The 72,089-nt window shown below is 37.2% G+C and overlaps 6 protein-coding genes across 6 annotated transcripts; 5 read left to right on the forward strand and 1 right to left on the reverse strand.

Annotated features, from left to right (window-relative positions):
* The first annotated feature begins 7,086 nt into the window (after nt 1-7,086).
* LOC121412761 (putative nuclease HARBI1) lies at nt 7,087-9,658 on the forward strand. The gene is made up of 3 exons (XM_041605524.1): nt 7,087-7,844; nt 8,933-9,122; nt 9,401-9,658. Exons 1-3 carry the CDS (start codon nt 7,178-7,180, stop codon nt 9,582-9,584), a joined length of 1,041 nt encoding a protein of 346 aa, XP_041461458.1. The 5' UTR covers nt 7,087-7,177; the 3' UTR covers nt 9,585-9,658.
* Nucleotides 9,659-10,995: 1,337 nt separating this feature from the next.
* LOC121412762 lies at nt 10,996-15,348 on the reverse strand. The gene is made up of 3 exons (XM_041605525.1): nt 14,480-15,348; nt 13,150-13,503; nt 10,996-11,541 (listed from the first exon to the last, which is right to left on the reverse strand). Coding segments are annotated over exons 1-3 (963 nt in total). The 5' UTR covers nt 15,087-15,348; the 3' UTR covers nt 10,996-11,539.
* Nucleotides 15,349-16,756: 1,408 nt separating this feature from the next.
* Nucleotides 16,757-35,484, forward strand: LOC121414387 (probable 2-ketogluconate reductase). Its single transcript, XM_041607543.1, has 6 exons — nt 16,757-16,818; nt 24,167-24,416; nt 28,159-28,318; nt 30,561-30,762; nt 32,113-32,285; nt 34,373-35,484. Exons 2-6 carry the CDS (start codon nt 24,195-24,197, stop codon nt 34,600-34,602), a joined length of 987 nt encoding a protein of 328 aa, XP_041463477.1. The 5' UTR covers nt 16,757-16,818; nt 24,167-24,194; the 3' UTR covers nt 34,603-35,484.
* Nucleotides 35,485-44,063: 8,579 nt separating this feature from the next.
* On the forward strand, nt 44,064-45,723 carry LOC121413108 (cilia- and flagella-associated protein 251-like). Its single transcript, XM_041605872.1, has one exon. It carries the CDS (start codon nt 44,115-44,117, stop codon nt 45,594-45,596), a length of 1,482 nt encoding a protein of 493 aa, XP_041461806.1. The 5' UTR covers nt 44,064-44,114; the 3' UTR covers nt 45,597-45,723.
* A 5,101-nt stretch (nt 45,724-50,824) lies between these two features.
* Nucleotides 50,825-52,538, forward strand: LOC121413109 (eukaryotic translation initiation factor 4 gamma-like). The gene is made up of 2 exons (XM_041605873.1): nt 50,825-50,837; nt 51,208-52,538. The coding sequence occupies exons 1-2, from the start codon at nt 50,825-50,827 to the stop codon at nt 52,536-52,538; spliced, it is 1,344 nt and encodes a 447-aa protein (XP_041461807.1).
* A 5,699-nt stretch (nt 52,539-58,237) lies between these two features.
* Nucleotides 58,238-60,032, forward strand: LOC121413110 (cilia- and flagella-associated protein 251-like). Its single transcript, XM_041605874.1, has 2 exons — nt 58,238-58,250; nt 58,621-60,032. The coding sequence occupies exons 1-2, from the start codon at nt 58,238-58,240 to the stop codon at nt 60,030-60,032; spliced, it is 1,425 nt and encodes a 474-aa protein (XP_041461808.1).
* Nucleotides 60,033-72,089: the final 12,057 nt, after the last annotated feature.

Below are 72,089 nucleotides of genomic sequence, written 5' to 3' on the forward strand. Positions count from 1 at the left end.
TGGGTATGTTTATGCAGGCACTGCTCTGTTGCGTATCATCTGAAGATACGCAAGATAAAATTTATATGCAAGATAAAATTTTAAATTTTATCTGAGAGATAAAATGTCATCTCAGAATACCAATTTCATTTTAAGAGATAAAATTAAAAATATTTTAAAGATAAAATGACCTCAGAATACCGCCCCTGGTCATTGGATTCAATGTTTTTGGCAGGCTGTTAGGCGCACACTTGCTAAACCAACTACAAAGACAGTTCTTTCCTACCGATGCCCAATTAGCACTTGGGTGAGAGTGGCATAGTGTGGATTGACAGTTGACAGTTGACACCTTGCCAAAGGACGCTAGACCATGGTGGGATTGGAACACACGACCCTCTTTTTACGAGGCGAGAGTCAGAACCGCTACACCGCGGCGCTTTCACAGTGAAACCACAATTCTCATCAATGTACTCTATGTGGTAGTGTCTATCTTCTAAGCACTGATGAATGCACTGACTCAGAATAGAAGTCACGATTGACTTTTTTCTTTAAAGGTTTCTTCTACTTGGTCTAGTTGTCATGTTTTTATGGATGGGGTGAATCCATGTGGTCTACTGCAAATTCTATCTGAGGGATGTTTAGTACACTATCTAATGTGCTCATGTTATTTCATACATTCCACGATAATGAAAACTGCCTATGATTATTTGGTGTAGAAATTCATTATTAATATGATTACCTGGAGGCATCGCAATTTGTTCCACATTTTTTAATGACTGCTACACATAAAGTCATTTGTATAGCATATTTTGGCATAGGATTGTACATTACTTAGTTGATGGCTTTTCTCTTATGATAACAAATGCTCCTCTGATAAATTATTGCCTGATAAATATGAATTTCACAATACTGGTGCTAAATCAGGGGGCCGTTTCATAAAGCTGTTCGTAAGTTGAGAGCAACTTTTAAGAACGGCTGGTGATCCTTTCCTTCGCGCTAAACCATCGTCAAATCAATATACCATTTACCGCAAGAAAGGATCACCGATTCTTAAAGTCACTTTTAACTGACGAACAGCTTTTATGAAACACTCACCAGATGTCTTAGCTGCTTATATAGATTATTTATTGTAAGGGTTCCATATTAAAATGTATTGTATAAACCTGACATTGGCAGTAATCGATATCATTTGCACCAATTCCTCATATGTATGTTTCTTGTGTGTGACCAGCCAACCCATAATCAGCAGTTAGTTGCCAAGGGGCCATTTCATAAAGCTGTTTGTAAGTTAAGAACGACTGGTGATCCTTTCTTGTGGTAAATGATATTCACCATTTAATGTTCACTGTTGATTATAAAGCACATTCGAAAGGTTCACCAGTCGTTCTTAAAGTCGCTCTTATGAAACACTCCTCAGGATTGGTTCCCTAGCTGTAAAATAATTTTTTTAAATAATAATTTGGTCTTCTAACAGTTTAAAATTAGCCCATCAAAAAAAAAAAAATTCTTATACACCGTCAAAATTTATAGTTGTGAAAATGAATGAAATTCAAGATGATGGATTTTTTTTTTTACACCATTTTTTTTCTGAATCGATTGGATGTTTCACCGAGATTGTGCACATCTCATGATTGAATGAACCCAGGCCTTCATACCTTGTTTTTTTCTGTTATTGGAAGCTCTTGCTTGAATTTTTCTGCGTTCAGTGAAGTACATACGGTATGTGGGTTATTGTATATCATTTTTGATAAGTCGTATACTCTTCAATTTGTTTTGGGTGACTTCTTGTCGGTTTGGGGTCAGATCCATTGGTGTGACAGTGGCATCTCGGGCCCCGTCTTGCAAAGACTTGCGATTGATCTGATCAACCATAACAATGGAAATCCAACAAAGACAACATCTAAAATGCAGGTTTGTTCACAATATTTTCTAGATATATTTATCCATTCTTTTCTTGAAAATTCAGTGTGCTTCCCTTTGCTTAAAAGGACATGCAAATTTACTGTAGAAGCAAAACTTTTGACTTTGATGGATTTCCATATAGCTGAAGTTGATCGGATCAATTGTAACTCTTTGTAAGACGGGCCCAGAAGAGTATTTTGTATTCATGCTCCTTTCTGTAGTTTCTTGGTATTTATGCTGCTTTTTTAAATTGTTTTATGTAATGATTTTTCATTATTATATTTTTGAGACCCAAGGTATAAGACATCATTGGTAGTTGAACTAAGGTGTTATTATATCTTGTTAATCCATCCTTTACAAGTGTGACAATTTTTTACAATGACATTGTTTCAAAATATGCTAATGATCAACTATCTACAAATAATGCACAGGACTTAGTGCCCAAGTGAAAATGTCATGCACATGAGGTTTCTGTCGATACCTGCATGAGCTTTTTAATTGGCAAGTGCCCAGTGTGCACCATCTGAAGAAACAAAATTTCACTGCGCTTGCTTTCGCATATTACAGAGCAGGTGCATTATTTGTTTTATTTTTATTAAAGTAAAGACATGGAATTCCAAGTCCTTGTGGGTGCTCTTCTACTCTGTCATTATAGCGCTATTCTGCTGGAGCATGCAATGTCGATTGCAGATGTTATTGCAGTGCACCGCACAAAAAAAAATAGTTGAATGTCATGTGATGCTTTTCAACCAATTGCAATCGATACACCAATTTAACAAACTTATAACAGGCTGTATATGTTTGTCTGGATGAAATCCAACCTGGAAAGATAACTTATTACCAGCAGTTGTATATGTAACAAGGTATCTCTTGTCATCGTTTTATGGTCAATGTTTTATTTTTTTAACGGAATAAAGGCATTTAAGATGAAGTTGTGACTGAAAATAATTATGGTGTGAATTGTTTCTTGTTTTGTGCCTGTCTTGCTGTCCTGTATTTGTGTATTCTATCTCAATCTCCCACTGGTCATCATGGCTTGATAGAGCATCCCGCCACATAAACCAGGGAGGACGTGGGTCTGCTCGCTGGCCAGGTGACATGGGTGTGTCTAGCCTTTTGACAAGGCTGCATGATGTGTATATAGTAACAAGACCAGCAGTGGAAAAAGAGAGCTGTCCAAACCCGGAATGTGAGATCAAGATGGCTTGTTTGTTCATCTGGGATGGAGCTATTAGTCTTTTATTTACTATAGGCCAATAAGTTTCTGAAATACGAGTCGTATCAGACATGGGGCCTTGTCTAAAAGGCTTGATTGTTTCATAAAGCTGTTTGTAGGTCACAAATTACTTCTTGCATGACCAGCAACCCTTTCTTATGCTGCATAGTAAATACCTATGTAGCTGACTTGGTACTAGTTATGCTGGGGGGGGCAGACAAATGATCGCTGTTCACACGCGTGACCAAAAAAAAACGTGTTTAAAGGGGTGGGGCCTTTTTTGTCTCACCTGCATAGCAGAGTGAGACTATAGGCGCCGCTTTTCCGACGGCGGCGTCAACATCAAATCTTAACCTGAGGTTAAGTTTTAGAAATGACTTCATAACTTAAAAATTATATGGACCTAGTTCATGAAACTTGACCATAAGGTTAATCAAGTATTACTGAACATCCTATCAGAGTTTCATGTCACATGACCAAGGTCAAAGGTCATTTAGGGTCAATGAACTTTGGCCGAATTGGGGGTATCTGTTGAATTCCCGTCATAACTTTAAAAGTTTATGGATCTGATTCATGAAACTTGGACATAAGAGTAATCAAGTATCACTGAACATCCTGTGCGAGTTTCAGGTCACATGATCAAGGTCAAAGGTCATGTAAGGTCAATGAACTTTGGCCATGTTGGGGTTTTTTGTTGAATAACCATCATATCTCTGTAAGTTTATTGGTCTAGTTCATAAAAAGTGGACATAAGAGTAACCATGTACCACTGAACATCTTGTGCGAGTTGGAGTAGTTTTCAAAGTCAGCACTGCTACTATATTGAACCGCGTGATGCAATCCCCGGATGCAATAGAGACGGCCAGAGGCATTCCACTTGTTTAGTTATGGACTCGGGCTGTGAGTGCACTGCTTAAGGCCATAAGGGTATCAAAAACACTGGTTTTCAGAAAATGGGTAGTTTTGGAAGACTGGTCAATGGTTAACCTATTTAGGGTATTTTCGGGGGGGGGCACTTCCATTGACCATGCGCGCTACCAAAAAAAACATGTAAAAAGGATGTCTTTTTCACGATGGGGCATGTTACGTATGTATCATGCTAATTAAGGTTGTCACAAACAATAGTAATGAAAAAAAGGGTATTTCGTTACGAAAGCTAGGTGTTAAGGGCCAAATTTTTCTTGGATGATAAAACAAAATTGAAATGTTTTCTAAAGGATGTCCTTTTTGCCCTAACACTACATGTTTAGAGTCCGATTGGCGTGATGTGTCTATAAGGTGGGGCCATACTAAACAGAATGATGTGTAAAAGTATATAAAAACGACGACCGACGGACCCGTGACATACAGTACTGTACTTGTTTAAGGGTTGATTTCAGGGAATACTTGTCAATTCAGAGTATCGTTTTGTTTCCAATACTTGTTAAGGGTAGGGTTTCACACGCCAATACTTATTAAGGGGTGCAATTTCAGAATGTGGAAAATACGTGTGTAGGGTGCTTTTTGAGACCCCATGGTCGTGCATGGTGTCCCCTCGTCAATGGAAGTGCCAAGGGGGGTATTTTTTCCAAAGCTTTTTTCTTTAAGACTGGCCAAACATGTTAAGGACTTTAGGGTATGTTTTTTCCCCCAAGAATTTTTCCCAGGTCATATTCTGGCGACAACTTATTTAGGGGCCGAAACATGTACATCTCGCGAAAAACTAGGGGGGTGCATTAACTGAACAATTAAACAACATACCCTGTGTGTATATATAGGCCTAATTGTCAGCTCTGAAACAGGGTGAAACTGATGTTCCAGATCACAAATTTTCGACAATGACATCCCAGCTGTTCTTTGCCATTTGACGGGCATTTCCATTAGATTTACTGTACTTTGAACAGAGAATCACTTCCCATTGCAGTTGCGAATTGTGGAGTAATGAATGCGACGAAGCGAAGCGGGATATGGGAAATTCCCCCCACCGTGCCCCGATTCGCGACTCCAAAGGGGAATTCCCTAGTTCGCGCTGCACGTGCGCACGCTTGCGCTATAGCTATATGTAAAAAAAAGAAAGAGGCTATTATAGTATTACTACGAGGCCACGAAAGAGCAAACTAGGCACATGCCAAACTGGTCTGATTTTGGATTTTTCGCGGACAGTTGCTGAACGGCTTAGTAGATAAGGTGAAGTACATGTATACCCAGCACTTAAACGTTAGGAGCTTTCTAAGTTAATTTACAAAACAAAGGTCATGACTCATGTGCGAAATCATTTTCACTAGATCTAGTCTAAATCTAAAATCAACGTACCGGTACCGGTATCCTAACTTGACTTACCGCAATACCGGCAAAACTTGCCGACAAGCTTCCTCAAACCCCGGCCCGGAAGCGCGTTTCCGTTTTACACCCTGGCGAAGGCATTTTCCGGAAAAGTAGCCAAAAAGCGACTAGTGAAGAGTCTACACACGTCGCTGGTTGCATGCAGCGTGCGACACAGGCGAGTCCACCACACTGATCTCTATAAGAAATCACCACCGCATGCAATTTGCACAGTTACTGATCAGGGGCGGTATTCTGAAAGCTCAATTAGCGGTCAATTAGCATTTTGGTATTCTGAAAAGTCACTTAAGTGCCCCTTTCCTTATTTGGCAGGGTTGCGTTGCGCGCACTTGCAATAGTACGCGTTATGACCGCGCGAAGACTTAATTGCCCAGGACCAAAATCCAGTTAAAACCAATTAGAGCAAAACCAATTGAAACCAGTTGGCCAACTGGTTTCAATAGGGAAATTGGAACAACTGGTTCCAATTGAAAACCAGTTGCCAATTGGTTCCAGTTAAAACCAATTGGGCAACTGGAACCAGTTGGCAATTAGTTTCAATTGGTTTTCAATTGGTTCCAATTTCCCTATTGAAACCAGTTGGAGGCAACTGGTTTCAATTGGTTCCAGTTGAAACCAATTGGAGGCAACTGGTTTCAACTGGAACCAGTTGAAACCAATTGGTTTCCAACTGGATCCAATTGGAACTTCCAGTTGGAATGAACTTAATTAGTTACAAATTAATTAGCATTTGCACTAACTATTGCTCATGCCAACACAGAAGCAGTGTTATTTGTCTATTAATACCAATGTAAAGGGCATTGATAACATAGAGACTTTCATATGTATATATTTATATGGGAGATCTTCAAATATATGTATTTTTATTTGATGTAATTTGGTAACAGTTAATGGTGTACTAATTATCTTTGAATCTGTTTTAATTATAATCTATAAAATTTATGAACATGGCCTTCACTGCTAAGTATTCTAAACACTTATCTGAAAAAAGTGTGGTACTTCAAATTGAAAAAAAATAAATAGATACATTGTAAATTATGATGAATCTCATAAAACATTAATCTGTGCACACTGGCAGAAAATATGCAAATTAACTGGTTTCAATTGGATCCAGTTGGGTAACTGGAAAATTTCCAATTGGAAACCAATTGGAAATCATTTCCAGTTACCCAACTGGATCCAGTTAGGATTTCCAGTTACCCAACTGGTTCCAGTTAGGATTTCCAGTTGCCCAACTGGTTCCAGTTAGGATTTCCAGTTACCCAACTGGATCCAGTTAGAAATCATTTCCAGTTGGAAGTCATTTCCAGTTACCCAACTGGTTCCAGTTAGGATTTCCAGTTGCCCAACTGGTTCCAGTTAGGATTTCCAGTTACCCAACTGGTTCCAGTTAGGATTTCCAGTTGCCCAACTGGTTCCAGTTAGGATTTCCAGTTACCCAACTGGATCCAGTTAGAAATCATTTCCAGTTGGAAGTCATATCCAGTTACCCAACTGGTTCCAGTTAGGATTTCCAGTTGCCCAACTGGTTTCAACTGGAAATTGTTCAATTCCAGTTAAAACCAATTGAAACCAGTTGAAACCAATTGAAACCAGTTGGAAATCCAACTGGTTTCAATTGGATTTTGGTCCTGGGTGAGTATTTACGAGACTTTTGGTATTCTGAAAAGTCTCATAGCGCTCAATTAACTATATTTTCACCGTAAGAAGATAATGGTGCTGTAAGGTCTTTTAAATTGAAAATCATCAAAAACAAAAATGGCAGTTTTTCTCTTTGACCTCAATGACCACATGGCATACCGGAATCGCTATCATAATGTAGACAGATTGTTGCCTGGAGAAATGAACCGTTCTGATTTTCGAAAGAATTATAGGCTGAATTATGAAGAATATCAGTGGTTGTGTGACTACATCCGTAATGACGAAGTATTTGAACGCAGACAGGAAAATGGAAGAGTACTTTCGGTAGAATTAAAGGTGGCAGCAGCACTGCGTTTTTTTGCCAGTGGAAGTTTTCAAAACGTTGTAGGGGACGTTGCTGGGATCAGTCAGCCTTCCCAAAGTAGGGCTGTTGCGGCTGTTACCGATGCAATCTCTCGAAAGGCTTCCGATTTCATCAATTTTACTTTGGAACCAACTGCAACAATCAAATCAAACTTTGCAGCCATTGCTGGAATGCCCAATACAATTGGATGTATTGACTGTACGCACGTTTACATTCGTGCACCTCGGGAGAACGAAAACATATACGTCAACCGCAAGAATCGTCATTCAATTAATGTCCAAGGAATCGTGGATTCTAAAATGAGATTTGTTAACGTTGTGGCAAAATGGCCAGGGTCTTCTCATGATTCCTACATATGGGAAACAAGCAATGTTCTGAATGATTTTAGGATGGGAAGGATGCCACCAGGATGGTTATTAGGTAAGGATATTTTTTTTAGTCCGATCATTTTTAGCATATTTCTGTGTCAGTGAAACTAAGAAAGGTATATCGGGATACCGGGTATATACTTTCAAACAAACGAAACGGACAACGGTCATGATGGTATAGGCCTAAATAAAAAATGGGGGGGGGGGCGAATGTCCGGACATTTCATATTTTTGAAGCCTTCTTTTTTGTCTTTGGATTACACTAAAAATATGAATTCAATAGTTGTAATCATCTTCTTTTTTGTTATCTAATATTTCCTAACATCTTGTACGGTACTAAAAATTAATGAAACTTCCATTCGCTTGCAAATTTTTCCAAATTACTTTCTAAAATTGATCGTCCGGACACAACAACTGGGTATATGATATTAAAAAATATATATTTTTGCCATCATTACTATTTGATCATGTTTGTTTTGGTTGGTGCGTTTTTAAACTTAATTCCATATAAAGCTCACTATATCTCACAACGATCGATATGGGAAAGATGTACGACATATTAAAAAATGTATAGAACTTTCTGGGATAGCACACATTGTGGGCATAATTGACCCGGATTTGATTATGGTCTATACCAAAATGGTCCCCCAAAATCAATAAACTGTCTTCACACTAAGTAATATTTTTTCTACTTTTCATTCTTTCTTTCTTTTTGACTTCGTACTTTTTTAAATTAATTTAATCACTTCCTTCATGTGATAAATCCTTCCATCTCTTTGTTTTTTTGGCTTCTTTCACCCTTTATTTTTCATTCAATTCCTTCTTTCGACCCTCACTTCCTTTGCATTCTTCCTTTCATCTTTCTGTCTTCATTCATTTCTCCCTTGCCTAATTATTTCTTCTCTTCATTCGTTGTTTACTTCTGTGTGTGTGTCTCTCTCTCTCATTCTTTTGGTCCCTTTTCTCTTTTTTCTTCCAATTTTTCTTCATTTCTAAATAGCTAATTGAAAATTTGCCGATTAGCGATTATAATTGTTGACGGTGTCATGGGGTAAGTACATCATCATAATTTTATGAAACTTGAAGATAGCTAAGGAACTACTAATAATATAATTGTATGTCACATTTAACTTGCAATAGGTGACAGCGGATATCCAACTCAACCCTGGCTCATGACTCCACTAACAAACCCCCAATCACCTGCAGAGCAAAGATTCAACTCAAGTCTGACAAGGACACGTGTATGTGTAGAAAGGGCCTTTGGAATACTCAAATCTAGATTCAGATGTCTTGATATGACAGGCGGGTCACTTTGCTATGAACCATCAAGGTATCTATATTCAACGTCTTTGTTTCTTTACCCTTTTAACATTTTATTTGAAAAAGAGTTCAATGGAAGTGGCCCCCCCCCCACATTTTATTTGAAAAAGAGTATGAATGTCATTTTATCTGCATGGACCTATCCACGGAGGATTATTCTACTAGTGTGCAGAGCATTGTCACAGCACCCCTATTAACGATAGGTAATCCTCCATGAATAGGTCCATATTAATCTGAGTATTCCTCATCTTCAATCTTGCATTTCATCATAATCTTTGTTCTTTATAGGGTCTGTAAGATCATCCTCTCATGCTGTGTGTTACATAACATCTGTATCGACAGAGGCATACCACCACCAAATGACGTACCACATGTAGTTCAACAACCAGATGAAGACCATCATGATCGTGTTGATGATATGCAGACAGGTCAAGAAGTCAGGAGGAATCTAATTAACACATGGTTTAATTAACAAGTTCATGGACCCTTTAATTCAAGATAATATGTACAATATAAACATAATAAATGTAATTACAATGTAGAATTCATGAGTACAAGTAAAGATTATTGCTTATATATAATTATCATAAATTACATGCAAGTGAGATAAATGAATAAGTCTCCTTAACAAAACTGATCAAAATAATACAAATGATCATTGACACATATGTAAATAGTATAATAATATTTCTAAATGTATGTGCTATTTGTATGAAATAAAGTGTAAAATACATGAATAACAAAATACTAGCATGAGAAGAATACAGGAAAATGAAAATAATATACAAATAATCCTGTTATTGACTAAAGAGACAAATTACACGTTGAACAGTCTTATAAGTCAAAGGACAATGCAGTGTTCACAGTTTCACACACGGATGCATCACATATGCATGTTTCATGGAAATAACCCTGAATAGATGAAATTACATGAGTTTTATGTATGTTTTCTGTTTGCTGTATATGGTTATCACACTTGTGCTTTTTGTATTACTATGATGACGTAAAAGGTGATTTACCATACTAAACTTCATACTTCTGGAACTATATTTATTCACAAACTGTATGTATCAAACTGCATTTATTCACATACACATAACAGGATGATTAGTTTTATAATTCTATCAAATTTTGTAATTATGATCATCACAGGACCACTGTTAAAGTCGTTTCATTCAGAGACAGAAAACTTCATGTTTTTGTTTTTATTTTACCTATTAACAAGGTCAAAGTATGCAGCATCAACATATATTAGTTGATTGTACTGTTTCTGTTAGTTGTTTTTACGTTATCACCATTTAATGAATAACAGTGAAGAGGCCTATCCTGTAAAATTCATGAAATGAATTTGTTCACCTTTCTCTGACAGAGTTATTTGCCAATTTCATCACATGTTAATAAGTCAAAATTTGTAAATAACAAAAGTCAATGAGGCATTTTCATCAGAATCATAAAATGAGGTTGTAATAAAGGTAAAATGACATTTCAAATGTTTGCTTGTTTTCCCAAAATAGTATCAAATTTACAAAAAGGTGATATTCAAAGAGAGAGCAATGTTGTCCAACACTCATTATTTCCCAATTTGGAGTATAGATGTAGGACAGAATACATGGTGAACTCGTAAACCACCATCGTATTATTCATCTATCATATGAAATGTAGAATACAAGTATTCAATTTCATAAACATAATAAATAAGTTGGTGGGGGTTGTCATTGGCTCCCATTAATCAATAAGGTTAATATGTCAATTTATATAGCGCAGTTATTATGTGCATACAAAAACTCAACTGCGCTTTGATACTATGTATCATACTTATTATTACCCCGGCTGTAAAGCGTTCAAGGAATAAATGTTACCGGGTACCCATTCACCTCACCTGGGTCAAGTGCAGAAGGAATTTACGCCATGGCTGTGATTCGAACCCATGACCCTTTGTTTCAAAGTCCGGAGACAAATCCACTGGGCCATGACATTCCACGCTTTGTTTGCACATTAGTCGTGTTGTACAACACTCTTTTGAAATTATACCAAACTTTAGAGCAATAAGATTAAAATTTACATGTACGTCCAATTTGATTACATTTCCTGCAATGTGCTTGTTTTATTTTTCTGTAACAATTTATGTACACTTTATAGGGAATGATTTTATAATCAAATTCTTTATGATCTATTTCAAAACATTACATATAAAAAGCACAGCTACCCCACAATTGTAATACTTACTAAACTCACATACAGTCAAGTTTGAGTCAACCAAGCTGATCCAACATGTAAGATAGATCCCTCTTAATTTATGTGTTTCTAATAAGTCGCTGGTTGAAAGTATATAGTCTATTGGGTGACATGCTGATTGCAAATTGACATCACAGAATTTGGAGTTAAAAGTGCTGAATACTCCTGAGTTCTGATGATCCGTTGATGATTTCCTGAGAGTAAAAGAGAATAGGCATATGCATTGGAATTGAGAAGTAAATAATGCCTAAATATTAATATAATTAAATCATTCCTGCACAAACTAGGGACAGCAACTTTTTAGCAGTAAATATAGATGTAAAATGCGTTTCTAGGTTTTACTTTTCATGTGAATTTCATCAAATTTACAAAACAATTTCGTAATGGAATTTATATTTACAGAACAATTTCATAATGGAATTTATCATGCTGTGATCATTTTCTTGACATCTAAGATAAAATTTATGAAGAGAATCACAGCTGTTAAGAAATATGACCTTGGTCCCCAAACACAAAGGTTAGCAATTACATGACTTTGTAATCGTTCACTCATTTTTTTACGATTGATCGTACATTGTCAATGGTATCAATCGTAAATTAAATCTGAGAAATTCTGTAAAAAGTTTGCATGTATTAGCCTTGGCAATTTGTGAGAGGTTAAGTGTTTTTTTAACCGGAAAAACATTTGCTTCTGGAGCAATTGCCCTCACCCACTGGTGGATCCAGGGGGGGGGCACAGCCGGACCGTGTTTTCCTTTAGAGAAGCATAAAAATTTGTAAAATGAAAACAAAAGTGTGCCCTCCCGTTTTGAAATTGAATACTTAAAAAAAAACATCTTTGATTGTCAATTTTTATTGGAGGGGACGAAAATCCTTAATTTTCTGTTGATGACCCTTTTTTGCTCGGAAAAATATGCCCCCCCCCCTTGGAAAATCCTAGATCCGCCCTTGCCCCACACTACACTTACCAGTCAAAAAAACTACAACCCTGGAATTAACACCTCCACTGGCGGTTCCGGGGGAGGGGAGCATCCAGCCCTTACCCCGTTGCCCACCCCCCCCCCTTTGAGAGCCATGAAAAAAATGGATATTTGCTATTCATAATTAAATGAGGACCTTTCTTATTTTTTCGGGGGGGTTCAAATTTTCCTCGAAATTATAAATTCCCATTTGTAGTGATTACTTTAAGAAAAAAATAATTTCCTTGTCAAATTATTCATGCAATAACCCCCCCCCTTGCCATGTTGTAAAATTCTGGATCTGCCCCTGAACACCACCCTAACGAATAACTCGACCCTACCATACCAATAACCTTATATTGCGCCTCCTCTTAAAATATGGAGTGCTAAAATGAATCCCGGTAATGAATATTTCCAATCATTTACGATAAACGAATCTTTGGCAATACATGTCATGAGAAGGTCATCGTTTTGATACATAATACTATTGCATTGGTTTAAAAGTATAATGAACTGAACATGCACAAATTCACAAATCGATGGTATGCTTTTGCGCTTTTTTATAAATAAGTTGTGTTGGGACGCTGAATGCACCCTCCCCCGGTTCTGCGGACCCCTGTAAAAGTTCTACATAATAGATTGGTCAAATGCCGACTCCAGCCCCTTTCCACATCCCACTTTTTTTCCACTAACCATTTACAAAACATAAGAATGACCAACTGACTGCGAATTTGCGTGTATAGAGCAACCCCCACCGGCTCCCATTTTCGAATCATTCTACAGACCCTTAGGTATTTATTCGGTATGAATTAGTGAAAAAAGAATTACACTGTAAGCACTTACAGATATAATTTGCAGGAAGTAACTGGACGGTATTTGTGGTACTAGAAAAGGTTGTTATGAGGAACCTGAGCATATCTCTCTTCTCCTTTTCCACAGTGAGCCGTTCTGCTGCTAGCTCCTCCATTCTTGTGTTGTGTCTAACTTGTTCATCAATCTTCTGTCGCTTCAGGGAAAGCCTCTCCTTTTCAGTCTCGAGCCACTCAGCCATTGCTTTCGTCTCTGGCTTGCATGGTGACTTTCTTGATTGTAATTTCTCTGGAGTAGATGACTTAGATTTGGATGAAGATGCAGATTGAGAAGAATTAGAAGCAGTCTCTTCATATTCGATGGATGTATCCGCCATGGACTTGGGATCTGGCAAATATACATAAAGAATAGTATATGCACTTGTACAATTGAAAAATTAAATCAATATATTTTTAAGATTTAGGCATAAATTCTTCCGTAGACCCCCCCCCCGCCCGTACTTCCTTCCGGGACTCCCTTCTCCCCCCCCCCCCTCCGATCTCTCTCTCTCTCCCCTCTCACTCGCTCCGTCTTTTCTGACTTCCCCCGACAAAGGCAGGGGAACCAGTGGCGTAACTAAAAAAAAATAATTGACAAGCAAAAAAAAAGGTCTTTAACCACAAATAAAGGATTTCGTACCAGAAACAAATTTGAGAAAAAAAAGGTCTTCAACTTTCTGTTCTTCTTTTGCTCTCCTATTCTCTACCCTCTCTTATATCTCTTTACCCTTTCTCTATTTCTTTTCTCTCTCTTCCTGTCTCCTCTCCCTTCTTTTCTTATCTTCTCATTTCTTCTTTTCTTATCTTCTCATTTCTTTCTTTTTTCTCCCCTTCCTTTTCTTTCCCATCTCCGCTTCCTTTCCCCTCTCCCTTCCATTTCTTCTGCTCCTACTTTTTTCTTATTCCCCTCCTTTAACTTCCTTCACCTTTTCTCTCTTTTCATCTTCCCTTTCCCCCTCTCCTTCTTATTCCTTTTTTTCTGTCTGTCTTTTTTTTTTGGGGGGGGGCGGGGGCATCCGTTACTATGGTAGGATTTCAGTGAATGTCTGTTAAGAAGGAGCACGGATGCTCCCATCCGTAGTTTTATCGCCTCATCGAGGAATTTCATCCCCTTTATTTCTACCCGCCCTCTGTCTATCAAAACGGGACTTTAAAGGTATATGCCCCTCCATTCATATCTATTCCTCATTGTTCTTTCCGCAACCCCTGAAAATATAATAAAAGTGTTACAGGTGTTACATGATCAGGAAACCAATTTGAATGAGTTTTTCTTTAATTTTTAAGCCATACAATAATGTTTTTAAATTTACGGTTGAGTAACTTACCCGACATCTTCTTTCTGCCAGTTGCTAGGCTGGCTAAAGTTGTAAGAGCCCCTAATTCGCATGCCTTATTTGAACTTGAAGTGTCTGCTGATCTCTCTGAGAAACCTGTCGGTGTCTCGACTCCGCCGATTACTCCATCAAGCGCCTCTTGACCCATAAAATCGATCAACAAATCTTGCCACTGCTCGAGAGGAGCGGGTGGTGGTCCACCTCCAGTACCCCCCATCAATCGCTTCCGTTTGTTGTAGGCCTTTTTGACAGTGGATTTTAGGTTGCTAAGTTTGACCCTCAGCTCCTCGACGGATCGCTGGTTTCCGGCAGCGTAGCTAACTGCCTCTGAAATATTGTTCCATGCTTGCATTTTCATACTATGTGTCAAATTTGCACTGATGGGGTCACAAAGAGTCCCTTTTCTTGATATGCACTCTCTAATCAGGATGTCTATCTCATCTTGAGTGAAATTCTCACTTCTCCTGTTGGTTTTTGACTTTTCTTTCGGCATAACTGCATGAGATCGAAACCTTGCAAAAAGAAGCTTTTTTGTTGAAACACTATGTAAACCGACGGAGAATGCAGCGGAAAGAAGAGAGAGATGACGATAGGTCATACCCGTGAGTGTAATAGATAATCCTTGTGTATGTTCAACGCGTTTTGTACACAGTACAACAACAACAGGGTAACCGCACCGCGGTGTCTGTACACGGGAAAGACGCAGCGCGTAAAGCAGACGATTCTACATTGTAAGAGCGCGTCTGATTGGTCAAACCAGTTTTAGTGGGGAGTGGCCTAAAGGGACTTAATTGAGCGCTAACAGAGTTTTCAGAATACGAATTTGGAGGTACATTAGCGCTCAATTAAATGGGTAACTTAAAAGGAAATTTAAGTGGAAACTTAAGAGACTTTTCAGAATACCACCCCAGAGCACAGAGTTCCTCGGCACTTCATGTACAGAGAGAGCGGCAGTCAGGAGTGAAATCCGAACATGCTTTTGCAGTCGCGTTGTTTATGATAGTTTTTTTTCTAAAAATAAATTATTAACTAAATGAATAGAATGACAGACAACATCAAAATAAACAGATACTTATAATGGAAAGACAAACTGAAGTTTGATGGATTGATACACTTAGAAGCTGCCGAAAGATAGATATAGAAGACTGATAAATAGATAGAGACAAGATAGATAGATAGATAGATATATAGATAGATAGATAGAAAGAGAGAGAGAGAGAGAGGTGGATAGATAGAAAGAGAGAGAGATAGAGAATTTGAGAGACAGCGATCGGATAGATCATGTTAGATAGATAGAAAGATAAAGAATGAGAGAGACAGAGAAGATAGACAAATTAACAGATAGATACATGATAGATAGATAGATATATAGATAGAGAGAAATAGAGAAAGACAGACAGATGGATAGATAGAGATAGATAGATGACTAAGAGATAGATAGATGTTAGATAGATAAAGAGGGAGAGAGACAAAGAATATTAACAAGTTAACAGAAAGATAAGTTTAAAAAATAGATAGATAAATAGATAGAGAGAATAAGAGAAAGACAGACAGATGGATAGATAGATAGAGAGAGATTAAATAGATAATTAAAGAATGAGAGAGACAGAGAAGATTATTAACAAATTAACAGATAGATAGATACTCTAGTTAAAAAATAGATAAATAGATAGAGAGAAATAGAGAAAGACAGACAGATGGATAGATAGATAGAGAGATAGATAGAGAATTTGAGAGATAGATAGATGTCAGATAGATCAAGAATGAGAGAGAAGAGCGACAAATTAACAGATAGCTGTAGTTACATAGGTAGGTAGAGAGAGAGAAATAGAGAAAGACAGACAGATGGATGGATAGATAGAGATAGAGAATTTGAGATAGATAGATGTAAGAATGAGAGAGACAGAGAAGATTATTAGATAGATAGATACTGCAGTTACATAGATAGATAGAGATAGAATTTGAGAGATAGATATATAGACAGATAGAGAGAAAGACAGACATCAGCAAATCGGCAAGGCAAATGATCAAGGCAAACATTCGTATTGAACCTGGAAAGTATAAGCTCAGCTGCATTGGTATCAGCGGATAACTTCGGTGCATAGAGATGTATATTATATCTCTATGCTTCGGTGCGGACTTTGGATCGCGCGCCCAGCTGATAATGTAAACAAACGTAGACGTAGACTCTTCACTAGTCGCTTTTTGGCTACTTTTCCGGAAAATGCCTTCGCCAGGGTGTAAAACGGAAACGCGCGGCCCGGAACGCCCCCAAGAATCGAAGAAGCGACATCATCGCGTCGATGACACACAAGCATGCCAATTGCGAGGTTAGTTATACTAAAACTAGCAGAAGCCATAGACTAGGCTCACTGCTTTCTTCTATTAACTTCAGATTCCTTTTTCAGAGATTGCCAGTTGACATAGTTGAGCCTGAACTCTTTTTAGGGCATAATCGTGATAAAAAAATTGACACTAATTGTGGTACTTGGTGGTGATGGTGGTCATGATAGGCCTGTATTTTTAGTGTACCTGCCACCAAGTTATTTAGACAAAGTCAAACAGTCAAAAGATACGTTTAGACGGATGTTGAAAGTTTATTCCAAACAGTGCCGTGAAACATTGAACAGTTCAAACAATTAATTTCATAACGAATATGTACATTGCAAATTTGCAATAATATCTTATCCAATTAAACATTAATCAAGTCTTATTAAGTTATTCTTTTAGTTATTCTGTGACATTTCAAACAAGAAGCATTAATGAAAACATTTCATACGATAATTCTTAACTATTTCTCATCATTCATAACCAATTGTCATGTCACTTAGTATATTTACGTAATATAAACAAAAAGCACATCAATATCAATCAAGTTCCGAAACATATATCCATAACATATTCAGCAATCGTTAGAATAATATTCCAAGGAAATAAAGAATTGATTAATACTTTGTATCAGCAATATCATGAATAAGAAAAACTTCTTTCGATCCAACTCACCAAGGGGCGCAGAAAGCTGCCAAAACATTTCCATTTTGAAATTTCCGTCCGTGATGGAAAAAAAGATGAAAAGTGTTTTTATTCTTTATCAGAATAGAAATAAAAAATAAAAAGGTGTATAGATATCTCTCTAAACACTGTACATCATTTTATTTGAACATAGCTGAAATCCATACATTTTATCCATATCATAACTTCAATAAAAAATGATCACGGACGGACATTAATTTCATCACGGACGGACAAAATTAATTCACTCAAATTCAATTCACTCTAGTTTTATTGTTTTCAAAGTTACTCCAATTTTTTCAATGGTCTTGCACTCTGAACATTAATCTATCATCAAACATAAATTAATAGGAAGAAAATATGGGAAGTAAACTTTCCTTGTAGATGTTAACATTTCTGTCCGTCCGTGATGAAATTAATGTCCGTCCGGGATCATTTTTATTAGGATAATGTCTATGGATTCAGCTTTTTATTCTTTATCAGAATAAAAACAGAAATAAAATTGTGTGGAAGTATTTCACTGGACTTTGTATATCATTTTATTTGAACATAGCTAAAATCCATACATTTTATGCATACAATAAATCAATCAAAAATGATCACGGACGGACATTAATTTCCTCACAGACGGACAAGTGAAATACTTGTGGAAAGATTCATATATGCAAATGAGAAACTTTGCTGAGCAGATTATGAATTTAATTTTAGCTTCTAATTGCAGTGAGAAGTGGCTCTGAGAATTATTCAGAACTCAAATGGAGTAGCTACCTACAACTCGTCACATTTTTTTGTGATATCTTTGTTTGGCCGTTATTGGGGCTATATTTTTGTCAGGAAAAATTGTTACAAATTATTGGAATGCAGATAGGGTTGGAAAGCTGCATGTACATGTATACGCCAAAAAAGCAGGTAATAAAATATGGCAAGAACAAGTCCAAAGCTGTAGATTTCATCAATTCAAGCTTGCAGAAAGTGATGGAGAAGAAAGTAGAATGCAATGCATAATCTGATATTAGCAGAAAAATCAATTTTTCCATGTTCAAACCTATGGATTCACAATGCTTCTAATAGAACATGACATCACAGTCTTGAGGCTTGTGAAAATTACATGAATACCTTTTTTGAAGTTCATTATGGAGCTAATTTTAAGCAAATCGCTTAATATCTGGTAAACTGAAAATGCATAAAGCTTGCACTGCAGTGTTTAAAAGTTTTAATAAGCTTTGGATTGGTATATCAATTTCAATTTTGGATTCGGTCAGTGCCTAAATACATGAGGGCTGTTGATATTATGGGGTGTCTCAACTTTGATATGTGCAAAAGATGGATTTAAAGAGAGCCCCGACAAGTGTTGATCCAACAAACAAGCATAAGGATCAGCGACCTGTTGATCTTTTCGATTTAGATTTTTGACCTTAAAAAATCCCCTCTTTGCTCTTGGAAAATTAATGCCTAAAAATCATCAAGATCATAAAAATACTTGTATCAACATGATCATTGATCAACTAGCTGTTGATTTGGAACCTAGTATTCTACAATTTAAAAAGACAATATTCTTAATTTGACAAGAACTGTGTTTAGAGCAATCATATGTCTAGATTATACTGTGCGTCTAGCATAGAAAACAAGTTGCTATACATCTTAAATCAAGTTGCAGCAACTTGATTGAAGTTGTAGCAACTCGATTGTGCAACTAATAATGTTTGATAATATTAAGATATGTACAAATCATCAATACAATAGCATTTGTTCCCCCAAGAAAGTATTAAGAACTTCTTACAGGGTACTTCCAATGTATTTTTATTGTGTCCGTCCGTGATGTCCGTCCGAGATGTCCGTCCGTGATGGAAAATATTTGCAATTCTCTCAGAACTTTGATATTGGTTAAGAATTCAATTTGCTGAACATAGAAGCTAACATACCAGAGTGTTAGTTGCATTAACAATTATTGGTCCATGTTAAGCTGTTTAGATAGAAACAATAAAAATGTACAAAAATTCTAAAAACCACATTTCTATCATGTCCGTCCGTGATATGGCACATTTAGTGGATACCTATGTTTATAGGTAACCATGGCAACAAACTTTTTTCATCATTCAGCATACTTTGTCCTACCCTTCACTACAAAACACAAAGGAACCTTGTTCATCTTATTCCTAATTTGTTACAAGCCTTCAAAACTTTCAAAATCTATCAAATGTCCGTCCGTGATGAACCGATCACGCTCAATAATACCCAGTTTGGATTTGTGGATTATATCACAATTATGCCTTTGAAAACAGAGGGTATGAACTCCTCAATTGCTTTGGTCAATGTTGATTGGAAGATTTGCCAGTGTATGTAGCCAGGAGGCTTCTAGAGAGTAAAAATCAGTTACTAACGTACTATATGCTTACTCTCCACGGAGCCAGGGATTGCGTCCCATTCATACGTGTACCGGGAAAAAAATTAAACTTTCGCTCCCGAGATTTCTACTTCTGAAATATCTGGCCCTAAATCATGCAAATGGGATAAAACTTAATTTCCAACATTTCTACGATATTGATTTCATTTCTAAACAAGAATTCATTAAAAAAGCAAGAAAAATATTATGAAAAGACGGGGAAAACTTGCCACGATGTTTATGTCACCATCTTGTTTTCTTTGTTTCTCGCCATTGCAAGGTTACATGTACATCATGCATATTTTGATGTGTGTGATGTAGCCTTGGCAAAAAATACAACTGCAGTAAGAATGGAGAGTAAAATACTGTAAAAAAAGGGAAATGAATTTTCTGTCACTTTTAATAATTACCTAGTATTTAGGCCTAGTAACTTAGTATCTGCTCCTTCACTGTCTTTCATTCCATAGTAATATACCGTACTCTAGATCTACACCCATAGAAAAAAGGTGCCCTATCATTTATCAAACCTCTTTTACAGAAAGGTGTTGTTCCCTGTGACTGAAAATCTGCCAATGTGAGTGCCGTTTTTAAAAAAGGCGATAGGTCGCTTCCATCAAATTATAGTCCAAGAAGCCTCACATGTATAGCTTGTAAACTTTTGGAATCCATTTTACGCAATGAGATCTTTGATCATATGAATTCAAATGGATTTTTCAGTGATAGGCGGTATGGGTTTTTGCCTGGTCGTTCTACGATGCTGCAATTGCTTAATGTTGTTGATGAGTGGTCTAAAGCTCTTGAAGAAAGGGGTACAATTGATGTAATTTATTTAGATTTTATGAAGGCCTTTGATACGACTCAACTTTCCACAGTACCTCACCGTCGACTGCTTGAAAAGGTCCGTAGTTTTGGTATGAATGAACGCATGGTTAGTTGGATCGAGGCATTCCTTGTTGGAAGGAGACAGAGGGTGTGTGTGTGAATGGCGAGTTCTAAAGTTTGGGTCATGTAGATAGCGGCATTCCGCAAGGGAGTGTCCTTGGCCCCGTGTTATTTTGTTATATATCAGTGATCTTCCAGATGTTACTGAAAGTAATGTTTATCTTTTGCTGATGATACCAAGCTATTCAAGTTTATGAGAGATCAGAATGATTCCAATTCACTCCAGAGAGATCTTGACCATCTGAAATGCTGGTCAGAAAAATGGCTGCTGAAATTCAACCCCTAGAATGTAGTGTACTCTCTATTGGTAACACGCAGGACCAGCAGGAAGCTTTTCCATACACTTTAATGAATGATGCGCTTGAACATGTAACCTCCGAAAGGGACTTGGGTGTTGTAATTGATGAAAAACTCAGCTTTGAAGAACACATTCAATCCAAGATAAACAAGGCTAACAGGGTTATGGGCTTGATCAGCAAACTTTTGTTTATCTAGACAAAAATAACTTTGCTTTGTTATATAAGTCGCTTGTCCGACCACAAGTTGAGTATGCCCATGCTGTGTGGAACTCTGACTGAAGAAACATATACAAAAACGTACAAAGAAGGGCAACAATATTAGTCCCTGAATTAAGGAAGCTTTCCTATCCACAACGACTAAAACAGTTAAAAATCCCAACTCTGGTGTATCGAAGAGTTAGGGGTGATATGATTGAAACATATAAACACTTTAATAGTTATGATCAATGTACAAAACTTAATCTAGAAGAAAAATATAGTGAACATACCAGAGGTCACAGTAAAAAATTGTTCATATAAAGGACAAAGACCCAAAAATAAAGGAATTATTTTTATGTTAGAATACGTAAGACATGGAATAGCCTAAATAATGATGTTGTCACTGCCCCAAGTGTGCACAGTTTTGAAGCTGCCCTGGATAGATGCTGGAAAAATGAGCCAATAAAATATGACTACGAAAGCCCTGTTCCCGGAAGTGAGCCAGCCATCTTGAGGAGGAAAAACCTAGAACTGAATACAGAGGCATAACATGCCTACATTCAGAAACTTCCCTTGGTATCCCTAGGTAAGCTCAGTCTGTGCAGTGCCCCTTGTCTTCTTATACGCGTACAGTTGAGGCCGAAAGTTTACATACACCCATGGAATTCAGTGAAATTTGTTCGCTTGACAGACATTGTAACATTTGATATATCTTTAGAAATATAAATGCTACCATGCCAAATTTGGTATCAAATGATAGGGCATATTGAGCTCATTACATGATTGGGATGCCATTGGGATTAAAGTATATTTCAGGGGAAATTTTCTTTGAAGAAAAAAAATTATATTCATGCCAAATGTATTCTATTGTTTGTTATTATATTTTCAAAAATTGTTTGATAGAAATATAGAAATTCAAATATATGATTTATATTACACTTTCTATCATGATATGTCACCACTGAACAAAAAATTGTCATCTGAAATGTTTGTGTTGAGAAGTAATTAGCACAAATATGAAAAGTTTTTGTCAAGTTTTTATCTTTAATTTGTCTAAAATATGAAGATTCTTGGGGAAAAAATGACACCTAAACATTTTTCAGCTCCTAATGCCAAAGCTATGTGATTAAGGGGTAATGACGTACTCATTTGTTTGATATTAAATTCGTCATGATAGCACAAATATTTCATAAGATACAATAAATTTTATGATGTTTGGCAAGTGTCAACTTTTGTTTGAATTTCCTTCTGGCCTCAACTGTATGTGCCCAAATCTAATAAGAAGACCTGCAAAAGAGTTGAAAAAAAGTGGTAGATATGTGCAGCGGGTGAGACCAAAAATGGGGGCTTTGGGGCGGTTTTATTGTAAAAAGAAAAAAAAAATTCCTCCATCTTTTTTCTCGAAACGAAGAAAATGCTATGCTTTGGAGTGGCTTTCTTTCCCTGTTTTGTTCTTTTTCTCAATAAGATACAAATGCTATGCCTTGGAACAGAAAAACTGAGTATAAAACTCAGTGCCCCCCCCCCCCCCACCTCAAAAACTGATTCCGTGTACAAAGTCAATGCAAATTTTGTTTTTCAACCAAAAATCATGAATGTATGATTATTTTTACTTTTGTGGTTTAAATGGATTTATTTGATACTATTTATGTTCGCAAAGACGCAAACTGGTCCCCGACAAAGTTCAGAAAAAATCAAAGGTTTGAAAATACAAAGAAATAGATAAGAAATTAAAAAACAATAAAATATATACATAATGCTATAAATGTAAAAAATGATACTTGCACTAAAAATTTAGCATTCTACTAGCTAAATTAAGTGAGTTACAGGTAAAAAACATACTCAATATGTACCAAAGTTAGGGCAAATTTCATACTCTCATTTACGTGATTAATTATAAAATGAATATAAACTATTAATTTTTGGAATATTTTACTATACAGTCTTGCACTTTCATCGGGCTCTACACACGTGTCAATTTTTTTGATCGGGGAGGGGGGTAAATTGTCTCTCCCCTTCCCGGTTTATCCAGGTCTGAAATAGCCCAGTTGAAATAGGGTTTAATGAACATTGTACTAACGATTTCATAGTACTTATTGCTATCTATGTGTATACAAATCTTTTGGATGACGATCGTAATGGTATCTGTCTCTGTACGATTAAATTATGTAGACATGGAGGCCCGATAGCTCAGTCGGTAAAGCGGGGGATTCGTATTCCGGTGACCCGGGTTTGATTCCCACTTGGTTCACTAGTGCCCTTTGGAAAGGCATTAATCCTCATTACTAGGTCCTTTGCAGAGAACCGTAAGCCGTCGGTCCTCTGGTTGCTTGCTGACAAGCATTTATGCTTTCTTAGCAGTCAGGTAAAACAAATCCCCACCAATCAATCAATCACAAGTTGCTTTCATTTTATTAAAGTGATTGGTTTGACTGTTAAAAAATCTGAGCTAGAAGGTCACACTTGTCACCTGTGTCTGTGATACATTCCAAAAATGAAGCCCAGAAAAAATTGCATTCGAAAATGATTATTTAGTGCTTCAAAAATTGAAATATATAGTGACCGGAAACACCATCTTAATTTCATCCCATACACTTATGTGTATTATTTAGGTGTCTATAAGATGCCTATTTACAAAATCAGGGTTTGCCTTGTAGTTTTAGCTTTTTATTCTCAATAATGGTTGTTTTCAGGGTTTATTAGTTCTAATACATGTACATGCACTTGTACACATGTTTCATCTTGGTTTGAGAATTAATCGGCTGCTCACAAAGTTAAACAATACCTTTAATGCTAAACAGGTTTTGGAAATTATTGTTTGGGCCTTTTTTTTTCATCCTCCAGGGCCTGAAATTGAATCATATTTTACAAAATGGCTGATGAGCGTTGGATCCTGTCCGTGATTTCTGAGGTTTCATTTACAGCTTCACCGCATCTGAAACGGTTGAGGGAGGATTACAACATCGTTTTTTTGACGGACTTCGATAAGGACAGAGAATCCTTCTACGACAAACTAAAAGTCATCATCCTTTCGCCTGCTGATAATGGAATGGAAATCAATGAAGAGTTTTTAAGGAAGTCAAGGAATTTGAAGGTAGGCTGTATTTTGAATAGGTTTAGATTTACAACCTGGCTGTAATTGCATTAGTTACAAGGAGCCTGTTGCATAAAACTTTTTACCTGAGAAAACTTAGGTTGTTTTTACTGGAGTTTTTACCTTGTGTTAAAGTCAATGGCAAAAATCAGACTAACCTTAGTTTTCAGTTTTTACCAGTTTTTGTCTCGCCCACCAGAGGTGAAGGCGAGACTTAAAGATCCAAATGTCGTCCGTCATCCATCCATCGTCCGTCACAAACCTAATGACATATAACTCCACATCCGTGAGCGCTTTTCAACCAAACTTGGATAGTAGATGGGCTTGGGGGACCTGCATGTTTAGACCAAAAGCTTCAGTCTCTGTATTTTGGTTGTTCAACTGAACTGCATTGGCTCACTCACCAATACATAGACTGAAGAGCTTGGAGGCCCATACGTTCAGACAACGTATTAGCAGTTACGTTAGATCCAACATTCGGCGGAAACCCGATTTTCTGATTGTTTTTTGTCTCGCCCACCAGAGGTGAAGGCGAGACTTAGGGATCCAAATGTGATCCGTCCATCACAAATCTAATGACACATAACTCCACAACCGTAAGTCGCTTTTCAACCAAACTTGGATGGTAGATCATGACGAAAAACTTCCATTTGAGAACACTATACCCCAGTTCCCCTTCTCATCAATTCTCTTCTCCAGCCGTAATTACCTCAAGAAAGCAATTTAAGTATCAAAACACCTGTTTCTTGACGTTGGTCCGAAGATAAAACAACAGCCCGGCATATACAATCACAGCAGGGGGCCACACACGATGGGATGCATGCGCAGCACTGAGTGCGGTCCCTGTAAGCATGCCGTCATTTTTATTCGCTTATTTTCCTTATTCCGAGGTCGATTTTCTTCGTTCGAAATTGAAAATGGACTAACATTGGGTTACTGAATACAATATGCCTTTGAAAACGTGATTAAATATGGAATACACTAATTTCATTCCGAAGGTCCTACTACAGGCAGAGAAGTCTTACGTACATGTAATAGCGCAGCTGTTGTTTATCTTTTTGTCCTTTGCTCAACGCTCATATACTGGCCTGTGGGGGTGAAATTGAGACAGCGGGGATTACCCCTGGATTACTTGGCCAAGCGCATTTGATAAGGGCTTGGAAATGATTTTTAGGAGATCCAAATGGAAAATGGGGTACAACACCGCAGTTCGCAATCCGAACTGTGGTATTGTTTCAAAGGAAAGTTTGACGTAATGTGGATTTGGGAGACCTGCATGTTATGCTGCAGTCAGAGGTCACATGGTAAGGTCAAAGGTCATTTTCAGGTCAACGTTAAAGTTTACATGCAAGACTCTTGCAAGCCAATTGCTACATAATTCACTAACAGTAGATAAAGCATATTTCATCTCTTTTGGCTCTCAAATCATTCATAATTGTCTAGGAAGTATAGATGGATGATTGTCTTCACAATCGATGAATCAGGAGAGAGGACAGTAAACGTAAGAAACATACAGCTTTAATAGAATTGTTGACACTTTTGGCTTCCCATAATTTTAGCACAGAGTTAAACCATGGTCTGATAAACCTCACTTAAGAATATGTGCCACAGGGTCAATTTTTTTTTATAGATGCTTATTAAAGTTGAGCATCGGGCCAACCAACGTCATTCCTATGGCCACCATCGGTCTATTGTGCGGATTCCACAAAGCCAGATGAATTCTCAGCAGAGCATATCCTGACCAAGACCGAGGGGTCCGTTGCAGATTTGTTTAAACGCAAGTCATAAAATCAATCGCAAGTCCCAAATGCATACTGTTATGCATGATTTTTAGAGTTGCGATTGAATGCAACTCTTTCTGCAACAGGCGCCTGATCTGTGAATGCATCAACTCTGAAGTTTTGTCTAGCTGTCCTACAGATTTAACGACTCTTTTCAGGGTGAATCTGGGTCGTGCAGACACAATAAAACAATACAACCATACAGTTTTGGTCATGTGATACTATTTCATTACATCGATGCAAGTATGTCCGGTCCTTAAAAAATCTTTAAAATTCATAATTAATTCTAGGATGTAAGTACCGTTACACCCGACGACACGGATATGATTGTTAATTGTCGTATAGGCATCCATCATGCAAAGCAAAAGCTCCTTATTTTTTATTTTTGTATTTTTTTATTTTTGTATTTTGATACAACAATCTGAAGACTACCGTAATATTTTATCCATGATATAGCCATGTATTTTAGAAAAGAGGTTGATATGGTTTGATTTGGAATTCTATGATTTATTAGGTCTATAATTATGTTTCAGTGAGTTAGTGTCCGTGTCTTAATTTCCAATTGCTGTAAATCTATGCAGGGGTCTTGGAACGGTTTTGAAAGAGGGGGGTTTGTAAGTAGGCCTATGTATCCCAAAATAAAGTTGTGCGGAGAGCCTTGATTGTGCGGTGTGTAATCTTCTTGTTTCTGTTTTCTGTACAGTGCATCAGTGTTGCCAAGTCCCCAAATTGGATCCTAAATCCCCAAATTGGATCCTAAATCCCCAAATTTTCAAAATCAAAATAATTGATTAAAAACATCATGGTTATTGCCCAAAATGAGTTAATATGTGTTTATTTGTTCATACCATACACAGATTTTTTTTTTAAGGTTTCGATGCAAAGTAGATTGGCAACCCCACCATTTACATGTACATGTACCATTCATTTACCAATGAAGTTCAATGTAATGAATTCATCTGTGGAATTGCGGATGATCTGCGTATTTTAGCATGAGAGAGTAATATATCTCCATGCATTTTAGCATCATATTACTGAAAAATAAAAAATCTTGGTACTTTTTCATCAAAATCTTCAAAAATCCCCTAAACTACATGAAAATTCCCCAAATTTACTTTAACCCCAAATAATTTTTTTCCATCCCCAAAGGCTTCTCAAGATCCCCAAATGGCAACACTACAGGACATGATCAGGGCCCAGTAAAATGATCATGTGGAGAGTGCAAATGAATTGTCATAGGTCATCCAAACCATCATATCACACATACGATGGTGCAAACGTATTTCAGAGTTTACTATAAGTTTACTATAATTTTCACACTTACATGTAGTTCCCCAGCCTTTATACAACATATTCATTGCTAGAAAATACATGATTGGAAAGACCAAGGCAATTGCTTGACATTGGTATTTTTATTGTTTACACAAAACCAAAGATCAGAGAAAATATCGCAAAAGAGCTACATGTTTGTAATTTTGGTTTGAGCGATTTAGATTTCCCCTGTACAAAAACACCAGAGGGGATACAACAATCCTGGTTTAATAGTCAAAATGTTGCATCACTTTTTCATGTGCAAAGTCAATGCAGTACCGATACGACGGTTTGGCTAACTGCTCATTCGCATATTAAGTGCGCGCAGCTGTTGTTTGCTTGCTACAGTACACATTTCCATAGGGATTGGCTCATTTTATCAACAATTTGTATGGCATCGCGTGGAAATCGCCTCATTTCTCAGAAACTGAAGTAAGTTGCTGTCGAGAAATTTAGCTATGATTATTTGATAGGACTTTTCCTTTGATTGACTGATACGACGGTTCGGATGAACACCAACAAATCTATCATACACAATAGTCATTGAAAACAACCATAGAATTCAGAACCACAATCAATTACTATACTTTGTGTTACATGACCCAGATAACAGCTTTTATCCACACTACCTTGTGTCTTGTCGCAATTAGGCTCTGGTGACGATAAGCACGGGAATTAGCCACATCGATATACCGCTACTCCGAAAGTTCAACGTTAAGGTATACAGTGTCTCGGGTTCAGTCACAGCCGAAACCACGGCAGATCAGGGCTTCCTACTTATGATGATGGCTAGCAGGCGTATAATGGAATGTAAGTAAATATTTACGATTTGATGAAAACGGGAGGTGACTGATGATAAAAGTAATGATAATAGTAATACGTTGCATTTATATAGCGCTTTGAGCATGTGTTTCTTTGCGCTTTACATAGGAATTAAAACACAAAATCATAATACAAATTAGAGAACATGTACAGGAATCAAGTCTAATCAGGGGTGTTAGAGGTCAGATTTTTATCAGATTTCCGGGGGGGTTTCAGCTTAATTTCAGCTCATTTTTGGCTTTCCTCTGTTCAAAAAGTATGAGAGGTGTTTCTTTTTCAGACTTTTTCAACACTCTTCAGCTTTTTTCGGATTTTAGTGACCACTCACACCTCTGCCCAAGAAAGGTAATAAGGGAGATCTACAGTTACAATTGCAATTGAAAATATATGTTTTGAGGAGAGATATGAAGGATTCAAGAGAGGTGCACTGATGGATATGTAGAGGGAGATTATTCCAAAGTGCAGGAGTACTATAACTGCAAAATCATGCACCTTGACCATAGCGAGTTAAGGTACGAAGTGAAGGAGAAGGACTAGAAGAAGAACATATGAGTTTTCCAGATGTTGGAACTGTATTGTGCCCCCGCCGAGGAAGTCCAGAGGGGGCATTAAGCGTTGCCCCTGTCCTTCCTTCCGTCTGTCCGCCCCCCTACTTGGTTTCTGCACAATTACTCAATTTAATGGATTTTTAAAATCTTTGGTGTGTACTTAGATGACACCAGAATATAGGCTTAATTCGATTTTGGAATCCGCTGGTCATAGGTTAAAGGTCACAGCTCATTAAATATGCAAGTTGGTTTCCACGCAATAACTCGAGAAATATGTAATGGATTTTAAACAATTTTGGTTGGTGGGTAGTTACACTGTAACACCAAAAATACAGGCTATTATGTTCGAATTTGAAGTTCGCAGGTCAAAGCTCACAGCTCATTATACATGCGAGTTGATTCAAAGGTCTAAATTTATTCATTATATATGTGCATATTGGTTTCTGCACAATTTAAAGTTCAATCATATTGAATGAATTTCTGATCGCATTGAGCGGGGGCATCTGTGTTGGACACGTCAAATTTCAAGTTGTAAATGAGAATTTTTGAGGTAAGAACAAGCAAGATCATAAAGGTAGCCATAAAACTGATGATTGTACCATTTCATCCCCTGTCTATTGGAACCATTTGGTCTCTTTACAAGGTCTATGGGACTTTCAGAAATCAGTATATGTGTTGAATAATATTGATTATAAATATAATGGATAGTGACAGTGAAAAGGAAAAGAAGAAATATGAGGAGAATAAGAAGAAGAAAAAGAGAAGAGGAGGAGGGGAAGAGGAAGAAGAATAAGTTCTGAGAAGAAGAGGATGAAGAGGAGGAGAAAGAGTAGAACAGGAAGGATTGAAGAAATATGATTGTCCCATGTTGTGGAGACGTCAGTCCAGACTTTTCGCATTACAAATGGGGAAATTCTCAATTGCACAATTCCTATGAAACCTTTGTAGACCGGGACGGCATCAGAATCTCTCGACTCTTGACCAACTTTTGACAAAAGCACCTCAGCTCTCTCAGTTGTGATTTTGATTGCATATTTTAAAGGAATCGATGCGTTTTAGAGAGTTTCTCTGTAGTAAATGCGAAAACTCTCTAGTACAGGCCAGGGTGGGAAATATCAGTCCAAAGACATATTTGTCAGGTAACCCGCCCCTCCCTTCTTGTGGCTGGATTACGCAATCAACATCTGAAATGGTTCACTGATTTATCTAGAGTGTAAGAGAAATCAGTCCATCTGATTAAGATGGATGTTTTCCATCAAAAACGGTTTGGGATATTATCAACTAAATTTTTATCCCGATTCAATAATTTCCAATATAGCCTACATGTAGGTATGGTCTAGGCAGAGGCTTTAGCTTTTGCCTTTACGAGTCTGATGCCCTGCCAATAGACATCAGCGCATTTGATACAGAAGACTTTTCAGTAAATTTTCGCTGGCAGTTTTTCGTGACGAAAAACCCCTCCGAATCGTCAAAAATAGACCTATTTAAATGCAAGGTCAGAGTGTGTAAGCTGATGCTTGGCAAACCCTGTGTTTTCTTCCACGTTACACATATTGCTAAAGTTTTGTGCAATATTCTCAGACTTGAAAATGCAAAGTTGTAGTCTGTGCCTACATGTACCGTAGAATGTAGACTAATTCATGAGCTGATAAAGTATTGTCCTTTGTCTCGTATGCCTGCAGTCGTTGAAGTAGCCAAAACTTACACGGGGTCGTCTGTGGAGGAGGAGGCGTCTACGTCTTGGGAGGTACCTTTAAGGCTTATCGGTCATGACGTTCATCACGCCACCCTTGGCATTGTGGGAATGGGATGGATTGGGTTTGAAGTAGCCAAACGAGCCAAAGGTTTTCAGATGAAAGTCTTGTACCACAATCGGCATAGACGGTGAGTGATGGCGCTATCAATTGCAAGATGATTGCGTGAATTATGTTTTCTATTCTGTTCTTTAATATGCCCTGTATTTTTTTCTCCCTTGATCTCCCCCCCCTTGCCTTTTTTTGTTTTGTCTTTTATGTCGTTTTCATTTTCATTCTAACTTACTCATTTTATTTGTTTTCCTCTTTTACCCCTTTTTTCTGGTAACTACTTGTAGGTGTCGTTTATGTATTAAGTATAATTATTATGTGATGAATACTTAGTACATTAATCTTGGTCCTCCCCTCCATGTGTCCATTGCCAGCTTATTTGAGTTGTGGGTAATGACTATTACATGTGGGTGGGGTTGTTTTTCATTATGCTCTACCGAGATATGGCATAATAAATGCATTGCTTTAGTGCTCCATAAAACAATATGAATACCCCTGACTTTTGTGTACCACATGCCTACTATTGATTCTTCTTGAAAATTATCATAATAACAAGGAAATATTTCAATTTTGGGGGCGTACATATGATGTATGATATTCGTTCTTATAGATGTGTTCTAATCCCTTATGATTATTAGACTAAGTGGCCCGTATTCTGAAGTCTGGTTTACCTCAAACTTAGGTTTAAAGTTGTGGTTTAAGTATGGACAGCCAATTTTTACATAATCACTAACAGTAGATATATCATACTTTCAGCTCATTCTGCTCTCAAATCGTTTATAATTGTGTAGGAAGTATAAATAGATGATTGTCTTCACCATCGATGAATCAGGAAAGAGCACAGTAAACATAAGAAACATACAACTTAAAAAAATTTTGATACTTTTGGCTTCCCATACTTAAACTACAACTTTAAACCTGAGTTTAAGTTAAACCCGACCTCAGAATACGGGCCAGTGTGTTTAGGCCAAACGTCAATTAGACCAAAATTATAATAAACTGATTGAAATAAGCTTATATCGTTCCTTATAAAGTTCCTGTCACATCATTCCATGCAAGCCGTGCGGGTGATTGCCGGCCACTCACCCACAAAAAAGAGTTTGGAACATGTTCAGGGGCCCGTTGCATAAAACTTTTTACCTGAGAAAACTCAGGTTGTTTTTACCGGACTTTTTGCCCTGTGTTAAAGTGAATGGCAGAAATCTGACCTTAGTTTTCAGTTTTTACCACAGTTTTCTCCTGTAAAAAGTTTTCTGCAACAGGCCCCAGAACTTCTCTGCTTGCAAATCAGACTTGCGTGTGTTTCTACATGTGAGTTGCATGCGCAATACCGTCAAGGGGGATAGAAGTAGTTCCCCGCAAGTCACACACGAGGCTTGCACGGAACGACGGGCCATGACTGTCTATTGTTTGTCTCCCCACCATGTAGAGATGACGATGTTGAGGTCGGAGCGACATATTGCCCAACGTTAGAAGATCTTCTGCCTCATGTCGACTACCTGATGCTGACCCCACCCCTGACGGAGGAAACCAGGGGCATGATGGGAAGGGATCAAATGAAACTCATGAAAGCATCTGCCATTATCATCAATGTATCTAGAGGTGGGTTGTTGATATGTATGGACCAAAAGATACATTTCTATGCTAACAATTTAGAAATGAGTTTGAGTGGACAAATATATCCAGCTCAGGGAATAGTTTTCCTGTTATCGCATCGCAATTTGCTCCACATTTTTGAAAGACTACTATGCATAAAGTCTTTTGTTAAGCATATTTTTACATAAGACTGTACATTACGCAGTTGAGAGCTTTTCTCTTATAACCAAAAATGCTATTCGAATTTGTGAAGCAAAATTATTCCCTGTAGTTAACCCTTATTAAACTGGGGGGGGGTCAAAGAAATTTGTCAAGGGGTGCCAAATGGACCCCCCTGAGAAATTTCGTGACCACGCCGTCGCATTCGGACTTTTTACTCATCTTTGAGACCAGAATTTGTGATGCCAAGGTATGCGGTTCCAAAATTATGCAACATTTTAAGTGCCTGTTAGACCCAAAATTGCTCGAAAATGTGATTCCTAGCTTGTACAAAGTCAAAGCAAATTGTGATTTTCAACCACAAAAGTCATGAATGTGTTATTATTTTTACTTTTGTTTGTTTAAATGGATGTAGGTTATTTATGATCGCCAAAAGGGTACCCGACAAACTTCATGGGAAAAAACAAAAAAATAAAATGTTTGAAGGAACATAGAAATACATGATAATTTTTTTTAAAAAAGGAAATACATAAGAAATTTTGTAGATACTTGTTAGAAATGTAATAATTGATACTCCCACCAAAATTAGCATTCTACTAGCAATATAAATTGAATGAAAGGCAAAAACATACACACAAAGTTCAAAGGGCAGATTTCATACTTATTTGCATAATTATTTAATCGTTAAATAATTAATAAGTTTTTTGCAAAATTTTACAATAAAGTCTTGTAGTTTACATCCGGCTTTACATGCGTGCAAATTTTCTCCGCAATCGTGCAATCAGCGGAGGAGATCTGGGGGGGGGGAATTGACCCCCCCTCCCAGTATATCCTGGTCTGAAATAGCACAGTTAGGACAGGGTTAACAGAGTTGCCAAGTAGTACTGGTTTTGAATACTGGTGGTTTCATGCAAATTACTGATTTCGAAAGTTTCAGTTTATGTGATGTCCTCTGGCATTTCTGTGAAAATACTGATTTTCTTACCGAAATACTGATTTTCAGACTTCATAATAATCAGGTTGGCACCTGCATTGCACCCACTTGATCAATGAAGAAAGACATATTATGTACCTTTGTACGAGACCATCATTATCAAGTTTTATCATTGCTTCATGGCCAAACAGTGACCGTATTGTTCAAAGTCCAGTGCATATAGGAAGACAATGAGATTCCTGCAAGATAAACATGGCTTTGGCTTTTGACATGGTATCTTAAAGGTAGAAGATAGTACTTGCAGCAAACCATTATTGTAAAAAAAAAGTGTAATTTATATTGGAAATGTGCATAAACCATGGATTCAAACGTGGGTTTTTAAAACCACCTTTGTGAATTTGTGCCATTATGTACCACCTTGGTACAAGACCATCATTATCAAGCTTTATAATTGCTTCATGGCCAAACAGTGACAGTGTCATTCAAAGTCCAGTGCATATAGGAAGACGATGAGATTCCTGCAGGAAAAAAAACATGCTCTGACTTTTGAAATGGACCCGTAACACAAAGCGTAGCAATGATCGTAGAACATTTTTCTACGTTTGATTCCATTGACTACAATGTATGATCAATCATGGAAATCAAGCGTAAGATTGATCGCCAACACTTGTGTTACGGGACCATGGTACCTTAAAGGTAGAAGACAGTACTCGCAGCAAACCATTATTTCATGAGAAATTCTAATAAATCAAGGTATAATTGTCAAAATTATATATTATCATACATCTAGATCTGGTACATCAATGTAAACTTATCTTTGTAAAATCATGAAATCTTAGCTCAAAATCGATTATGACATCCCTGGTGAGCTTGGGAAATGAAATATAAACGAAAATACCAGGCAGTGACAATTATTGGTCTAAGTCCAATTTCTTGGAAAACGAGGAAATCATTGTGGTGTAAATAATGTTTCAGAATTGCTTTCCATTGTGCTTGACAGGTCCCATCATTGTGACCGATGACTTGGTGCAGGCGCTGAAGGACGGTACGATAGGGGGCGCTGCCCTGGACGTGACCGACCCCGAGCCCCTTCCCATCAACCACCCACTCCTGCATATGCCGAACGTCATCATCTCCCCCCATGTGGGCATGTACACCCGCGAGGGCATCGCAAGGATTACATCGGCTTCCGCGGAGGATGTCAGAACAGCCATGGATGGTGGAGAGTAATGAGGCAGGTGTTTCGTAAAGCTGTTTTTACCACAATAAATATTCACCAATCCTCGCTATTGACAATAACCAAAGGGCGGCACAACATTTGCTCCTGCGACATTTGCTCTGATTTGAACACCTGAGAGGGCATAGGGTTAGAGATAGGATTGTAACAGTTTTTGGTTCAGAATAATTTAAATATAAAGGATTAGGGTTTATTAAGTTTTGGGAGGTCAGAATTTTTGTTTGGCCTAATGTGCAGACTTTCCATCGGAGCAATGGTCATATGAGTTAGTAAACTGAATGTGTACTGTAAGGGATATGTGCTCCAATTGGCTCTCCATAGTTAAACCACAACTTTAAACCAGGGTTTGATTTAAACCCGAGTTCAGAATACGGGCCACTGGGTCACTCAAGGAAATGGCGTGAGCTGCATCCGGGAACTTTTGGTTATCGTCGATAGCGAGAATTTAGTGTACAGTCGTGCACATTGTCATGCGCGACTTATAACACTCAACTCTTTGCCAGCCTTGGACACAGTCCTTCCTGTGTCTCATTATTTATTTAAGGGTGCAACCTAAAGAGGATCTTGCTACAGATTATGCAAATCAACTCACAATAACTTTTGATTGGTTTGCATGTGTGTGTGCAAGCTCCAGCCAGCCTATGGATATCGATGGTAAAAATGGATGAGATCACAGATTCCAATAATAGACCTACCATTTATTTAAAAAAAAAGGCCTCGGATAAGCTTTCATTTTTTTTCTGGTAGAAATTATCGTGGTAATCTTATTAGATGAAGGCAAAGCTATATTGTCCGTGCAGTTTGTGTAAATGAATTATATTCTGGGATGAATTGTTTTTGCAGACTACCATTTTTTTTTATTTTGGATAATAATTATAGTCTTACTCCATAGAGGGAACAAAAAAGGTAGACATTACCAAAAAAATCTCATCCCTATTCTGATTTTTTTCTGCCTTTATATCTTTAGCGCTCCCAAAGATGATGTGCCTCATGGCTGTGCATGTGGATGTATTGTGAGCAATGTCGGAATGAAAAGTAACTGCTACGGCAACTTTGCCATATGATGGTAACTACCATAGCAACGCTGATCAACAGCCAATCAAAATCAAGGATTCCTTGCAAGTTACCATAATGGTAATTTTTGCACTACGGGGCCCCAGCCCTTGCAATACGCTTGCAAATTAAAGCCAGAATGATGTTAGTCATGGCAATTTTCCTTAACTGGGGCAAATGGGTATCTGTTGGTGCATTTCTCTGATAATTAATAATAACAGCATTCAATGTCTTTCTGTATTTTAATTTGAATATCTCTTGAATTTTCGGTTCAGAATAGAGGTCTAGGTGCTTTGGTGTTCACTCTTTCCTTCGTCAAGCTTTGCAGACTATTTTTTTTTTCATATTTCAAAGATGAGGATTTAGTTCATTGTAGATACTGGGTTTGGTTAGGGTTTTTTAGTATATTATATAGAGTCAAACTTTGGTACTCATAACAGCAGCAATAACATTCAATTCTTTATTCCATTTCCATTCAAAACATAATACAAAGTAATATAAAGTATTATAAATCAAGTACAATTTTACAGACGAGCATTCTTACTTCGACAAACAAAAACAAAACAGAATAATATTGAGCATGAATGGAAATGAGGGGGGTCCACTAAAAAGCAAAGCTTATAAAGTGTAGATCCCCTTGGAAATGAAGAAAATATTGTCGACTTATTCATATATGCGTATATGTACAGGAAAGAAAAAAAGAGAAGGAACAAAAAGGTAAAAATCATAGTGTTGTATTCATAAAATGGTCACAGAATTGAACAAAACTTACACAGAATTATGAAAACCATAAATGTATGATCTGACCTGATATATGATTTGGGGAAATATATTATTACAGAGTAATGAGCAAATGAAGATCAGAAAAAAAAAACTAGTGAAAAATGCCTATCCATTTATTATATGGTCCCAAATGGTGTTTCTTGTGTCAGCTACACCAGGAGAAGCATGTGGTAATGAATTTAATTTAAAGCGAGGTTGAATTATATTAGATAAACCTTGTTGTCCTGCATAAGCATTCTGGCATATGATAAAAAACAGGATTGTTTCAAACCATTCCCTTTCAAAATTTACATGTTCTATGCCAGGGCCCGTTTCATAAAAGTTACTACTGTGGTAACTTTGCCATCCAATGGCAACTTACCTGAAATCCTTGATTCTGATTGGTCGTTTATTGCATTATTACCATGGTAATTATCATTGGATGGCAAATATACCATAATAGTAAGTTTTTTGCAACAGGGCCCCAGAATTAAGTTTTAGTGGAGCCTATGCCCACCATTGGTGGTTCTTGTAGGCATTAAGGTTTCATCCGTCCATTGTCATTCTCACAAAAACTAAACAAATTTTGACGGATCAGCTTCAAACTTAACTTGGTCCGAGCAAGGAGATATCACCTCTAAGTTGTATGTACGAGAAATGTCTATTATCTGAATATTTTTGGGCAATGTCAAAGGTCAACAAGGTCATTAAATACCTGAAAATATAATGCTTGCAATAACTAAACTTTATGAGCTTTATAAAAAAAAATATTATTCTTTTTCTTTGATAGAATTAGTCTCGATGAAATTAAGACCTTAAGAAATGATTGTTTGCTGTAATGGGGAAGAATTGCAATTAGTTTGTTGGTATTTTTTTAATGTTTTTTTTTTGTTATAAATAAGCATGATCTCACAGAGCTCCTATATCTATTTTTGTATGGAGATTGGTAGTTCCTCAAGCACAAGCGTTTTCTGCTAACAATAGGGTTAATGTTCTACCAAAATTTTATCAAGTACATTGGTTTAAAAATTTGCAAAATATAGAAGAAGAAAAATTGGGAAATATTGGCACTCAGCACGTATATAGGGTCAAATTTATACAGATGAATTTCAGCAGTTTTACCGGGATCGTTGGGGTAAACCCCCAAAAAAATTTTCAAGGCTTAATACTGTGAAAATGATTGAGGAAGGAATTATATATGCTATTCATTGTGTGTGTGAATATTTGATTAGAAATCAATGAAACCCAACGCTTAAAAAGAGTCTATATGCTTATTTATGATAAATTCATGCGTGATTAACTGCAATTGGCTGCCATTATGAAAGTATTATGAATGTTGCAAGTATCCTTTTGTAGTTTGATTACTGCATTTTTCATTCAAAGTTTTATTTTTTCAGAAAATGATGCTGATAATTGTTATCTTGATTGATTGATCACAACACCTGAATTTATTTTGTATTTGTTTATTATGGTGTAATCATTATTATATGCTGCTATTATTCGATTTATATATGTATGATATTCCCTTTGATTGCTGCATTTGTTTAAAAGTTTTCATTTTTTCAGAAATTGATTGAGATAATATATGATTTTTTTTGTTTAAAAAAAAAACATTTTAAAATTATTTTTTGGATGATGAATGAATTATGTATTATCAATATTACGGTAATTTGCTTCCATGTTTTATACATGTTACATTTATTATAACTTTTCATATGATTACTACATTTTTTATTGTTTAAGAATGCATTTTGTCAGAATTAATTGGGATGATTGATATCGTGTGACTTTCTGTTTCCTTTTCTCACTCAGATAGAGATTACTTGCCTGTTTGTGATTAAATCATGTATTATCAGCTGTATTTATTTGGCAAAACTCATTACACTTGGCGTGTTTCTAATGAGCATCGCTAACCGGTATTACCCACATAAGTATCCAGAATTCCGGAAAACTTCCCAGTAGAAACAGACGACGAGGAATGTGAGTTAACAGGATTATTCGCTCTGTGGAAACAGGTTGCTTTAAGGGCGATACGGTTTTTCGATTCTGGAAAAGATTGACTGTTTTTACAATTCTCTTAAGAAACATGCCTTGGGAAGTCATAGATTTTGTCTCTTGTGCTAATGGCGTATTTTGTGATCCAAAGAGTTATATTTTTAATAGTGCAACATACATGTAGATGATTAAATACATTTATCAGAATATATTAGACATATCTAGGCTTTATTTCCTTGCCTATTTTATTTTTGTTTGATTTCAGGAGGTAGATGGGAAAAATGATTAAACTACATTATGGTGCTTCAATAACTTTTTTTAATAAAAATTATTATTTTTGTCACTTTTGATTTCACGAAATAAAAGAGTAAATTTTCAAGATGGCCAGTACTTGACATTGCATTGTGAACTCTGTGTAAGAATTACATTAATTCTTGAATTGCTAGCTCTCTTATTATATGTACACCTTTTTGTAATTGGAAAATTATAAGTGAATATGTACATGTATGTGCCTTTTGTAAATGAAATGAATCATTCAATTCAAATAAAACATTTATTTTCTTTCATTTCATCACATATGTTTCCTGTAAACATAAGTTCATACATAAATCAATTTGTTATGAAAAATATAAATATATACATGTTGGGTTTAAGGAAGAAGGCGTATACCCTAAAAGATGAGGCTTGTGGCGGGATACGCCTATAGACATAAATACAATAGACAATCATTTATTAATCCCTTCAAGTGGACTTGCTGTTGGGGCTTTATTCTTGAATTAACCTGTGATGACTTTAAAGGGGAAGTTCAACCTTACAAAACGTTTGTCATAAAGATAACCTAAAAGACAATAAAGAATAAATATTGGTGAAGGTTCAAGGAAAATCCGTCAAAGATTAAGAAAGTTAATAGAAGTTCAAGTTTTGGATTTGTGATGTCATATACGAGCACCTGCCCCATACATGTATGCTGTGTTTTCATTTTTATTTTGTAATGGTTCATGATGTCTCTAAATTGTTCTCTTTCAGGAGCAGGTTTGAAATAATTTGTTGATATACTGAAGGTACAATAAAAAACATTTTCAATGTGTTCGAGAAAATTATTACGTTGTATTGGAAAGCTGCTAGCTATGATGTCACAAATTCTAATTTCTAATTCGTTTTTTAATTTTGATAGATTTTCCTCCAACCTTCACCAATATATATATATATATATTTGGGAGGGGGGCTATTTTTACAATAAACTATTTGTCAGGGTGAACTTCCCCTTTAAACTTAAATTGATATAGGCATTAAAGGTCAAGTCCAACTCAGAAAATTGTTGATTTAAATCAATAGGGAAAAATCAGACAAGCGCAATGCTGAAAATTTCATCAAAATCGGATGTAAAATAAGAAAGTTGTGACATTTCAAAATTATGCTTATTTTTCACAAAATAGTTATATGAATGAGTATGTTACATCCAAATGAGAGAGTTGATGATGTTACTCACTCACTATTCCTTTTGTTTTTTATTGTTTGAATGATACAATATTTCAATTTTTACAAATTTGACAATTAAGACCTCCTTGCCTGAACCACAAAATTTTAAATTAATGGAATTCCACTTTCTCAGGACCAGTACTGGAACGGACTATCCAAAGACATTTCAGACTCGAATTCATTGTTTATATTCAAACGTAAACTTAAACACACTTTTCTGAATGATTATGCAGTTCAGGCAGCAGTAGATATCTAAACCTTTCAGCAGCTCCATTTTACCACCATACCCCCTTTAAAACATTACTTTCCTTCCAGGACGTGCTACAGATGTGATTAAACCAATTAGTTCACTATACCTGTATAAACTCTTGCTTTTCTTTTACTTTGTTATTTTTAATAACTATATAGCCTTATATCCTATCTCCTTCCATTGGGGCCTATAACTCACAAACTCTGCTTTCAACTTAGGCCCCTCTATTTTTCACTGATTTAAATTCTCATTGTGTATAATTTCTGTGTCAAGAACCATTTATTTCAACTCAAGATAATTATGTTATACTCATGTCAAGCATGTAAATGTCTGTATATGAAAAATGGAAATAAGCTAAACTGAAACTGTGTTCAGGGAGGAATGAAACTTTATTTCACATGACAATGACGAGAAAATCAAAATATTTCATATTTCATATAATAAAATACAAAAGAAATAGTAAGTGAGTGATGTCATCAGTTCCACCATTTGCATACCGACCGAGATGTAGGCTACAACTGTAGACCCATATCTGCAGTGTGTGTATCACAGCTGATTCAAGGAGTCTGCATAGCAGACTAGGTCTACTGGAGCTGCAGATGTCTGAAATGGCTCGCTTCGCTCGCCCTTTCAGGCTCATTTGCTTCGCAAACCAGCTGCAGATCCCACTTCACGAGCCATTCAGAGTCTGCATAGCAGACTAACCGAGATGTGCATATAACTGTTTTGTGAAATGAAGCGAAACTTTAAAATGTCATAACTTTTTTATTTTACATTCAATTTTGATGAAATTTTTAGCATTATGCTTATTGGATTTTTCTCTTTTTATTCAAATCAAGTTTTTGTTGGGATGGACTTGTCCTTTGAATGAAAATAAAATTGAGTATAGTTTAGATATTGAATCGATGGATTCAACGCACAAAATTATATCCTTTGTCATTATATTATATTCTATCTTGTTTTATGCATATGCTCTATTGGATACTCTTTACATGAAATGAAATTGAATTAAAATTCATTTCTTTTCTTAAATAAATGCAATCCTTATGTAGATATATGCCAAATATGCAATATACAAATTGGACATAAACTACCTTCAAGGCAAAACATACAATGTTTGTTTCATATGATGCTTTGAAAATTGATTATTTATAATAATTAAATTTTCAGATGATTTTTCAGAACATGCTCTTCAGCATTTTACCGTGTTATTTACGAGTTAAGTTCTCCTCTTTTTCTCATGTGATTTTGCAATATTAACATATTTTATGTCTTGAATATATATATATATATATATATATAATGAGAATTGATACACATGTGAAGAGATGAAATAAAAAAAGAGTCGTGTATCTCAAATGGAATTGGGACTAATTTATTTTTAATTTCTATAGTGATCTCTTATAATGCCAAGTTTTGGTATGTATTAAAATAAGATATATGGAGGGTGTTTCACTTAAGGTAAAGTGTGACTGAGAGTCATATGCTTTTCAAATTTTTGAAGCTCACATGATATGTCCCGGGATATGTCACACACAAGCTTATTGATGGGGGCGTCATGGTCTAGTGGTTATAACTCTCGTATTTCAATCTGAGGGTCGTGGGTTCGATTCCCAGCCATGGCGCTTTTTCCTTCAGCAAGAAATTTACGCACAAAGTGCTGTTAATCTTTCTTTATCTCTAGGTTTCATGGTGCAATACATGTATTTTCATTTTTTATTGGCGTGAAAAAAAGTCATGATACACTGTTTAAAAAAAAATTATTTTACTGAAAAATAAAGACTTTGCAGTAAGCAATAACATAATCATTCTGCAAATTCATAAAACAGGAATTTTTTTGCAATTTAGTAGAACATTCCTGTTCTGCAAAATCTTTATTTTTCTGTAAAATCAGTTTTTTTTTAAGCAGTCTATCATGACTTATTTTCACCCCAATAAAAAGGGGGAAAGGGTGTTTTATTAAAGGAAATTTCTAAGGTTCCATACACCAAATACAAGTTTCCTGTAAGATTATGCCATCTGGTAAGATTACAAGGTGTTCTCGAGACACTGCTGCAGGAACTTCTTTAATTTTAAGGATATTTTTTTAACAGTGTAGGGCATTGGCACAATGTACCAATACATTCGAGGGACACGGTGTATTGGGACCCCCCAAAAAAAAAAAAAAAAAAGTTAAAAACAAAGTGTATTTCACCCTTTTCCCTTTCATTTTTTTTCTTAGGTCCTGAAACTTTTTGCGATCCATGCCCACCCCCCCCCCCCTCCTCAACTCTACAACAGTTTGATAGGAAAATTTTGACAAGCCCCCCCCCAAAAAAAAAAAAAAAGGTTTTCAACCACAAAACAAGGATATATTTCATGCCCTTACCAGTTGGTCTAATACCCTTTTTTTTGCATTCATTTCGCCCAATTAACACCTATCCAATTAGACCAAAATGGTTTACTTAATGGCTATTAGACCAACTGGTTATTAGAAGAAATGGTGAGTGGGCCCGGAGTTGGCGAAATAGCAGTTAGACCACGTGGATAGTGGACGAACTGGTGATAGATCAAAATATAGTAGACGAGTTGGTAATTAGACGAATTGGCATTAGACCAAATGGAAATAAACCGAGTGTGATTGATCCTGATGCCACGGCGCGTCGTGACGGTTCCATGTTACCGCCAAGTAACTCAACTAAACCGACGAATAGTCTGTCATCGCTATACGCAACAGAAGTAGTCGATCTAGGCCCTCTTGCAACAAAGATGTTAAGCAATGATTTATGTCATCAAGGGGGTGGGGCGAGCCCCCCCCCCCCTACAAAAAAGGTTTTCACCCAAAAATGAAGGTCACCTTGTCCACGAAAAAAAAATCAAGCAAAAAAAAAACTTGTGTAAAAACAGATTGACTGCTGGCTCTCAATAGGTGGGCATTGGCCGGTTGTGCAACTCCCCCCCCCCCCCTGATTCGCCACTGTCATCTAGACATACCATAAACCTAACTAGGATTTATGATCAATATCCTTAAACTGATCTATAATTTACCAGTATATAATAGTGTGAAAATAGAAACACTCGAATTTTTTCTTTTGTTATTAACATTATACACTTTAACAATATCAAAGGAAAAATACCGAGAGTATGTAGCAAATTGCGCAATCAGAAAAGGAACTAAGAGATGCTAGAGAAAAAACATATAGGCCTAAAACTAGAATGGGAGTGGAAAAATTATTGAAGAAATACAAGTAATCAAGAGAGAAATATTGGATGAGAAAGAGAATGATCGGAGATAGTAAAAATGAGACATAATGAGGGAGGGGGAGGAAGGGCGAAGAGAGAGCTTTGTACCCCCACCCAAAGCCCCCCCCCCCTGGCCCTCTCTCTATTGCGCTCTCTCGCTTTCTATATAGAATTGCGCATTTTCCTTCCTGAGCTGACGTGACGTAAGGATCCTAGCACTGCATTTTACCTGCGTTCATTTTGTGACGTCATGATGGGGATGCGCTTGTTACATGATTTGCATAGTTACAAAGTTTATTTTCCCATATGCATTATTATCTTTTTCATCATTATTGATGTGGCGTACACAGCTATTCTATTTCTAGCGAACTTATCGTTTTCTTCTTGAGTATTATCTCGATTCGAATCTTTCGATATGAGTGACGAACGTGAGTAAAAGAATAATTAAAATCCGAACAACTTTTTCAATGGTTCATTAGAATTATATTCCATGTTCCTCTGATTTCTAAGCTAAGTAATTTTTAATTTTACAAGGAAAATGTTTATTTCGCTTAAAATATAATTACAATCTACAAATAATTGTATTTTAAATTAAATTGTTTAGAAAAAGAAAAATACCGAGATAAAACCAAATAAAGCTGTTTCCAAACATGTTGCTGTACATGTGTGTAACTAAAAAGTGTAAATCTTATCATTTAAGAAGTGAAATACTGAATAGGCAAAATATGATTTTGCATATTCTTAATGATCCGATTAACCTGCTTCTTTTTTATTCAATATTGTTTTGCTTTATTTTCAGCGAATTCAGTTGTCCCCGACTTTCAGAAAAAGTTGGCGGACGTTATCGCTTTCGAGGAGTACACATTCATATACGATGTTCAGGAGGGTCTGATTGACTCGTTCATCCAACATCTCCAAGACCAGTCAGCGGCAGACCAGTTAGAGATGGAGAAGGAGATGGTGGATGACAGGGTGGTGGAGGCTGAGGAGGAGGCCGAAGAGGCAGAGCAGGAGGAGAATGCGGAGAAGAAGGAGACAGTAGACATGGAGATCGACGCAGAAGAAGAGAAGGCACAGGAGATGGACTCGGCAGTTGAGAACATGAAGAGAGTGGTAGAAAAGTTACCGGACGAGGAGGAGAAGTTGGACATCCGATTCGAAGAAGAGCAGATAGAACTTGGAGATCAGGATCTGGTGGTAGCTGCTGAGGAGCAGACAGTAGCGGTAGAGGGGGAGCAGATTGAGGTTGAGCATGCTAAGGCGGAGTCGGTGGTGGCTAAAGAGGAAAAGGAAGTGGTTGCAATGGAGGAGACTGAGGAGGCAGCCAATGCATCGGAGTGGGTAGATGCAGTGGCAGAGGAGGAGGAAGGAGAGGAAGAAGATGATATGCCAGTACAAGAGGAGCAGTTTGAGGCAAATGATAAAATGGCCGAGGAAAAGATGGAGGCAAAAGAGGAGCAGGTTGTTGCAGATGAGGAGCAAGTAGTCTCGGCTGAAAAGGTGAAGGCTGAGGTGGAGCAGGTCGAGGATGGAGAGGAGCAGAATGGGGCTTTTGTGGAGCAGCTGGAGACTCGGGCTGAGGAGGAGCAAGTCATGATGTGTGAGGAGGAGAATGCCGAAAAGCCGAAGGTAGAGGAGCATCTCGAGAAGGTTGAGGAAAAGCAGTCTGTGGAGGCTGAGGAGAAGCAGTCTGAGGAGGCTGAGGAGAAGCAGTCTAAGGAGGCTGAGGAGATGCAGTCTGAGGAGGCTGAAGAGAAGCAGTCCGAGGAGGCTGAGGTGAAGAAGTCTAAGGAGGCTGAGGAGAAGCAGTCTGGGGAGGCTGAGGAGAAGCAGTCTGAAGAGGCTGAAGAGAAGCAGTTTAAGGAGGCTGAGGAGAAGCAGTCCGATGAGGCTGAGGAAAAGCAGTCTGAGGAGGCTGAGGAGAAGCACTCTGAGGAGGCTGAGGAGAAGCAGTCCGATGAGGCTGAGGAAAAGCAGTCTGAGGAGGCTGAGGAGAAGCAGTCTGAGGAGGCTGAGGAGAAGCAGTCTAAGGAGGCTGAAGAGCAAGTTGAGGCTGACGAGCAGATGGAGAAGGCGGGGGCGATGGAGTTGGTGGATTCTGAGAAGGCAGATGGCGAGCAGGAGGGTGATGATGAGAAGAAAGATTGTATTAGAAGGAGAACCAAGTGGTGGAAACTTCTTTGTTGTTTTGGTTGGAGGAGTCGGAGGAGGCGCTTTTCAGAATAAAAGGAAAATATTTTAGAATTATAGTTGATTAACGGTATAATACAATAGACCTGTAAATAAATAATTTTTCATTTATATATCAAGGCATTCTAAAAGACATTTTATGTCATGATGGTCTGTTGCTAGGTACACGTTGAGAAACGAGTATGTATTAGGGAAAGAAATATATTGTAGAATAAACGGAAACAATAGTGAAGAAAAGGAAAAGATGAAGAGTACAAAGAAAGATTAAGAAAGAGGTCCTAAAAAGAAGGAAGGAAGAAAGAAAAAAGTAAAGAAAGTGAGAAAGAATGAAGGAAGGAAAGAAAGAGAGAAAGAAAGAAAAAAAAGAAATAACAAAAAGGAAGAAAGAAAGAAAGACTTTTTTTGACTTTTTAAATGAAAACTTCATTTACAAATTATAACAAAAGTCAAGTGTAAAATAAAAGAATAGTTCGACATATTAACATTCAAGTGAAACCAGGTTGATTACAGAAACAGAGTGAAACCAAAAGTTATATGAGCCATGCAATAATGCCCTCGTTAATTGTAAAAAGTAATCTATTCATACACCATTTACGTAAAAAGGTACCAATATTGAAACATAATTTGTTAAGTAAATTCATATAGTATTCTGTTTTGAGACGGTGTAAAGAAATAATAAGTGGATCGGTGAAATTTGAGGTTCGGTACATAAAATAAATCGTACTTTTTAAACAAATAATAAGAAAATTAGCAAGGCGGATAACCTTTCTGTCACCGATTCAAAGAAAGACCAATTTGACCTACATAACCTTTCTAAGAAAGAAAGAAAAAAAAATGAAAGAAAGGAAGAAAGGAAGTGAAAGAGAAAGGGAAAAAAAGAAAGGGTAACGGTTTTTGGGAGAAAAAAAATTGACAGTTGTCCATTGTGTGTCACAGGATCAACATATCCCTACTGCTCCGTGTGGAAGTTTGTTTTAGCGATATCAAATGCTATGGTATCATTGTATCAAATCATCATTTGATTAGTTTGATCTAAAACAAAATCGTCGCAATGAAGGTTTATCTAACATATTTGTTTTATAAGGATGCTCTATACATGGGAGAGATTCATAGCTATATCTAATAGGTACATGACCTGCCATTCGAGGGAGGATCGGGCGCTACTTGGGGGCGGCACTTGATCTCATCATGGCCCTGGGAAGCGGGGGTGCAGGTACCCCCAAAATGTCCTTGGGGGTTCTGCATGTGTTATTTTCCATAAACAGTACCCCCAGTGATTCTGGAGGATGTTTAATAATTGAACAATGAAACCAAAATGACCTTCATTTTGTAGTAAAAACTTTTTTTTTCTTATTTTTTTTTACTTTCAAATTTCTCGGGACCAATTTGACCTACATTTGTAGTGAAAATCAATTTTTCCTTTTTTTGGGGGGTGGCTTTTCAATTCACAGCACCTTCTTCACTTGAAAAATCGTTCCCAGGAGCGGAACCGATCAGTTAATTTTCGCCATGCGACGCAGAACGAACCCACAACGTAGCGACTGCATTGAAAATGCAGTTCAAATCCTTGTGAATAGCTTAGAGGTCTTTGTCGAAAATTGGTGAATCGGAGTAGCATTTTCGTCTCGGAGCTAATGAACAATTGCAAATATGTCGTTCGTCTTGAGTCATGGACGAAACTGCTAATTTGATTCACCAACCATCGACGAAGACTTCATTGTCATGAACAATAGATTCTCTATGTTTCCGAAAGTGTTTTGCGTCGCTGTTGTGAAAGCTCCCTATCATTGAAATAGTTTTAGGCGGTCACGAATCGGTTTTATCTATGTGTCTTTGGAGTGTATCTTCCTGAATCAATAATGCGAGCGCAAAGCGCAAGTTGATTTTTTATATATATAATTTATATTCGGATCTAAAAAAATTCAAGCACTATAAATGAAAAAGAAAATGTTATCATTATTTGTTTAACCAATGAACGGGGCATTCTAAGCACAGTATGTCATCATAATATAAAGAGGATGACTATGTTCTTATTCCTCTTCCTAAACTCGAGATAAAATTTTTCGATATTCCAATCTGAAATTGAATTTAATTTTTCAGAAATTCATGGATATCTACTAAGCCTAATGAGGGCGCGAAATTTGCTGATAGTAAGTCCTGAAACTGAACATTTAAAGCACGTTTTGAATTATGAATAGGATACATGGGTTAATATATTTTAACAATTAACGCAAACGCAAATCACAAGCCGAAATTTGTGATAAACTGTCATGAAAAGGATATTTAAGTAGTTTTTTAGAATCAATAAAGGTATACATCCTAACTCATCCGGATCCGCCTATGAAAAAAAGGTTTGAAATTTTCTTGTTTGGCAGAAAAGAATTGTATGCCTATAAATACTGAAATAGAAATTCCTGCGTAAATTTACCTTAACACGAGTTTCAATGATAGATGGAACCGTGCGGAAAAATTATTATTTCGACTGTACATCAGATGTCAAAAACAAATACTATATTCCATTTTATTTGCTGATATCTGTGTAACATTAAAATTTTATTTCATTTTTGCAATTTAATTCTTCTTTTTTTTTCTTTAAAAAGAGCACATTTCTCTGCTTATAATCGCTTTCTATGGATCATGTCGTTTTTAATTGATTATATTCTATTCTCATATTCATTTTTTGTTTAATATACACTCTAAAAAATGAAGTGCTAATTTAGCTCTTAAAGAGCGTGTATAGTGACTGCACTTCGGAGTGCTGATTTGTCTAGTTCAATGTAGTTGGGCCCCGTATTATAAAGAGTTGCGATTGATCCGATCAAGTGCAACCATGGAAAGCCGGCAACGTCAACATCTAAAATACTTGTTTGCTTAAAATATTTTTTAGAACTGACGTATGTTGTTAATACATTCACTGTTTTCTTGACAATTCAGTATGCTTCTCTTTGTTTACAAAGGACATTGGGCAAATTTCCTGAAGAGATAATTATGACATTGATGGATTCCCATACACTTGAGATCGATTGGATCAACGTAACTCTTTGACAAGTCGGTGCACTGATCAACGAATGGGAATTACAAGGCTAGTATAGCATGTCGAAAGGGGGCGCCCTGCTAGGTTATTATTTAAAACTCCTCTTTTCCTCACTTCAAACTCTTTTTTTTTAAGCGAGCCTATTTTTTTTTCATTTTCAATTGTTCATAATGGATTTATTGTCTACCTTACTCTGCTCTCCTGTGTACCTTTAAACACTCGTACAAAGCGCCTTACAAATGTCGTTTTGTTGTTCTTCTTCTTCTACTTCTTCTTCTTCTTCTTCTTCTTTTTTCTTCTTCTTCTTCTCCTCCTTCTTCTTCTTCTTGTCATCTAATTCATCATCTTCCCTTTCTTTTTTTCTTGTGTCCTGAACATTTTTGGGGTCCATGCCCACCCCCCTCCCCTTTCTCAACTCTACAGCAGTTCAATATGGGACGTCCGGTTCATGGAGTAGACCAAGGGCGGATGCAGGATCTTTTTTTTTTTAAAAAGGGGGGGGGACAAATTTTCAATTTTGACAAGTTACCCCCCCCCCAAAAAAAAAATAAAAGGTTTTCAACCACAAATTAAGGATATATTTCGTACCCGATACAATTTGACAAGCAAAGAAAAAAGGTTTTAATCACAAATTAAAGATATTTTGTAGACAAAATAATTTCACAAGCAAAAAAGAAAGGGTCTTAATTTTCAAAAGAGGGGTTATACCTCTGTTTTAATGGCATTTTTACATTACAAATTTTTATTTCTGCTTCTGGATCCGCGCCTGCAGTATACTCTCGATTTGTATACTCGTCCATTCATCACATGGTCTACGTACCTTCATTCAGTCTAATGACATTCCATCCATCAACATTTCGTCTAACAACCATTTGGTCTAATACCCATTTGGTGCATTAATCACTCCGCCTTATCACCAATTCATCTGTGACCATTTTATCTAATAACCAGTTGGTCTAATAACCATTTTTTTATTCATTTCGCCCAATTAACACCTATCCAATTAGACCAAAATGGTTTATGGACTAAATGGCTATTAGACCAACTGGTTATTAGACGAAATGGTGAGTGGACGAAATAGCAATTAGACCATGTGGATAGTGGATGAACTGATGGTATATCAAATGATAGTAGACGAGTTGGTAATTAGACGAATTGGCATTAGACCAATTGGAAATAAACCGAGTATGCGAGATGTCTATATAGCGACAGCATTTATCCTGATGCCAAGACGGCTTAATGTTGCCGCCAAGAGATTTCAAATAAACCGACTCCAAACCGACGAATAGTCCGTCATTGGTATACGCAACAGAAATAGTCGATCTGGGCCCTCTTGCACCAAAGATTGTATACCATGATTTATGTCATCAAGTAGGGGCGGATCCAGGATTTTCCAAAAGAAAAAAAAAGGTTTTCACCCCAAAATTAAGGGCTTCTTGTCCACGAAATTTTGTTCAAGCATAAAAAAGGACTCTTGTGTAAAAACAGACTGCTGGCTCTCAAAAGGTGGGCATGGGCCGGTTGTGCAACCCCCCCCCCCCCCCCTGATTCGCCACTGTCATCAAGACGTACCATAAACCTAAATAGCATTTATGATCAATTTCCTTAAACTGACTTATATTTAGCAGTATAGTGTAGAAATAGAAACACTCGAATTGCATTGCTTTGCTATTAACATTATACACTTTAACAATACCAAAGGAAAACAAATACCGAGAGAGATATATCAAGTTGTGGAGACAAGAAGGGAACTAAAAGATGCTAGAAAAAAAACATATAGGCCTTAAACTAGAATGGGAGTGGAGAAATTATTGAAGAAATAAAAGTATTTAAGAGAGAAATATTGGATGAGAAAGAGAATGACCGGAGAGAGTGAGAGAGAAACATAGTGAGAAAGGGAGGGCCAGGGGGAGAGAAAGGCCGAGAGGAGGGTTGATTAGAGAGTCCTTGTACACCCCTCCCCCTCTCTCTCTTTCTTGCGCTCTCTCGCTCTCTGAATAGAACTGCGCATTTTCCTTCCTGACGTAAGGATCCTGACACTGCATTTTACCTGCTTTAATATTGTGACGTCATTATGGAGATGCGCAGGCAACATGATTTGCATAGTTACAAAGTTTATTTTCCCATATGCATTATTATCATTTTCATCATTATTGATGCGGCGTATACAGCTATTATAGCGAACTTATCGTTTTCTTTTTGAGTATTATCTCTATTCGAATCTTTCAATATGAGTGACGAACGTGAGTAAAATAAAATAATAAAAATACGGACAATTTTTTAAATGCTTCATTAGAATTATATTCCATGATCCTCTGATTTGTAAGCTATGTAATTTTTTATTTTACAAGAAAAGGTTTATTTCTCTTAAAGTAGAATTACAACCTACCTTTCTAATTAAATTGTTTAGGAAAAGAATAATGCCAAGATGAAACCAAATAAGCTTGTTTACCAAACATCTTGCTGTACATGTGTATAACTCAACATTGTAAATCTTATCATTTAAGAAGTGAAATACTGAATAGACACCAGTAGGCAAAACATATTCTTAGCGATCCGATATTATCATAACGTGCTTTTTTAATATATAATGTTGTTTCGCTTTATTTTCAGCGAATATAGTTGTCCCCGACTTTCAGAAAAAGTTGGCGGACGTTATCGCTTTCGAGGAGTACACATTCATATACGATGTTCAGGAGAATCTGATTGACTCGTTCATCCAACATCTCCAAGACCAGTCAACGGCAGACCAGTTAGAGATGGAGAAGGAGATGGTGGATGACAGGGTGGTGGAGGCTGAGAAGGAGGTCGAAGATGCAGAGCAGGAGGAGAAGAAGGAGACAGTAGACATGGAGATCGACGCAGAAGAAGAGAAGGCACAGGAGATGGACTCGGCAGATAAGAACATAGAGAGTGGAAGGTTACCGGAGGAGGAGGAGAAGTTGGACATCCGATTCGAAGAAGAGCAGATAGAACTTGGAGATCAGGATCTGGTGGTAGCTGCTGAGGAGCAGACAGTAGCGGTAGAGGGGGAGCAGATTGAGGTTGAGCATGCTAAGGCGGAGTCGGTGGTGGCTAAAGAGGAAAAGGAAGTGGTTGCAATGGAGGAGACTGAGGAGGCAGCCAATGCATCGGAGTGGGTAGATGCAGTGGCAGAGGAGGAAGGAGAGGAAGAAGATGATATGCCAGTACAAGAGGAGCAGTTTGAGGCAAATTATAAAATGGCCGAGGAAAAGATGGTGGCAAAAGAGGAGCAGGTTGTTGCAGAGGAGCAAGAAGTCTTGACTGAAACAGAGGAGGTGGTTGCTGATGAGGAGCAAGTAGTCTCGGCTGAAAAGGTGAAGGCTGAGGTGGAGCAGGTCGAGGATGGAGAGGAGCAGAATGGGGCTTTTGTGGAGCAGCTGGAGACTCGGGCTGAGGAGGAGCAAGTCATGATGTGTGAGGAGGAGAATGCCGAAAAGCCGAAGGTAGAGGAGCATCTCGAGAAGGTTGAGGAAAAGCAGTCTGTGGAGGCTGAGGAGAAGCAGTCTGAGGAGGCTGAAGAGAAGCAGTCTGTGGAGGCTGAGGAGAAGCAATCCGATGAGGCTGAGGAAAAGCAGTCTGAGGAGGCTGAAGAGAAGCAGTCTGAGGAGGCTGAGGATAAGCACTCTGAGGAGGCTGAGGAGAAGCAGTCCGATGAGGCTGAGGAAAAGCAGTCTGAGGAGGCTGAGGAGAAGCAGTCTGAGGAGGCTGAGGAGAAGCAGTCTAAGGGGGCTGAAGAGCAAGTTGAGGCTGACGAGCAGATGGAGAAGGCGGGGGCGATGGAGTTGGTGGATTCTGAGAAGGCAGATGGCGAGCAGGAGGGTGATGATGAGAAGAAAGATTGTATTAGAAGGAGAACCAAGTGGTGGAAACTTCTTTGTTGTTTTGGTTGGAGGAGTCGGAGGAGGCGCTTTTCAGAATAAAAGGAAAATATTTTAGAATTATAGTTGATTAACGGTATAATACAATAAACCTGTAAATAAATAATTTTTCATTTATATATCAAGGCATTCTAAAAGACATTTTATGTCATGATGGTCTGTTGCTAGGTACACGTTGAGAAACGAGTATGTATTAGGGAAAGAAATATATTGTAGAATAAACGGAAACAATAGTGAAGAAAAGGAAAAGATGAAGAGTACAAAGAAAGATTAAGAAAGAGGTCCTAAAAAGAAGGAAGGAAGAAAGAAAAAAGTAAAGAAAGTGAGAAAGAATGAAGGAAGGAAAGAAAGAGAGAAAGAAAGAAAAAAAAGAAATAACAAAAAGGAAGAAAGAAAGACTTTTTTGACTTTTTAAATGAAAACTTCATTTACAAATTATAACAAAAGTCAAGTGTACAATAAAAGAATAGTTCGACATATTAACATTCAAGTGAAATCAGGTTGATTCCAGAAACAGAGTGAAACCAGAAGATATATGAGCCATGCAATAATGCCCTCGTTAATTGTAAAAAGTAATCTATTCATACACCATTTACGTAAAAAGGTACCAATATTGAAACATAATTTGTTAAGTAAATTCATATAGTATTCTGTTTTGAGACGGTGTAAAGAAATAATAAGTGGATCGGTGAAATTTGAGGTTCGGTACATAAAATAAATAGTACTTTTTAAACAAATAATAAGAAAATTAGCAAGGCGGATAACCTTTCTGTCACCGATTCAAAGAAAGACCAATTTGACCTACATAACCTTTCTAAGAAAGAAAGAAAGAAAGAAAAAAAATGAAAGAAAGAAAGGAAGTGAAAGAGAAAGGGAAAAAAAGAAAGGGTAACGGGTGTTGGGAGAAAAAAAAATTGACAGTTGTCCATTGTGTGTCACAGGATCAACATATCCCTACTGCTCCATTTGGAAGTTTGTTTTAGCGATATCAAATGCTATGGTATCATTGTATCAAATCATCAATTTTGATTAGTTTGATCTAAAACAAAATCGTCGCTATGAAGGTTTATCTAACATATTTGTTTTATAAGGATGCTCTATGCATGGGAGAGATTCATAGCTATATCTAATAGGTACATGACCTGCCATTCGAGGGAGGATCGGGCGCTACTTGGGGGCGGCACTTGATCTCATCATGGCCCTGGGAAGCGGGGGTGCAGGTACCCCCAAAATGTCCTTGGGGGTTCTGCATGTGTTATTTTCCATAAACAGTACCCCCAGTGATTCTGGAGGATGTTTAATAATTGAACAATGAAACCAAAATGACCTTCATTTTGTAGTAAAAACTTTTTTTTCTTATTTTTTTTTGCTTTCAAATTTCTCGGGACCACTTTGACCTACATTTGTAGTGAAAATCAATTTTTCCTTTTTTTTGGGGGGGGTGGCTTTTCAAATTCACAGCACCTTCTTCACTTGAAAAATCGTTCCAAGGAGCGGAACCGATCAGTTAATTTTCGCCATGCGACGCAGAACGAACCCACAACGTAGCGACTGCATTGAAAATGCAGTTCAAATCCTTGTGAATAGCTTAGAGGTCTTTGTCGAAAATTGGTGAATCGGAGTAGCATTTTCGTCTCGGAGCTAATGAACAATTGCAAATATGTCGTTCGTCTTGAGTCATGGACGAAACTGCTAATTTGATTCACCAACCATCGACGAAGACTTCATTGTCATGAACAATAGATTATCTATGTTTCCGAAAGTGTTTTGCGTCGCTGTTGTGAAAGCTCCCTATCATTGAAATAGTTTTAGGCGGTCACGAATCGGTTTTATCTATGTGTCTTTGGAGTGTATCTTCCTGAATCAATAATGCGAGCGCAAAGCGCAAGTTGATTTTATATATATATAATTTATATTCGGATCTAAAAAAATTCAAGCACTATAAATGAAAAAGAAAATGTTATCATTATTTGTTTAACCAATGAACGGGGCATTCTAAGCACAGTATGTCATCATAATATAAAGAGGATGACTATCTTCTTATTCCTCTTCCTAAACTCGAGATAAAATTTTTCGATATTCCAATCTGAAATTGAATTTAATTTTTCAGAAATTCATGGATATCTACTAAGCCTAATGAGGGCGCGAAATTTGCTGATAGTAAGTCCTGAAACTGAACATTTAAAGCACGTTTTGAATTATGAATAGGATACATGGGTTAATATATTTTAACAATTAACGCAAACGCAAATCACAAGCCGAAATTTGTGATAAACTGTCATGAAAAGGATATTTAAGTAGTTTTTTAGAATCAATAAAGGTATACATCCTAACTCATCCGGATCCGCCTATGAAAAAAAGGTTTGAAATTTTCTTGTTTGGCAGAAAAGAATTGTATGCCTATAAATACTGAAATAGAAATTCCTGCGTAAATTTACCTTAACACAAGTTTCAATGATAGATGGAACCGTGCGGAAAAAATTATTAATTCGACTGTACATCAGATGTCAAAACAAATACTATATTCCATTTAATTTGCTGATATCTGTGTAACATTAGAATTTTATTCATTTTTGCAATTTAATTCTTCATCTTTTTTTTTTTTCTTTAAAAAGAGCACATTTCTCTGCTTATAATCGCTTTCTATGGATCATGTCGTTTTTAAATGATTATATTCTATTCTCATATTCATTTTTTGTTTAATATACACTCTAAAAAATGAAGTGCTAATTTAGCTCTTAAAGAGCGTGTATAGTGACTGCACTTCGGAGTGCTGATTTGTCTAATTCAATGTAGTTGGGCCCCGTATTATAAAGAGTTGCGATTGATCCGTTCAATTGCAACCATGGAAAGCCGGCAACGTCAACATCTGAAATACTTGTTTATTTAAAATATTTTTTAGAACTGACGTATGTTGTTCATACATTTACTGTTTTCTTGACAATTCAGTATGCTTCTCTTTGTTTACAAAGGACATTGGGCAAATTTCCTGAAGAGATAATTATGACATTGATGGATTCCCATACACTTGAGATCAATTGGATCAACGTAACCCTTTAACGGGGCCCTGAACGAATGGGAATTACAAGGCTAGTATAGGATGTCGAAAGGGGGCGCCCTGCTAGGTTATTATTTAAAGCTCCTCTTTTCCTCACTTCAAACTCTTTTTTTAAGCGAGCCTATTTTTTTTTTCATTTTCAATTGTTCATAATGGATTTATTGTCTACCTTACTCTGCTCTCCTGTGTACCTTTAAACACTCGTACAAAGCGCCTTACAAATGTTGTTTTGTTGTTGTTGTTCTTCTTCTACTTCTTCTTTTTCTTCTTCTTCTTTTTCTTCTTCTTCTCCTCCTCCTTCTTCTTCTTCTTGTCATCTCTTCATCATCTTCCCTTTCTTTTTTTTCTTGTGTCCTGAACATTTTTGGGGTCCATGCCCACCCCCCTCCCCTTTCTCAACTCTACAGCAGTTCAATATGGGACGTCCGGTTCATGGAGTAGACCAAGGGCGGATGCAGGATCTTTTTTTAAAAAAAAAGGGGGGGACAAATTTTCAATTTGGACAAGCTACCCCCCCCCAAGAAAAAAAATAAATAAAAGGTTTTCAACCACAAATTAAGGATATATTTCGTACCCGATACAATTTGACAAGCAAAGAAAAAAGGTTTTTAATCACAAATTAAAGATATTTTGTAGACAAAATAATTTCACAAGCAAAAAAGAAAGAGTCTTAAATTTCAAAAGAGGGGGCATACCTCTGTTTTAATGGCATTTTTTACATTTCAAATTTTTATTTTTGCTTCTGGATCCGCGCCTGCAGTATACTCGTCCATTCATCACATGGTCTATGTACCTTCATTCAGTCTAATGACATTCCATCCATCAACATTTCGTCTAACAACCATTTGGTCTAATACCCATTTGGTGCATTAATCACTCCGCCTTATCACTAATTCATCTGTGACCATTATATCCAGTTGGTCTAATAGCCATTTTTTTTTTATTCATTTCGCCCAATTAACACGTATCCAATTATCATACCAAAATGGTTTATGGACTAAATGGCTATTAGACCAACTGGTTATTAGACAAAATGGTGAGTGGACGAAATAGCATGTGGATAGCGGATGAACTGATGGTATATCAAATGATAGTAGACGAGTTGGTAATTAGACGAATTGGCACTAGACCAATTGGAAATAAACCGAGTATGCGAGGAGTCTATATAGCGACAGCATCTATCCTGATGCCAAGACGGCTTAATGTTGCCGCCAAGAGATTTCAAATCGACTCCAACCGACGAATAGTCCGTCATTGGTATACGCAACAGAAATAGTCGATCTGAGCCCTCTTGCACCAAAGATTTTATACCATGATTTATGCCCGGGGGGGGGGCCACTTACATTGACGAGTGGATACCATGCGCGACCAAAAAACACGTAAAAAGGATGTCTTTTTCACGACAGGGCACGTTACGTACGTAACGTGATAAGGGTGTCAAAAACACAAAAATAATGGAAAAAGGGTATCTATTTCGCGAGGAAAATTACTTGCATAGGGTCGAATTTGCGGGGATGATAAAACAAAATTAAAATGTTTTATAAAGGATGTCCTTTTTGCCCCAAAACTTCGTGTTTAGAGTCCGATTTGCGCGAGGTGTAGAAGGTGGGGTCGTACTAAACCAAATAAGGTAAAGCCGACGACCGAAGGACCCGTAACAATAAAACATTCCTGTACTTGTTTAGGGGTTCATTTCAGGGAATATTTGCCAAGAGTATCGTTTTGTTTCCAATACTTGTTAAGGGTAGGGTTTCACACGCCAATACTTGTTAAGGGGTGCATTTTCAGAATATGGAAATTACGTGTTTAGGGTGCTTTTTTAGACCCCATGGTCGCGCATGGTATCCACTCGTGAATGGAAGTGGCCCCCCGGGGATTTATGTCATCAAGTAGGGGCGGATCCAGGATTTTCCAAAAAGGAAAAAAAAAGGTTTTCACCCCAAAATGAAGGGCTTCTTGTCCACGAATTTTTTGTTCAAGCATAGAAAAGGACTCTTGTGTAAAAACGGACTGCTGGCTCTCAAAAGATGGGCATGGGCCGGTTGTGCACCCCCCCCCCCCCCTGATTCGCCACTGTCATCAAGACGTACCATAAACCTATATAGCATTTATGATCAATTTCCTTAAACTGACTTCTATTTAGCAGTATAGTGTAAAAATAGAAACACTCGAATTGCATTGCTTTGTTATTACATTATACACTTTAACAATACTAAAGGAAAACAAATACCGAGAGAGATATAGCAAGTTGTGGAGACAAGAAGGGAACTAAAAGATGCTAGAAAAAAAACATATAGGCCTTAAACTAGAATGGGAGTGGAGAAATTATTGAAGAAATAAAAGAAATTAAGAGAGAAATATTGGATGAGAAAGAGAATGATCGGAGAGAGGGAGGGCCAGGGGGAGAGAAAGGCCGAGAGGAGGGGTGATTAGAGAGTCCTTGTACACCCCTCCCCCTCTCTCTCTTTCTTGCGCTCTCTCGCTCCCTGACACTGCATTTTACCTGCTTTAATATTGTGACGTCATTATGGAGATGCGCAGGCAACATGATTTGCATAGTTACAAAGTTTATTTTCCCATATGCATTATTATCATTTTCATCATTATTGATGCGGTGTACACAGCTATTATAGCGAACTTATCGTTTTCTTTTTGAGTATTATCTCTATTCGAATCTTTCAATATGAGTGACGAACGTGAGTAAAATAAAATAATAAAAATACGGACAATTTTTTAAATGCTTCATTAGAATTATATTCCATGATCCTCTGATTTGTAAGCTATGTAATTTTTTATTTTACAAGAAAAGGTTTATTTCTCTTAAAGGAGAATTACAATCTACCTTTCTAATTAAATTGTTTAGGAAAAGAATAATGCCAAGATGAAACCAAATGAGCTTGTTTACCAAACATCTTGCTGTACATGTGTATAACTCAACATTGTAAATCTTATCATTTAAGAAGTGAAACACTGAATAGACACCAGTAGGCAAAACATATTCTTAGCGATCCGATATTATCATAACGTGCTTTTTTAATATATAATGTTGTTTCGCTTTATTTTCAGCGAATATAGTTGTCCCCGACTTTCAGAAAAAGTTGGCGGACGTTATCGCTTTCGAGGAGTACACATTCATATACGATGTTCAGGAGGGTCTGATTGACTCGTTCATCCAACATCTCCAAGACCAGTCAATGGCAGACCAGTTAGAGACGGGGAAGGAGATGGTGGATGACAGGGTGGTAGAGGCTGAGGAGGAGGTCGAAGAGGCAGAGCAGGAGGAGAACGCGGAGAAGAAGGAGACAGTAGACATGGGGATCGACGCAGAAGAAGAGAAGGCACAGGAGATGGACTCGGCAGTTGAGAACATGGAGAGAGTGGTAGAAAGGTTACCGGAGGAGGAGGAGAAGTTGGACATCGAAGAAGAGCAGATGGAACTTGGAGATCAGGATCTGGTGGTAGCTGCTGAGGAGCAGACAGTAGCGGTCGAGGGGGAGCAGATTGAGGTCGTGCATGCTGAGGTGGAGCCGGTGATGGCTAAGGGGGAAAAGGAAGTCGATGCAAAAGAGGAGACTGAGGAGGCAGCTAATGCATCGGAGCGGGTAGATGCAGCAGAAGAGGAGGAGGAAGAGGATATGCAGGTACAAGAGGAGCAGTTTGAGGCAAATGATGAAATGGCCGAGGAAAAGATGGAGGCAAAAGAGGAGCAGGTTGTTGTTGCTGAGGAGCAAGAAGTTGTGGCTGAAGAAGAGGAGGTGGTTGCTGATGAGAAGCAAGTAGTCTCGGCTGAATTGAAGGTGAAGGCTGAGGTGGAACCGATCAAGGATGGAGAGGAGCGGAATGGGGCTGTTGTGGAGCAGCTGGAGACTAAGACTGAGGGAGCGGAGCAGGTCTTGATGTGTGAGGAGGAGAATGCCGAAAAGGCGAAGTTAGAGGGGCATCTGGAGAAGGATGAGCAGAAGCTGTCCGATGAGGCTGAGGAAAAGCAGTCTGAGGAGACTGGGCAGAAGCAGTCTGAGGAGGATGAGGAGAAGCAGTCTGAGGAGGCTGAGGAGAAGCAGTCTGATGAGGCTGAGGTAAAGCAGTCTGATGAGGCTGAGGTAAAGCAGTCTAAGGAGGCTGATGAGGAGCATTCTAAGGAGGCTGAGGAGAAGCAGTCTGAGGAGACTGAGGAGAAGCAGTCTGAGGAGGCTGAGGAGGAGCATTCTAAGGAGGCTGAGGAGAAGCAGTCTGAGAAGGCTGAGGAGGAGCATTCTAAGGAGGCTGAGGAGAAGCAGTCTGATGGGGAGCAAGGTGAAGCCGACAAGCCGATGGAGGAGAATGCTGGGGCAGTGGAGTTGGAGGATTTCGAGAAGGCAGATTGCGAGCAGGAGGGTGATGATGAGAAGAAAGATCGTATTAGAAGGAGAACCAAGTGGTGGAAACTTCTTTGTTGTTTTGGTTGGAGGAGGCGAAGGAGGAGGCACCTTTCAGAATAAAAGGAAAATGTTTTAGAATTATATTTGATTAACTATATATTATTATAAACCTTCAAATAAATGTTTTTAAAAATATCAAGGCATTGTAAAATGCATATTTGTAATGGTCTCTTGCTAAGTATACGTTGAGAAACGGGCATGTATTAGAGAAAGAGATAGTGTAGAAGAAACAGAAACAATAATGAAGAATAGGAAAAGATGAAGAGTGTAAAGAAAGATTAAGGAAGAGGTCCTAAAACATAATTATCAAGGAATATGATAAGGCAGAAAGAGAGAGGGGACAGAGAAAGAAAATAAGGAAAGAACGAAGAAAGAAAAAAGTAAAGAGGGTGTGAAATAATGAAGGAAGGGAAGAAAGAAGTAACAAAAAGGAATAAAGATAGAAAAAAGAAAGAAATTAAAGAAAGAAAGAAAGAAGGAGGTCAAACGCTTTGCCCCCCCCCTTCCCCGATCGACGCCTTAAATATAATCGCTTTCTATGATATCAATTTTCTTTTATTATATTCTATTCATATATTCAGCTTTATTTAAAATGTATGGTGGGTATCCACCCAATATTTGTTTAAAAAAAATCAATGCTAGCATAAAATAATTTTTCAATTGTTAATAATGGATTAATTGTCAACCTTACTCTGCCCACCTGTTTACCTTTAAACACTCGTACAAAGCGACTTACAAATGTTGTTCTTCTCCTCCTCCTCCTCCTTCTTCTTCTTCTTCTCCTCCTCCTCCTCCTTCTCCTTCTTCTTCGTCTTCTTCTTCTCCTCATTCTTCGTCTTCTCCTTCTTCTTTTTTATTATTATTATTGTTGTTATCATTATTATTTTATTATTGATACTACTAATTATAATACACTGTAATAAGAAGAAGAACAAGCAGTATAGTGATAAAAATGTATATTAATAATTGCTCATTGTTATTTTTAAAGTAATAAGGTATTTACGTTAACGGTGTTTTTTTTATATTTTTTCAATCTTACATTAAAAAAGAATCAAAATTCTATATGCGTATTATAATTATCGATACCAACATGTACTCGCGTGTAAAAACAAAGTTAGAAAAGGTGAAGTCAATTCCATCAAATAGTTGATTTTAAAAAATACAGAAAATAAAAACAGGCATAATGATGATAGAATTTCGTCAAAATTAGATACAGGTAGAATAACAAAGTCATGACAAAATAAGTTAAAGTCCGTCTTTTTTTTCATTGAACTCGGAAATCTATTTCGTTAACAGTAAAAACAATAATACAGATGTGCTTTTCACGACTGTTTCAGAAAGCATGTTGAATTCTCTCTTTTTTTTGGGGGGGGGGCTCACATCATTTGATTTGAATAATTCATTTTTCTTCTACTCAACAACTTCCAACTCGCCCAATTTATGTATAAACTAAACAAAGATGATCTCCCAACAATTTTTTCAGATATGTTCTGTAAAAACTCTATACACGATTACCCAACCAGACAACGTAACTGTTATCACCTTCCCCCTACCCGTACTATATTAGCGAAAAACTCTTTTATCTTTTTTGGACCTGTGTACTGGAATTCACTGCCCAACGACTTTAAAGAATCTACAAACCTTAATATTTTCAAACGCAAACTTAAAAAGATGCATATTTGTCAATACTCCACACCAACAAGTCAAGCTAACACATAACCTAAAACTACATAATAACTTAACCTTTAAAATTTGTCAAACATTACTTATAAAAACAACACTACAACATGATACAATACATTACGACCTGTGCACCTGCCATGTTTCCTCTTTTCATTTGCACTTTTTATTTGCACCTCCCTTATCTCCCTCTTTCTTTCCTTTGCCACTTTACCCTCCCTATTATAATTTTGTAAGTCCTTTTTTGTGTGTTACCACTGTAATTATTATTATTTGATCTACTTTCTCTTATTTTTTGTCGCTTATTCGTTTTATTTTGACATTTTGTGGATAACTTGTTTTAAGTTTGTCTTCTGGGTCCGTCTCGATTTTTGTATATAGTTGTATATATAGTTTGTTTATAATTAGCATTGAAACTAAGTTTAGGGGCTTGCCTTCTTTACAAGCTTTTGCTTTTCTTGGCAAGTCCCTCCGTTCATTTCTTGTTTCTTTCCATTGATAAAATTACTGCAACAAATTGTAGTTTTGTTTAATTTATATTCAACATTTGTTACGAAATGTCATTGATTTGTCTGTAATATCTATTATATTGAATTGTTACTTTGATTGTATTTTGAAAAAAAAAAATGTTGAACGGAAATAAATCTAAATCTAAATCTAAACGTCGGCCTTATGCCAAAAGGGCCTTAACCCGATTTTAGGGGTTCTGAATATTTTATAATAAATTTAACACATTTCATGTAAAACTTAATAACTTAACACGTTTATCGAAATTGGCTTCAAAAGCAAAAAAACGACCACAAACTTTTAATTATTAGAGAGGCCAAAACCTTTATAAACGCCATTATCTCGGAATGGCCAAAAGCAGTTAAGGCCCTTTTGGCATAAGGCCGACGTTTATAACAATATATTTTTACAATGAATCGGGCATGAACATAAAATCAGTAGCAGAAGATGGATTGGGATTGTGATGGCCACTGACTCACTACTTTATATGTTTTCATTTTTTATGATTTATTATTCTTTTTGGGGGACAGATGTGACAATCAAAATGGCCCTTTTAAAATTACAGTAGGTTAAAGCAATGGCAACCCTACGTGTTCAGGAATGGAATCAAAACTTTGTTTCTCTTTTCTTTCTTATTTCATCTCATTCTGATGAAGTTTTCATTATTTTCCTTAGGTAACCCCCCCCCCCCCCTTAACTTTTGCTCGGATTGACTAATTGGCCTTTAACTGAAACAATATGATTAGCAAATTAGAGAGTATCTAAAAATAATAAATTGTGTCACAGATTATTGTTTTAAGTGGAATTAAAGACAACGAGTGTGTTTCATTCAAGCTTCACCTTCGCTAATTCTGGACGAAAGTGACTCTGTCGCGCGGAGTCATAGTGCTTATTTTGGTCGAAAGATGCTTACGGTTCTATAATCTTTGCCATCGAGACTTCCAATGTTATGTCTTGTGAATAAACTGTTTGTCGTTGCCAAGGCAATGTTGAGTGTTAGTCTAATTATTTTTTTTGTCTAGGAAATAAGTTTCCTATTTCTTCTTCATCTTGAGTTCTCCCATGCAACATTTCCTCCCTATAGGCCCTACTTTCTATTTCCTCTTAATTTCCTTCTTGTTTGTTTTCCCTTTTCCATCCCCAAACTCCAAATTGGCGACGTACACCGTGGGGGGGTGATATACATTCATAGAGTTATATAAACCTAAACTTTAACTCTATGTAGGCATTTCAACTCCCAGCTAAGAACCCCCCCCCCCTCATCTCCCCGCCTCAGCCCGACTCCTAGATTAATTACAACGAGTTGCCAAGCAGCCTCTGGTCGGGAGGGCATCAGCCGGCGGTCGGCTCACTGATCTGAATAATGAAACTGCGAGAGACAGTTTTCTGCGAGCGCTGTCGGAAAAGTTCAAAGAGCGCCATCATGTGTTGTTGTTTTTTCATAGAGTAACGTCACGATAAACCCCTGTAAACAGGGGTTTCAGATTATCTTTTCCCTATTTCCACCCACCTAAAACAGATAGAACAGATAGTCCTTATTAATACAAATACATAGTTGTATAATAGATTATGACATATGACATTACAAAAATTAAAAATGATATAATGTTTCAGCCGATTTTCCTTCATTATCTCCTTTTCTTTTCTTTTGGGTCGTGAAATGAAATGAACATCCTAGTTGGCATGCAAATTAGGGAACCGATGAACTAATCCTATTATAATCTCAATTTTTACTTTATCGCATCAAATATGAAATATTGTACCTAAATAGCGTGCGAAATAATAATTCTTTGAGTTCCCTGTAAACCTGTTGAGTTTCTTTTGCTATGGCCTAATATGATTTGATTGCAGTGTTAGTGGCGAATCTTGGGGGTGGGGGGATGGAGATTTAACTCCCCCCACCTCGGGTTCCCTAAAAGTAATTTTAAAAAAGTGTTGGATCAAACTCCAATGTCCCTTCCTTACATGACGAGAGTCAGGCAAGCAGAACAAAACAAACTATGTAGCGGATCCATACGGGGGGTGGAGATTTAACCCCCCCCCCCCACCTCGGGTTCCCTGAAAGTAATTAAAAAAAAATTGTGGGATCAAACTCCAACGTCCCTTCCTTACATGACGAGTCAGGCAAGCAGAACAAAAACAAACTTTGTAGCGGATCTATACGGGGGGGGCGTGATGGTACGCAATATTACATGTACATCGCAGCCCCTCTCCCCAGGCGCGTAGCCAGGGGGGGCGGTGGGGGCGGTCGCCCCCCCCAAAACGTCCCCAAAAAGAAAAAAAAAGAAGGGAAAAAAGAGAGGAGAAAAGGAAAAGGGAAGGGAGGAAAGGGAAGAAAGGTAGCTTTGTGTTTTTTTGTTTTTATTCTTTATTTTTTCTCAAAAGAGAAACTCCTTCACTCTTCTTGCTCTAAATTCAAATATGAATTTTGCTTCCGCGCTACGCGCGGTTAAATGACAATATTGAAGTTCTCCATTGTTCCCCCACCTTTTCTCTAACCCTGTTTTTCCACCTCAGCTATGTGCTTCTTGCCAGTTAAAGTTAAAACTGTATACATTAGGGCATGAATTTGAGTAAGGTTAGGCCGAAGTAAGGCGGGTAAAATCTTTATATCAGTTTCTGCCGTCACCTCCATAAAGTCAGCTTCTCCCGCTTTTCAGCTCATTACTATAAACAACCATAATTTGGGGGCAAACAGGTTCCTAATTTAAAAAGAGGAAGGTATGGAATTCGTGTCGTATTAAATAAAAAAGTACAATATTTTTTTTATCAAATTGTATTAAACTTCATGTCATTTCCCTGTATACATTCATCTCCTGTCCTGTTTTGCGCCCTCAGTTTGAATTTTTGAATGACACTTTAGTTTCTTTATATTCAAAATGAAGCGCTTCGGGATAAGTAAAAAAAAATTAATCATCCTTTATTATATAGATAGATAATTTCAATAAATCACAGAAGTTTCAACTTTATGCGCTCTATTTTCCTTGTAATGAAGTTCAATAATCTTAGAAAATCAATTGAATTAGAGACGATTGGGTATAAGAGATATCTACATTTGATGAAACCTCCGCCCTTTGAAATGTCAGAGTTTCATTGCTCTGCGCGGGGAGGAATATCTTCCTCTACCAACCTGTCCTCTACCAATCTTCTCCTCTGTTTTGCGAGTTAAAATATTCACTGATGCTAAATTGTTTGTAATCAAATCTGATCTTTCCAAAGAAAGTTTCAATATATCTTTGAGAATACCCTTTTCTAGGGACCCTTTTTATGGCAAGAAAACTTGATAAAACACTTTAGCTTCCGCGCTTCGCGCGGAATTATTATTTTAATTTCCTCCATTGTATACCTCTTTTGTGCGTTCACAATCACTTTTGAAAACAAGGTTCAAAATCGCAATATAGTCAACCGAATTGGAGGTACTAGAGACAAGAGAAACGGCTCCTTTTCATTTTAATTTATGAAACACTAAAAGCTTCGCGCTTCGCGCGGGAGGGGGAAACTCCCCCTCCCTGCACCCACCCCCTAGGGAGCGCGCTTCGCGCGCTCTGTAAGTGTTGGCACGCTTCGCGTGCATTTACCGCCCCCTCCAAAATGAAATCCTGGCTACGCGGTTGCCTCTCCCCAAGCAACATGCTAGATCAGCCACCGAGTGTCCTCACTGATTATCAAATCTGCAAAAATGATTTAATTGCATGAGTGACGTTAATTATCTACTCCCTTAATTGCACGTCACCGTTTAGTGAAAAACACGCGAAATTATGATGTACTGTAATAACTTTCTGATTTTACATCCAGTTTCGATGAAAATTTAAGCGTTAGACTTGGCTGATTTTTCTCTTTTTTATTCAGATAAAGTTTTTATTGAGGAGGACCTAACTTTTTATTAACACAATACTTTTTTACACGAAGAGCAAGCTTGTTTACATAAGGACCAGTTGTAAGAATTAATTAACAAAATACCTATCTGAATAAAGATAATAATTTGGGAGTGGTAATCGTGGGTTGATTTCTCTCTCTCTCTCTCTTTCTTTAATAATAATGAAAAAAAAACCACCCACCACTGATAGGCTTATACAGACTTGAAGTGGGACATCATTTTAAGCCAGCGCAAATCATGAACAGGATGATATGTCATTAAAAATGTTTAACATGGTTAAACAGATACGAAAAATGTATTTTAAACACTTCGTGAGTGTGGATACGATACTCATCTTATGAAGAAAAAAATGAGAGCGCGTAGTGCAAGACAATTTTTTGACGATTCGGACTTAAGATTTTCAAAAATACAACATAGTGTCTGACTTTTAATTTCTTTACATAGAAACGGCCCTGGGATCGTGGGGGGGGGGGGTATGTTTTGCAAGTGATTGACCTTCCTCGAATTTCGAATGAATGATTTATGAAATCATAGGCGGCGGAAGCGGAGGGGACGGGGGTCCTGTCTCCTCCTAAATTCTCCCTAGATTTTTTTATTGATAACCTTTTTTTTTCTTTGCTTGTCAATTTTTTTACCTGCGTCCATCCCAAATTTCAGGTGGAACCCCCCCACAACTAAAGAAAACAAAAACATATCGGCTTCCGCCGCCAATGTGTGAAATGAATTCGAATAAGAGAGAAAAGAATTATGTGTCTTCATCTGCAAATTCTGTTTGTATTCATGAATTCGTGTTTTGTTCAGGTAGGACGGTTTAGTGGTTGATGTGAACGGGCCGTCCGGCTAAAGGGGAAAGATACATTTGATTATTTTGTGCTTTGATTTGCGGGGTTCTTAGTGGGGTTCTTTTCATAATTCTTTGACTTTCTTATATCTTTAGCGAAGTGCTGAAATATTACTGAACTGATATTTTTTTATCCCATTCTGATTTTCTATCTCTTCATCGACTCTATTGGCCTATACATTCGGTGTTCTTTATTTTAATGGGTTAGTTGTTCTTGACTGTTCAATTTTATTCTCATGTTTGTAAATAGAAGTCACTGGAAGAAACAAATAAATGACATTTATACAAGAAAATCTCGCACCCACGTCGTAGGCATACAGCTCAGTTTCACATCAAAATGGAACTACCAATGGTGGAATTATTAACAGTTGCTCTCTGTCTTATGAATATGATGGGATTTCTCTAAGGTGGTTTTCAGGTAACAAGTTCAATGTTGTATTATTAATCCCTACGCCCTCCGATTGAGTCTTTCTCTCCCTCTGCAGACTTAGGGCATCCCTCCATCATCAACTCCCTCGCCGATGCATGAGTCATCGCGGGAATCACCCCATCACCGCATCCTTTATGCTCCAACTGTACTGGCGGCCAGTTCACCATATTCTTTTGTTATCGGAGTCGGAGTTAAAATGCGTGCATAAATTAGCAGACAATCCGATACCCAACTCATGAAATTAGCGATCAAATCTTCCCATTTGGGACTCCTTTGTCCGAAGTTGTGCTAGCCAAACGTAATTGGGAAGCCTGCGTGACATGCGCGTGCGTGCATTGTGCCCGGGCCGTAACATCAACAAAGCGCCGTGGTTCGAATGGAGTTTAATGCCACTGCCACTGGGGTGATTGCGCCGTTGACTACCAGTAGTTGCAGACGACACTGTCATCGAAACATTGAATGGGAAGGGTTGTATTGTTGAAGTAGTGAGCTGTTAACCATTGCTTGAAAAGGATATTATTGATTAGTCACCCAACAATCGACTTATTCACATTCTAACTTTCGTGAGTATCGAACAATAATAGCTAAACAAAGTGTTTGAGCATCATTGCGGACGCTTCACGTGCTCATGACTGTGCGTGGGCACTGTTCAAAACATCGCATGGACTCAGTGTTGAGGACCAAATAAAAGCGACGGAGCCAGATTCAGATGGGTTTTTTTTAATTGGAGAGTTGTGTTCTAATTGGATTAATATAGGGATTATTTACTGATGCTGTGATCAACGTAACTGATTTTCATTACTGGAACACAGAGAGGTAAGAAAATCCATTATGTACGAAATTTCAATGTCCAAAAACGTGATCTTCATAAATGATTGTTTTGTGGAATGCCGCAGTGTGCTCATGATGCGATCATCGAACACCAATCGCCGTCTGGTCAGGCGGGGAGTTGGCCGACTTTGCTATCTTCTGAAGATAAACCACCTGTCTGATTTAAAGGGAGTCGACGTACGGTAGTCTAGTATATCCAAGTTGGGGTTTGAAGACTATGAATTAGGAATTGAAAGGATTTTTTTAAAGACAATGCAATAATATGAAAAAAATGCTGTAATATTTTGGATGTCAATTGCTACCAAATATTTTTGTTTACATCTCAATTAGTCATATTGTCAAAATTTGTATAACAGTATTTGACAGGAAAAATATAGAATATTGATATCTTTTGTCAATCAAACACTTTTCCATCGACTGTTTTTGTTAGCCTCCCAAATTACATGTAGTTGTTATTTGTGTCAGTATTTGAATAAAAAAGTTATATTTAATCTATCAAACAACAAGCAATAGGCCTGATCTTTTTTTTGTTAACCTCCCAATTTAGCTTGTTTGTCAGTATTATATTAAAGGAGATTTAACAGTTAAAGGCATAACATGAAAATGTTATTGATATTTTTTGTCAATCAAAGTAATCACTACCAATCATTGTTTCTGTTATTTAAACTCCGATTTTGTCAGTTTTTGTTGATACAATTTCTTTGGTCAAGAAAAATAGCAAATACAAATACAAGATTAAATAAATCAAACACATTTTTTTAGTAGAAAGGATTTTTGAAATGAGATTAACTTTCACTGGTAGGATATGAAAAAAAAGTTATTGATATTTTTTGTTTATCAATCACCACCAATCAGCCATTCTGTAAGCCCTCCCAATTTACCAGTAGTCAAAGTTGTGAATAGATATGTATTGCATGATAGAAACAATTATACTTGGAAAAGAAAGAGAAAGAAATGAAAACCCTTCATTCAGAAACTTTGTGATCTTCAGATCAAAAAATTGATTGATAAAAATAATGAAATATAAAATTGTTTAATTCCTAATAAAAGTCATTAAAGGGGACACCAAATGATTGAACACAAATCTTGTGGGAATGCTCCCCAGGGAGTGGAAAGTGCATACATTGTATGTGGTCAAGCAAGGATCCGATGACCAGACTAATAGCTGTAATTTGCTATGATGCATAAAGCTTTATTATGATTATTATCACTATTTTTGTTATAATAATAATAATAATAATACACTGTAAAAACTGCAGTGTTAAAACTGACACCAATTGGTGTTAATAGAGGACCACACCTGATGTGTTAAAATACACCCTAGAGATTAAACATAACACTAAAGAGTGTAAATGTAACAACAAAAGGTGTTGTAATAACACCTATAGGTGTAAAACTAACACCACCAATTTAACACCGGTGTAAAATAACTGGTGTCCTCTAAGTACACCAGTTAACACCTCATTTTTTTTCTGTGTTATAATTGTAATAATAATGATAATAATAATGATGATAATAATGATAATAACAATGATAATAATAATTATTATTAATATTAGATATTGTTATTTCTACCTGTATTATTATTTACGATTCATTATATTTTTCCTTGGTTGTCAGACCTACTTCAGAACTAACAAATGATGGGATTTCAAATTTCTGCCAAGTGCTGTAAATTCAGTGTGGTTATCTGAATAGCTGCGTAAAGTGCACTATTCATGCATCCATGCAGAATCTTTGAACAAACACAATGCCTTATCCAAACAATATCCTGTAAATTAATACGACTTTGTATCTGTGACCTTGATAATGCACTGTTGCTTATCCCTCCTAATCAAAGAATCAATAGGCTGTCAATTTTGTTTTGTGTGTGACCTTTTTTTGCGGGGGGGGGGGGGGGGGCAGTACATGTAGGTCCTCAGATTTCTTTTAGTTCATTGTGTTGGGAAAGGACCATGCAAGATTGAAAAAAAAGTCATTATGAAAATATAAATTTTTTGAGTTACCTGACGGACATAATTATATCAAAGTAAATGGAGTTAAGATATGTTAGAGCCTTAACCAAAATGATATTGGTCTATAGGCAATGGAAATAGATAAATATCTCCTGTCTCCAGTGCGAAAAATGAGACAGATTTTGACAAAAATGGTTGTATAAATACATGTATTAGCTGTACTTTCCCGGGTTCTTTCGGATTTACATAGCTTAGAATATTATATTATTAAAGCATTAAAGGTTTACATGACTTTAATATTATGTTCAAATGTTGGTGCATTGAAATGTCAGCTTTACCACCAAATCTTGTTATTTTTACACCATTGAAAGACATGGTCTGTTTTCATTTTTATATGATACAGGAAAGATTAAAAAAAGAGAGCAAAGTATCTAAAGTGTAAACAGAGGGAGAGAGAAATAAAAAAGAATGCTATTCACAGCATTTCAGAAATTAGATGACAGGTCTACTCTGCATCAAATTCAAATTGTGATGATGGAACAAATTATTGCTATGGGGTTGGTGGTATATGTAAAGAGATAAGACAGATAACAGACAGATGTAGAGTAGGTACACTGCAAAAACTCCGGTGTAGATTTAACACCAGCCTGCAATCTATATCTGTCCACACCAGAGAACTGTTAAGCAACACCAGTTTGGTTTTGGTCTAACACCAGATAGGTGATTGTACAACACCAATTAGTATTAAAACAGCATCGATTTGATTCCAAACTGGAGTTGCTTCAATATTTCTCTGGTGTGGACATATAGATTCTGGGCTGGTGTTAAATCAACACCAGAATTTTTGTAGTGTGGCAAGTAGTTACATGTTTTTACATTTGGTAAAATCCATTACTCAAATGATGTAGATGGATAGATGGATATGAGATAGAGGGAGGGTTGAGGTGGAAGAATAGATAGAAGAAGAGAGAGAAAGACAGATAAAAAGATAGATAATAGATAAAAAGAGGGGTCTAAGGGAGGGGAGGGAGAGAAAGAGAGAAAATAGAAACATGAGATAGAGGGTGGAATGAGGGTGAAAAAAGTAAATTAAAAGATATACAGGAGAGGAGGGGAGAGAAAGGAAAAGAAAGAATGAAAAACAAAATAATATATAGATGGATAGTATTTACATGTATGATGGATTTGGATAGAGAGAGGGGGAGATGGGAGAGAAGGAAGGGGGAGAGAAGAAAGAAATAAATGAAAGAAGAAATAAAAGAATATGACAACAGGGAATGAGGAGAGAGGGAGAGAGAGAGTGAATGTAATGACAGTGGATGACATAAAAAAAGATGGGAGTAAAACTAAATCCTTGCTGGAAATAGCAACAAATCCAATGGCAGTATAATGAGCTTTAGTTTGAAACCTCCAAATTGGCTTCCATTTTGGGAATAATTATGAGGACAGCGCTCACTCATCGCGTCCATAAATTGGGATCAGATCAGCACCAGTTGGAGAGAAAAGTCTCAATAAATTAGTGAGTCACTCGTGGGCAGATGCTCCTATACCACTGGCCGCTTTAGATTGCTGGGGACTGCATCCCTGACCCTGTTTACATTGAAAAATTAAGGGAAATCTATATATTTGCATCCTGGTGTATCTGCGTGGAAAATGCATGCTGCAACCCCATCCTTTGACCCCGTATGGATGCAGTAAGGATGTAAAGCGGGAAAGAATCTTAATTGCTATCCGTTGGAAAACGCTAGGTATCCTTTGTGTACTCTTTGCATACGAGTGTTTCATACACTCTGGCCCGAATTCACAAAGGTGGTTTCGTTTGAAACCACCTTTGTGAATCGCAAAATCAGCAAAACCCACGGTTGAAACCATGGTTTCTGCAAAAACCACTTTTGTGAATTCGGGCCTCTGTGTCCATTGATCATCCGTCTACTATGTTTTCATTGGTCATCCATTTTGTCTATTGTCTTGAGTGGATGAAAATGGATGGAGCCAC

Source organism: Lytechinus variegatus, chromosome 4, assembly GCF_018143015.1.
Source record: "Lytechinus variegatus isolate NC3 chromosome 4, Lvar_3.0, whole genome shotgun sequence".
Taxonomy (NCBI): Eukaryota; Metazoa; Echinodermata; class Echinoidea; order Temnopleuroida; family Toxopneustidae; genus Lytechinus; species Lytechinus variegatus.

Coding starts and splice junctions, on each gene's coding strand:
- LOC121412761 (XM_041605524.1), top strand. CDS start 7,178: ATGGCAGTTTTTCTCTTTGACCTCAATGACCACATGGCATACCGGAAT. Junction 7,845..8,932: donor GCCACCAGGATGGTTATTAG/GTAAGGATATTT, acceptor AACTTGCAATAG/GTGACAGCGGATATCCAACT. Junction 9,123..9,400: donor CTTTGCTATGAACCATCAAG/GTATCTATATTC, acceptor TGTTCTTTATAG/GGTCTGTAAGATCATCCTCT.
- LOC121412762 (XM_041605525.1), bottom strand. CDS start 15,086: ATGACCTATCGTCATCTCTCTCTTCTTTCCGCTGCATTCTCCGTCGGT. Junction 13,504..14,479: donor TGGCAGAAAGAAGATGTCGG/GTAAGTTACTCA, acceptor TATATTTGCCAG/ATCCCAAGTCCATGGCGGAT.
- LOC121414387 (XM_041607543.1), top strand. CDS start 24,195: ATGGCTGATGAGCGTTGGATCCTGTCCGTGATTTCTGAGGTTTCATTT. Junction 30,763..32,112: donor TACCACAATCGGCATAGACG/GTGAGTGATGGC, acceptor CCCACCATGTAG/AGATGACGATGTTGAGGTCG. Junction 32,286..34,372: donor TATCATCAATGTATCTAGAG/GTGGGTTGTTGA, acceptor TGTGCTTGACAG/GTCCCATCATTGTGACCGAT.
- LOC121413108 (XM_041605872.1), top strand. CDS start 44,115: ATGATCCGATTAACCTGCTTCTTTTTTATTCAATATTGTTTTGCTTTA.